This window comes from Pinus tabuliformis, chromosome 1_2, assembly GCF_031772625.1.
Source record: "Pinus tabuliformis cultivar Carrire ecotype Pingquan chromosome 1_2, CPIR1, whole genome shotgun sequence".
Lineage (NCBI taxonomy): Eukaryota > Viridiplantae > Streptophyta > Pinopsida > Pinales > Pinaceae > Pinus > Pinus tabuliformis.
The window spans coordinates 137,536,666-137,608,754 of record NC_142298.1 but is presented as its reverse complement, the minus strand read 5'-3'; the positions used below and the strand labels follow the sequence as shown (position 1 = coordinate 137,608,754).

General features: G+C 36.5%; 1 protein-coding gene across 1 annotated transcript; it reads left to right on the top strand.

The window, feature by feature from the left end:
- The first annotated feature begins 20,671 nt into the window (after window positions 1–20,671).
- On the top strand, window positions 20,672–24,372 carry LOC149204902 (ubiquitin-conjugating enzyme E2 30-like). The gene is made up of 2 exons (XM_089394824.1): window positions 20,672–21,059; window positions 23,886–24,372. The coding sequence occupies exons 1-2, from the start codon at window positions 20,844–20,846 to the stop codon at window positions 24,114–24,116; spliced, it is 447 nt and encodes a 148-aa protein (XP_089250950.1). The 5' UTR covers window positions 20,672–20,843; the 3' UTR covers window positions 24,117–24,372.
- The last annotated feature ends 47,717 nt before the right edge of the window (window positions 24,373–72,089 follow it).

Here is a 72,089-nt window from a genome sequence, read left to right as displayed (position 1 = left end):
CCCTTGAACAGACACAATAACTGCAAAAAGAAAATGACAACCTGATCAAGCATCATGAGCATTGGAAGGCGATTCTTCCACAATCGGGCATCCGAAGCTGGAAAGGTCGTCATCATCAGAGGGAAGGCCCTCTTCTTTTGGAGGACCCTCTTCACTTGGAGGATTTGAACGCACCACAACAGGCTTGACCTGGAAAGTAGAACTCTTAGGAACTTCACCCTTCTGGCGCGGAATCTAAGAGGTGCTTGGCATATCTTCCTACCCGAGATTCGAAGTAGCTTGCGGAGTTGCCAAAACCCTGCCTGATGCGCCCTCACTTAACTGAATTGTGATAGTAGCGATGAAGGAGTGATTGCTAAGCAAGCAAGGGATTTGAAAGCGGGCCGAGTGCTCATGGGTATGATGGGGGAATGAAGGAGCGACCCGATGTCCCCGGCCACGACCGCGACCACGTCTAGGAGAAGGATGACTCTCAAAAGAAGAGCCATGGATGGTATCCGTTGGAGAGGAGGAAGCATGGCGAAGGGGACGACTGCGAACTCCACCTCTGCGGCAACCCATTCTTTGTCGCAGGATGGTCATGGTGCCCAGCGCATAAAGAGCAGGATAGACAGTGATTTTATGCTGAACAGGGGAGATAGGAAGGGGGAGAATTAACCAGATTATCAGAAGATTGAGTGAGCTAGAGGGCAAATAGCTGAGGAGAACGCTGAAGGGGCTGTGGCGATCTCGGAAAATCAACACAGAAGCTACTCCTCGAGCCTGAATGCCATGGAAACCTGAATCATCCCCCAAACAGAGTATTGCACCTGCGAGGAGGCCTAACATGCAAGACAAAGGAACAACATTGATATGGTTGAGCGCCATCAGTTTAAAGCATGGGAGTTTGTGTAAATTATCGAACCACATTAACGCGGCCTTGAATGAGCTCTCCAGAGACTTGAATATCAACCGCAGGTGAGGCCAGGTGGCGCAGAGCGTACTCCACGTGCCTGCACCTTCCGCCGCCATTGTCCCATTAACTGTCACGTTCACCCGCATCCGGGAATGCCACACACTTATGTTAAGCAAACTCAATGATATGATTTTGTTGAGCATGATAAGTTTAGTTTATTTGTATTGTTACATAACATGTTGTCATTATTCTTGGATTGGGCACATCATTAAGCATGATCATTGTAAAGATGCCATGTGAAACCAATTAACTCCATGTTGAGTTTGATGTGATGTCACCTAAATTATGCGATCCTTGTTTCATCATTAGGCATAATACATCTTGATAACAGTAAGTTGCTACATCCATATAAACATAGTCACAATGTGTGCTCACTAAATGTTCATGGTTGGGCATGGTGTTATGTGTAGTCATTTATTTCAATACCAGGCATGAGATAGGATGTGACTTTTGTCTCATTACTGGGTAGAATGTGGTGAGTTAACTGCAAGATGTTATGAATACTTAATCAGATATATGAGGCATTGTCACAAACACATATTGAGTATCATGATATAGTAACATGTGTGTTTAGTTATTACCTAAACACAGGGTGTGATGTAATACACAACCCTATAATTGTGTAACCATTGATAACAGATTGTTGTGTGGAATGATATTATGTCTAAAAGCATGGGTACTTGGTCTTGCGCTTTATTCTTATTTTTCAAAATTTTACCTTCAAGCAAACACTGGCTTGGCACCAACAATAAAGGGGACCATCTTACCTTGCCCCATTCTTCTTAAAAAAAAATCCTCCACAAAGTATGTGCATCAACCATAAGTTATGGTGGACTTGTCCTTGTAGTTGTTAATCGGTTGAGGTGATTGTTAAGGTTCACAATATCATTTTGTATTTTTGGTTCACCAAATTAAATAGGTTCCCTTTCTTTTGGGCCCTTTTTTACATGGATTATATACATACTTTAGGAGGCATATCCATCTAGGTTGATCTTGTTGGGGTAGGGAATTTTCAAATGAATTCATATAATGACTCCTTATCACAGGTATATCCATGTGGAAATAGTGAAGGTGTAGAATAATGATTGCATCTCCATCATGATAATGGGAAATTCTCTCAATTATCCATGTTGTCAAAATTCCATGCATTACGGGACAATTCCTATAGCCATTAGATGGAAGTAATAATGACTTATGTACTCTTATGCATCTTAAATTTTAATAGCCAGTAGCAATGACATTCTTAAATAATCATTTTCATTACAAAAGAGTGTATTGCTACTATATGCACAAGTCATGAAGGTATTGAATACCACTAGGTATTTGTCAAATGTCAAAGTAGAGAAAGCCTTGTTCTTCCTTATAAATTCTTGATGCAAAAAGCTTGTTATTCTTTGTAGTTGCTTAGCTACCTTATACTTCCAAGTTGGGTAAACAATCCTTACAGATAAGCCTTCCATGACCTTGGAACTATTTTCAGTGAATCATGGTGACAACCCATGGTTGTATGAGTCTGCCTTCCTTGGAACTTGGATGTAGTCTATCTTTTATGTCTCAATGCAAAGCAACATATGGGAATAAGTGAGGCACGCTCAAGTATACTTTTCACCTAGATTGAAAAGATGAGAGTACCCAACAATAAGGTTGGGAAACTAATCAGGGCTTCTAACTTATTGGTAGAACAAATGAAATGTATTGCTAAAAAGATTAAAAAAATTAAAGGATGACTGTTACAAGTGGTTTCAAAGCATGGTTCCAACACTAAACCTCAAGCTACAAATAAGTGTTTAGGGTTATGTGTTAGGTAAATAATTTGGTTGTTTCCAACTATGTGTGGTTGTGATTGGTATATGTAGAGATAACATGTCACTTTGGATTTTGGTTTTGTTCTCTATTGGTGACTCCAACGAAATTTAACTTAACAAAATTGGCTTTATCAAAATTTGGTAGATCATTGTAATAAAACCAAATCCACATGTCTAAGATCATATTATCAAGGATATCCGGATCATGATGAAATGATATAGATGGACTTCACATTTGGTTCTTAAGGAGCTTGAATAAATGGAAATAGTTTTCCCTTTGTCAATTAATAAATCAACAAAGCTAGCTAGATTTGTTACCTGATCTATAAGAGATTGAGCCTCATTCTTGAATGTATACTTTGGAGGCATGATGAGAAAATCAAATAAAATAAAATAGAAAAGAAAATAGAAATCAATGATGCAATATTTCTGATTTCTCCCAAGTTTTCAAGTTTTCAAATTGCCAAAATTATTCAGGTCAACTTTATTTTTCCTTATATTTTTTGATATGTTGCATGATAATTCTGATAATATTTCTTCCAGACCCTTGGCGATACATTCTCCAAAGGGATATTAGCAACATTTGTATAAACTCCACTTTGATCCTTATATCCCTATTTATAAGCCCACTTATGAAAAGGGAAAATATGGAAACCCTTCAAAATAAATCTTCAATAAAACCTAAAGCAAGACCAAAAATTTTGATGTTGATGGAGTGCTTCCCTTTGAAGTTGTTGTCTGTAGCAACCAAATATGGAGGACTTGGTCAATCCAATGGAGATCACGCACCCACAAATTGTCATATTTCTTTCCAGATGCTCTAGGAAATATAAGGACCCAGGAGAGGTTAGGGGCCTTGAATGAGATCATATGCCTAAAAAAAAGAACATTGCTCTTTAGGACTTGTAATGTTCTTTGATTTTGTGCAGATTGTTCTCCCTTAAGAAACAATAATGTCCAAATTTATATTTGTTGTATAGATATTTCCATCCTCTTTCGAAAAAAAATGACATTGTAACTAGATCCGCATATCAGAAGTTGAGGAAAAATTTCAATCCTTCTTTAAATTATTACCAACACCCAATCAACATTGGAGAAAAAATATTGACAACCCTAGAGGCCAGGAACCTTGTAAATCACATATGCCTGACATGTAGGTAGCATGGGTAGCCTCTATCTCCACCTTGCCCATTTTTGGGTAGCTAAACATTTCAACCTATTGGGAGGATTATTACCATTGTTGCTTGATCAAATAGACAAGTTCTTAGTAACAATTACAAAATAAATAGAATTATAAACATTTCCTCAAAAATGAATTACATTTAACATTTTAAATTCTACACCATCCTTCTCTCTGCCAATATGTGTTTACCTTCGTTAATTTGCTACATGCCTTCTTTCACTGGTGATTGTCTTCTTATTCAACATTAGACACCACTCTTATGTTGCACATGTCTCTTATTTAAGTGTGACATTCGTTGTTTTTCACCTCCATAATCAGGGAACTCAACATTGAAACCACCATCAAATTGGTCACTATATACATAGTCCAAATGCAAAAAAAAAAAAATCAAACTGCATCGCTATGGAAACTTGCTATGAGAGAATGTATTACCATTGATTTTGTTTCAGTAATAATGATTGCAATGCTTGACCTTTGTTTCCTCCTATACCAGATAATCTATTAAAAGTAAGGGCATACCCTTGAGGAAGAAATTCTATATATATCCCTGATGGGAATATGAGGCGAATTATAGGGCGGAAAGGAGGCACTCACTGCAATATTGTTGTCTAAGTTTCAAGATTGCTACATCAACAAATGATTTTGTACATGATGTTTCTTATTTCCTCACTATGATATTTACAAAGAAGCAAAATTGGGAAGGATGCACCTTCATAATCTTAAATTAGCCTGCCAAAACTTAGAAATTTTGACATAAATGACATCTTTGGTAGAGCCATTATTACTTGCATTAGAAGAAAAATGGTGCTTCTGAGTCTGCACAAAGACATAGATATACAATGTCTACCAACTGTTACTTCTTCTAACATCGAGGGTCAAGAGGTGTGTAATGCAATTCATCACATTCATTGACTTTTATGTATTGAAGTCCAGCTAGCCTGACATACTTGATATTGGAGTTTTGTTGTTGATGCCTCTTATGGTATGAAATTCCTGGCTATTGTATTAGTAAGAAATGGTAAGACTCGATTAATAACAGAATTGACATCAACCCTACACAACCTTACATCAGATCATTAACAATCTGCTTGGAATAAAGATATGTCAAGTGTATGATTGAGTGTGCAACCTAAGCTATTGCTGGCAACGACTCTTTTGATTAGCCATAGATTATATCATCTTGTGATTTGTTCACTTAACCTATTTTTGGTAAATATTGGCATATCCAATAAGTTGATAAAATCTTCTTTAAACACCATATGCAAGCAACAACTTATTAAATTTTAAGATCAATTCCATCTCAAGTATCACAGAAAATCCTAAATGCCATGCCAATACAAACAACATAACAATCGGCATTCCCCTTCATCCAAAGCAGTGTCTAATAATTTCTTTAGTCCTCTACATTTGAAACCATATTTTTTCACTGTCACATTATCCACTTTTGTCTGCTATATCTGATATTCCTCTTGTATAAAATATTCCACCTTACATTTAAAGTATAAATATATTTGTGTGTCAGCGTGTGCACATCTTACATACATGATTAAGCAACCTACTCTAGATAACATAATAGAGCATTTCCTTATAGCGGCAGGATGCACTTGTTAGAAATGTATCCAACACATCATTATCCATATTATCCCAAAACATAAGGGCATTGTCTTGTTACAATTTATCATGATTCCTCTAAATGAGAATTGAGCAAACTTTATTTTAATTTAAACAACCTTGTGTATTTTCATGCAAACATTTCCCAAGAGGTTCTATGTGATAAATTCATAACTTCATTTAAAATGAAGTGGCAGTTTTTTCATAATTTCTACAAATGTCATTAAGACACTGGGCTAGGCAATAATGCCCCAAGAAATAGTTTTGAGTGGTGTAACCTACTCCCCACATGGCAGATCTAAAAGGGATATGTTCCCTAACATGATTTCCCCAGTAGAAGAGATGTAACTAATGATGCATTGAGGAATGTGTGACTCTTGCTCAAGTTTGGTGATGCATTTGAGGTTTAATATAAGAGTATACTCAGATTCCAAGTAGCACTTAGCATTCCCCTCTCAATTTTAGAACTTGGTTTGGTGTGTATTCTTGTTTTGATCCAGTCTTTTACAGTGTACTCAGATCACAATGAGTGTGTATGACCATCTCACCTGGTGGCTTGGAGATCAATTTAAACATTGCTTTCTTTACAAGCCTAATCATGATTACATTATAAATAAGTGTAACGCCATATCTCATGATTTTAGAGGTTGTTTGAGGTGAAATTTTACATCACCAAAAGCATCTCGATGAAATGAACATGTTGGGAGGTTGTCTTATGTATGTTTTTCCTTATTGTATATGGTCATGGAACACCAAGGACGGTGTTCCCCTTAAGGGGGAGGGGTTGTAATGACCCTTGTCATTTTGCAAAATATGTGAATATTGTCGTGGCTATGATATAGTCTTGTATATAATGTAAAGGTGTCACTTATAGGGTTATTGTAAATATTTCCTTAATTGTCTTTATATACATATTTAAAATAGAAATTGTACCTATGCCTTGTGCTCCTTTATGTTATAAGCCATAAGCTTTATCTAATAATATGATTTCCATGGATCAACACATGTTGTAATCAAGAATATTTACAGATACATGGTTAAAGGATAAACATAGATTCACCTTTTAATGCATAAAATAAATCCCTTAGTATGGATAGGGGTAGACACTAGTAAAGACCTGGTATATAGTAGGGGATTTTATGGGTATGTTTCCTAATCACTCAAACTTTGGACTATGTTAAATGTTAATATACTTTTCAACAAAAAAAAGGTCAAATGTCCAAAGTCTGTGCACAAAATATGGAGGTCTGCACAATAAATAGTCATAGAAGGAGAAAGGAGGAGGTGGAGGGAAGGAGGTCATGAGCGAGGAGTGCACTTGATATTTGCAGGGAATTAGCACATGCCAGAGAAGAATTTTTCCATGCCATTATGTAGGTTCTATAACAAATTTAGGGAAAGAGACAAGTGTAACTTCTTTGTTGGTCCATAGGGGCTGAACTCTAACTACCTAGAGTCAGCATTCGAACAATAGAAATAGGCAAGGGAAAAAGGAAGAGGGGAGGATAGTAGGAAAAATCAACATAACATTGGGACTAGTGTTAAAGGGATGAGAATCTAACTAGTATGGGGAGACGACGGTAATATTATCTCTGGAGTTGCATATCACCTGAAGGACAAGTTCTATGTGGACTAGATTGTTGGTGCATGTATATTTTCCTAGGGATGATTTAAAAATGGGTTTGTCTCTGCTGGCCATGACGTACCTAGATTGAAACATGTGATTGCTACCCTGCAAAGGACTGCATAGTTGAATGTTTCCTTATTGGAGAAAGAACAATACTAGGTTTCCCTAAACCATTATATTATGAATTTTTTTGTACAATGGAGAAATAAAAGTCTGGTATGTTTCATTTGTAGGGAAACCTATGTTCCAGATCTGCATAAATTTCTGAGTAAATAATTTATAATAGTGAGTTAACTGGTAGTTATTTTGGGGTTATCATTACCACTATGTGCATTTGATTGAAGCCAAGTTTATGAACAAACACTCATAGTAGAATGCCTCTGAACTATTTGAAGAAAAACCTTCATTGAAACTTCAATTACAAACTCAGAAATTTAAGTAAAAACATCAGAGCTTCCAAGAAAGAATATTATGGTTAATGAACTTTGGGTATGGCTTGTATGCTTGAACTAGGGCTTCATATAGATAGAATGTGATAACTATTAGCAAACGTAGGGCCTTGTAATAGCCTTGACTTGATGAGGATGGAAAAGGTACTAAACTCCTTTTTATGCACAAGTTAGTTTTGGTTTAACACTAGGGTCATCATGGGTTGTTGAATACTAGAAATCTACAACCATGATGTGATCTTAGTTACTATGATTTCACACTCTTCTTCATACATAATGGACAGAGATATATATTTTCATTGTTATTGATTTGGCATGATATTATTCAATTGGTAAGCTTTGATGAAGGTATGCCTATCTTGTGTAACAACACCTGGAATGCCTTTCATGTGTCTTATCAAGGTATGGCGAACACAAAGTCCTTTCTTTTATTACATGAAGCTATCATATAGACCTATAGAGTCCCTCAAATGCTAAAGGGTGGAGGATTTCACCTCTATAGTCCCTCATTTTCTAAAGGGTGGAGGGTTGCACCTCTAGAGACCCTCAATTGCTAAAGGGTGGAGGACTACACCTTTAGAGCCCCTCAACTTCTAAAGGGTGAAGGACTGCACCTACACAGTCCCTCATTTGTTAAAGGATGGAGGGTTTCACCTCTAGAGTCCCTCAATTGCTAAAAGGTGGAGGACTGCGCCTCTAGAGTCCCTCATTTTCTAAAGGGTGGAGGACTACACCTGTGGAGTCCCTCGACTGCTAAAGGGAGGAGATGTTAGGCCCCTATACTACTAGTGTAACCCCTTATTGTTATTAGTACAACCCCCTTATTATATTGTTGTACCCATGTAGTCCCCATATTGTTACTATTGTTCCCCATAGAAGCCCACTATTGTTATTATTGTGCCCTTACATTATTATTGTTATGTCGGCTCTGATTATATTATGACCCCTTAGACTCCTATATATAGAAAGGAGGTCTTGTCATTTGTATCATCTAAGAATTTTCATTTCTGTAATGTAAAGGAGGTTGCCCCCTCGAAGAGGCTTAATTCTAAGGCGTTGATCTATATTTTCTATCTTTTTGTGAGATGGTTTCATAACATTTGGTATCAGAGCTTTGGATTCTAGGGTTTCGCTCCTCCAAACAGGTCATCGTGGCATTTGAGCTATAACTTTGTTTCTGCGACGTTTTAGACGCTAAAAAAACCCATTTGGGTCGAAATCGTTCTGAACCTCGGGTCCAAACCTCAGAGCTTTTCGCGCTATATTTGCGGAGATATGATCTGAGGAAGTTGGCCTTTTTGCAGACTCTCAAATTACATTCCAAACAGGTGACCTGGGGAAAATCGTCATAGATTTTGTTTTGAGCATCAGATTGAAATTTCGTAAGAAGTTACACAAAGAGGACGAACTGTAGTTTCCTGTGTATATTTTTTAGAGCCGAAGGTTAAAACAGTGGCACGTGGCACTTCATACAAGTTCACTCTTCTGAAAAGGTATATAATCAGGTCATCTTGGGAGATTGTGCATAACTCTTTCTTGGAGAATCTAAAGTCGATCAGACTAGTGGCATTGGAAAGAGGACGCAGAGGGCTATTGCAAGTTCATGATTTTAGAACTGGAAGATCTGAAATTACAGAGTTACAATCGTTTCAAGATCGAACTCCTAAAATCAAGAAAAAGTGAGATGAGGAAGTTTGATGGTAAGGATCCGGTAAATTGGATACTACAGATGGAGAAATATTTTGATATACATGGTGTACCACTATTACAAAAGGTATGTATTGCATCTAATTATTTAGAACCAGATCAATTTTTATGGTATAAAGGGCTTTGTTCTCGTAAACCATTTGTCACGTGGTCAATTTTCACGAAGGAAATGATAGCACATTATGAGGATATAAAGAGAAACACCTTCTTTAGCCAATTGATAAATCTCAAACAAAAGTGTTCAATGGTAGAGCACATTGAGGACTTTCAAAAATTGAATATAAGGGAAAATGATATTCTAGAGAAGCAGAGGATTGATGTCTCCATAGGGATTTTAAAGGATAACATTCAACATGAGGTTCGTCTTTGGGAACCTGATTCATTGGAGAAGGCATTCAGGTTGGCAAGAAAAGTGGAAAGAATAATTATGGAAAAAACGAATTCTACCCCTCACAACTATAAACATGGAAGTGTTGTTTCTCCTAGCCTTCCACAACCTACAAGGGTGACACCACAACAATTGGAAGAAAAAAGAGAAAAAGGGATTTGTTACAATTGTGATAGCAAATGCACTAAAGGTCATAAGTGTGCTGAAAAGAAATTATTTTACATAGATTATGAAATGAGGAAGAAAATAATCAAGAAACATCAAAAGAAGAGGATATACACCAGGAACCAACCCCAAAGAAAGAAGAAATGAATCTGACCATGTCTTGTAAAGCATTGGCAAGAATTACCACTCCTCAAACTCTCAAGATAGAAGGACATATCAAGAAGAAAAAGGTTCAAGAAGTGAAAGATCACATCGAGAAAGAATAAATGAATCCAACCATATCTTGTAATGCATTGGCCGAAATTACCACTCCTCAAGCTATAAAGATAGAAGGACACATCAAGAAGAAAAAAGTTCAAGAAGTGAAAGATCACATCGAGCATCAAGAAATGAATCCGACCATATCTTGTAAAGAATTGGAAGAAATTACCAATCCTCAAACTCTAAAGATAAAAGGACATATCAAGAAGAAAAAGGTTCAAGTAGTGAAAGATCACATCGAGCAGTAACAACAAGTTCTCCAACTTTTAAAGGATAACGCCACTTTGGTGCAGAATCGAATGAAACAACAGGTAGATCAACATGGCAGTGAAAAATGTTTTGATGTAGGTGATTGGGTATTTTTACTGCTACATCTCAAGCAAGCTATTTATGAGAAGGAAATGTTGGCAATACTACATGCACTTAAGAAATGGCGACCTTACCCAATGGGAATACACTTCAAGGTAAACATGGATCATGATAGTCTTAAATACTTTTTAGAACAAATATTATCTTTAGAAGAACAGAAAAAATGGGTCATAAATATGTTGGGTTATGACTTTGACATCATCTATAGAAGAGGGAAGCAAAATTTTGTTGCAGATGCAATCTCAAGAAAGGATGAGGATGTGGAAGCATTGTTTTGTGCTATTTCTATTATCCAACCAGATTGGATAAACGAAGCAAGGGATGAACGGAAGAAGGACGAAGAAGTGTGGCCACTCATTCAAAAGTTGCAGAAGATCCCAATTCAAACAATATTTCCAGAACTTGAAGAGGAAGGAAAAATCATATTGGAACCTAGAGCAATCACAAAAACAAGAACCCGACAGCTACGAAATATATCAATTTCAAAGTATCTCATCAAGTGGAAGAACTTACCCGCTGAAGATTCCACATGAGAGGACAAGAATTTTATACATAAGCATCAAGAACTACTCAAGCGTTGAGGACAACACTTTTTGAAGAAGAGGGGCATGTTAGGCCCCTATACTACTAGTGTAACCCCTTATTGTTATTAGTACAACCCCCTTATTATATTGTTGTACCCATGTAGTCCCCATATTGTTACTATTGTGCCCCATAGAAGCCCACTATTGTTATTATTTTGCCCTTACATTATTATTGTTATGTCATCTCTGATTATATTATGACCCCTTAGACTCCTATATATAGAAAGGAGGTCTTGTCATTTGTATCATTTAAGAATTGTTCATTTCTGTAATGTAAAGGAGGTTTCCCCCTCGAAGAGGCTTAATTCTAAGGCATTGATCTATCTTTTCTATCTTTTTGTGAGATGGTTTCATAACAGGAGAATTGCACCTATGGAGTCCCTCAACTGCTAAAGGGTGGAGAACTACACCTCTGGAGTCCCTCAGTTACTAAAGGGTGGAGGAAGCCTACCTTTGAAATCCTTGTACCAATATATAGTTGAATACCCTTTTTCCAGAAGGGTAGAGGTTGGGTTAGACCTTTGGAATCCCTGAAGTTCTGGTCATTGGGACAGTCTTCATATGCTAGAGGGTGACAACTATATTGGTATTTGTTAGTGGTTGGGAGGAGAATAATTGACTAAGTCCTAGTGCCCATCCTAATTTCCATAACATTGAGTGGCTTATTAATGGTGATACCCAAATGTGCTGGGACTATTTGTGAGATAATAAATTCCAGTTATGTGTGTAACTCCTAATGTGCATGGCACATTGATGTGGATTGATGGTCACCATTGCGGCACTATGTGGGGATTGCAAAATAGAATAGTGTGTGTTTAAGCACCGTATGCCTCTTTGTAGACCAATATACGCTCACGAGGTTAATAAATCCTATGTAATGTGACCAGACAACATGAAAATATTCTGTGCAGTCTGAAGAAATTGCTTATATGCTCATGTCATAGCCTACCCTAATAGTTGATCTGAGGTTTCCTTAAAATTGAGTTTCAAGGTAATGTAATGAGGATTTGGCACTCCAAAGACCTTGTGTAGAGTACCTGTGTTATACCCACATGAATCGTGGTTTGTTACTTGTGGAACTGTCATTGTTGCATTAAGTGCTAGCTAGGATGAAATTACATGTTCTCAAACACGATAACTAGTGTTGTTATTGGCATCCTTGATCGTCATTGTTTGTTTTATAATCTAGCTCATGTTTCTTTTACTTTAGTAGGAATTTTACTAGATATTCCACATGATTTGGGAACCAAATAGGGATGTCTAATTGCCGAAAAAAGGGAGTTGTGGTATGACATGGTATCTCATGCATAAATACTGGACCTATGGATGGTGCATGCCATTTTGGTGGCATATGTGGTCTCATAAGCTAATATTGTTGTTCTAGCAAACGAATGGATAATATGATATGTTCCTTTAACTTCACCTTATGTCATAAGCCTTAAGGAAGTCACAGTTCTGCTTTTCAAAGCTGTTGCCACATAAGACTTGTGAAACCTGATTTTAATTGTTGGTTGACTAATTAGAATGGCATCATCAACATGGCATGGTCCTACCATAACTACTAAACTTACAAATGAACAATGGCACCATGAGACTTGAAATTGAGATGATTAAGATTAACCATAGCCCATGAGTTCCAATGTTTGTACCATTTGGGCATAATTGATCTGAATTGGATCATTATATTGTTTGTTAGGCATCTCGATGCATTTGGAGTGGAAAAAGTGGAGGAATCAGCGCACAGGACCATTTTTATCGGCATGACCCAGTTTGGTGAAACAGGGTTTGAAACCTTTCAGGAGCATTTTTAGGCATCAAACGATGTTTTTTAGGGTTAAAAATTTTCTTCTTTTCTACACACAGAGACCTTTCCACTTAGTCCGTATGAAAAAGTTATGCCACTCAGAAGTTGACCTTATTGTTTTCACACCTATAGTTCGGGAGGATGTCGCTTCAACCCCCATTATTTATGAAAAAGGGGATAGCCACATGATTATGATGTAAAAGACTCTATAATAGTCTATTTTGTAACTCTAGTTAAGAGTTGATGTAGCCAAACTTAACCACTGGTAGGCTATCAGGTATTGTTATAACTGGGCCACTGGGAGGAAGAGGCATTCCATTCTTTCGAGAGCACTTTGTTCCATATATGAGAAAAGATAGGCAGGAGAGATAGGACGTAGAGCACACAGAGAGGATTTGTGCACTGTAGTAGCCCATGGGCCACAAGCATTACTTCTTTGTACCTGCAGCAAAATTTCCAGACAAAGAAAGAGATTGAAGCGACCTCACCTTCCAGCTCGATTTTCTCTCGAAAGGGTTTCCCAGAGAGCATATCTTGTGTCTTATGTGTGTGTGAGTTTATTTTGTCGTTCTCTACTCTTCTGCATAATTTATATTCGCATGCATGCACTAATTACAGTTAAATCCACAGATCTTAAAGTTTAATAAACTGTAATAGTGTAAAATTTCAGTATTTTAATATATTGTTATCAGATTTGTTGTGAAAAACTGTCTAGTGGAGTATCCACGATAGTTTATAGATCAATAATATACCTCCCTAGGATTAGATTAGTAATTAGCAACAATTATGTAACATGTAGAATAGAGTGTCAAGGATACTATCCTGAGTGCTACACAAGAAGAAAGGTTGCATCTGTTTAGGTATGCAGGACTCTATGGCTTGTGTAGGCTCTACTTTGGCACCTCCTTAAACCTACTCATACTAAGCATTCATAAAGTGTTGCAATGTTATGTGCTACCACCATAGCAATTTTATCAATTGTAATGTGCCACACGCTGATGTTAAGCAAACTCATCGATATGATTTTGTTAAGCATGATAATTTTAGTTACATAACACGCTGTCATTATTCTTGGATTGGGCACATCGTTAAGTATGATCATTGTAAAGAAGCCATGTGAAACCAATTAACTCCACGTTGAGTTTAATGTGACATCACCTAAATTATGCGGCCCTTGTTTCATCATTGGGAAGAATACATCTTGATAACAATAATTTGCTACATGCATTTAAACATAGGCACAATGTGTGGTCACTAAATGTTCATGGTTGGGCATGGTGTTATGTGTAGTCATTTATTTCAATATTGGGCATGAGATAGGATGTAACTTTTGTCTCATTACTGGGTAGAATGTGGTGAGTTAATTGTAAGATGTTATGAATATTTAATCATAGATATGAGGCATTGTCACAAACGCACATTGAGTATCATGGTTGAGTAATGTGTGTGTTTAGTTATTACCTAAACACAAGGTGTGATGTAATATATAATCCTCTTGTGTCACCACTGATAGAAAATTGTTGTGTGGCATGATATAATGTGTAAAAACCATGGGTACTTGGTCTTGCACTTTATTTTTATTGTTCGAAATTTTCCCTTCAAGCAAACGTTGGCTTGGCACTGACAATAAAGGGGACAATCTTACCTTGCCCCATTCTTCTTAAAAATATTGCCTCCATAAAATATGTGCATCAGCCATAAGTTATGGTGGACTTGTCCTTGTAGATGTTAAATGGTTGAGGGAATTTTTAAGGTTCATAATATCAGTATGTCTTTTTGGTTCACCAGATTAAATGCACTCCCTTTCTTTTGATCCCTTTTTGACATAGATTATATACACACTTTAGGAGGCAGATCCATCCAGGTTGAACTTGTTAGGTTAGGGCATTTTCAAATGAATTCATATAATGACTCATTACCACAGGTCTATCCATGTGGCAATAGTGAAGGTGCAGAATAATGACTGTGTTTCCATAAAGATAATGGGAAATTCTCTCAATTATCCATGCTGTCAAAATTCCATGCATTACGAGATAGTTCCTATAACCATTAGATGGCAGTAAGAATGACTTATGTACTCTCGTGCATCTTAAATTTTAATAGCCAATAGCAATGACATTCTTAAATAATCATTTGCATTACAAAAGAGTGTATTGCTACTATATAAACAAGTCACGAAGGTATTGAATACCACTAGGTATTTGTCAATGTCAAAGTAGAGAAAGCCTTGCTTTGCCTTATAAATGCTTGATGCAAAAATCTTGTTATTATTTGTAGTTGCTTAGCTACCTTGTACTTCCAAGCTGGGTAAACAATCCTCACAAATAAGTCTTTCATGACCTTGGAACTATTGTCAGTGAATCATGGTAACAACCCATGATTGTATGAGTCTGCCTTCCTTGGAACTTGGATGTAGTCTATCTTTTATGTCTCAACATAAGGCAACATTCAGGCATAAGTGGGGCATGCTCAAGTATCCTTTTCACCTAGATTGAAAAGATGATAGTACCCAACTATAAGGTTGGGAAACTAATCAACGCTTCTAACTTATTCATAAAACAATTTAATGAAAAGTATTACTAAAAGGATTTCTTTTTTAAAAGATGATTGTTAAACACTCCATATTGTGACTCACTACTTTTCATATTGCACATTGAAGAGAGGTCTCCCAACTTTCTTGTGCTCCCTAGGGCCTACACACTCAACAAAATGATTAAGTTAGGGAATGAGCTCAAACTTCCCCACCCACGGGAAAGATGCAACATCCACACCAACATTTTTTCATCTTCAATAACTAGGATAAAGTAGACCACATGCCAACCCATGCACCAACTAACTCAATCTCTCAACATCCTTACAACCAAATAATTCCCCACACACATAGTCTAGCTGAGGTACCCTATACCTACCCAATCACTAATGATAAAATTATTACATCCCCGCCTTCCACCTTATAACTTGAAACAAGTTCCTTTCCCCTGTCATGCAAGACTCCATATGTCTTAGACATGTAGGCAATACCCCCCACCCCCCATTCCATTTTCCCTTAATCATGGTATTAAGGGATAATTGAGTAGTCCCCCCTCTCATTCACTAACATATTTCCCATACCCAAGGTTGCTCCTTAATGATCAAGGAGATCAACCTCCTTATTGTTAATTCTTAATAAATGATGCCAAAAAAGGCACTAGTTTTTTCAACAAGGATCAAATTCTTTTGAAGATTAGGTCCAATTTCAAATCTGAGGGAGAGGAACCCAATGCCACATGACAAATAACGAGTCGAGAGTTTACAATGATTATTATATTAATGAGACTCATTTGTAATGCCTAAACTCATCCATAGTACAAGGAAAAAGGTTTTGCCTAATTGTTTGATGTCATTCCCAGTTCCACAAATAACAATAAGTATTATTTTATAAAACAAAATTCTCTTAATTAATTTGAGATATAAACTTCTTCAAATTTAACCTATTTTATAATTTATAATAATAATAATAATTTAATTTTACTATCACAATTACATTAGATTGATATATAAAAACTCCATCATACTTAAATTTTGAATTTAAATTATAAATATAACAAATCCTATATATTCAACAATTATTTATTTAATTTAGGAAAATGTATATATTTACAACTTTATCAGTGTGAAATTTTAAAATCAAATTATAAATATAAAAAGTTTCAAACTTGCAAATTACTAAGTCACCTGGATAGGGAACACGCAGGACATAAAAAATGCAAGAGTCCGACACGGGACACAGAGACCCCCCAAAACAAGACATGTAAGACACATATATATATATATATATATATATATATACACACACACAAATTCTCATGATGATACAAGTAACAAATTCAATCATAGATTCATATGTGTACATTGTAAGTTTGTAATATCTTGCATACAATCATGATTCATCAATGATACAAGTTTACAACTAGAAATTAACCATAAACATGAGAAATTAACCATAAACTATAGTTTTGAAATTAAGTCATCAAAATCAAAATGTATTACATAGGTACTAACTCCTGAGGACTCCTGACTAGGAATGTCAATGGAAAATAACAAATACAAAATAAGGTAGACACTAGAATCCAAAATCGTAGAATAGGAAGGAAGAATATCATAGGTTGTTGCAATGTTGCCTACAACTCATAATCATCAACATTAGTACCACCACTGCTCTCTTTTCCATCCTCCTCCTCTCTATCCAATGTAATCATTGCATCTGCTAGTGTGGAGGATGACCCCTCAAGAGTATCACCATAATAAAAAGTGACATGCTTTAGCGTTGGGTGATTAAGTTCCAAGTTGGTCAATGCCATCTCAACACTACTGTCCAAACCCATGTAATCTAGAAACACATCCCACATCTTTGTCTTTCTCTTCAACCACTCCTCCCTTTGCCTGTAAATAAGGAAAAGGTTGGTTTGCACATACCACATTGCCTTTACCCTAGACTACTCAATCCTTCTCTTCTTCAAACTATACAGATTCCCATATGTGCTCCAATTCCTCTCACAACAAGAGGATGAAGTAACCTGAGAGAGGAGCCTCATGGCTAAGTACTGTAGAGGAGGGCATGTTGCCCCATGAGTTGCCCACCAAGAATACGGCTTCTTAGCCCCCCTGTCTCTAATAACATCATAGCTTGCAAATCGCCCAATGCTAGTGGAAAACTCTGCAAAGACATCCTCTACCTCATCAAGGGATGCTTGATCCTAAAATATCTGTCTTAATGCATCCTTCCTCCCATGTGAAATCTCACCATCCATGTGAGGAGGGAATTTGCGTGAAGGTCCACCATTCAACCACTCATGGTTGTAGTATTTTGGATTTAATGAGTGAGCCATGCAATGCAAATGTGTAATTCTTGTCCTACTTACTGAAAATAAATCTTGTATGGTGGCGAAGAAGGCTTATGTTGATGTCTCATACTTAGGGCACTCACTCTGAAAAATAATGGTCCTCACAGACTCAATCATAGAATCCCATCCCTCATAAACCTCTCCTAGGATGGGTTAGTTTGTATACGCAAATCCCAACAAAGTAATTATAAGGTCCATGATCTTAATAGTAAGATCTAGCCTCTCCCACCAAGCATCATCTAATACTCTGTCCTTGACTCTTTTTGAGGCTGCTTAATTTCTCTTTCTCCAAAAGGACCAAACACTGAAATAACCATGGACGCAAGAGTAGTCTTGACCTCCCTCAACCTCTTCAACATGATGAATCGAGAGGCAAATTATGTATCTGCAGTCTTTAACAATGATAAATATGTATACTCTTTGTAGATTGCGAGGGCATTGGTATGATTTTGTACAAATTTGCAGATATGTCGTGCATCCTCAATAAGAGTTCCAATCCAAGGTACATTAGAAGCAATATATTTTAAGTGCTAAATTCAAGGAATGGACAATGCAAGGTGTCCAGAATACTTATGGATATTTAGCTTCCACAAGCATGCCAATAGCCTTACAAATAGGTGAATTGTATGTAATGATTTTCACACAAGAATCAACACCCACATCTTCAATAACTTTAATGAACAACTCACCCATATATCGTGCATCCTTGTATTTTCCAAGAGCATCCACTGCTTTCAAGAAAACTGGTCCATTCAAGGAAGACACCATGAAGTTGATGAGTGGATGGCATGCTGCATCTGTCCATCCATCATAAACAATACTAACCCCAGATGTTGGCCATGCTGATTTAACATGCTCAAGCATTTTATCCACCTCCTTCTTTGCCTCTCAAAAATGTAGTTCAAATCCTCTCTAACACAAGAGGCACATACCCCGATGAAGCCCCTTGAGTTAGAGCTCGACACATATCAATAAATAAAGGTGATCATGCAACATTAAATGATATGAAGTTGAGATAGAAAAAGAAGGCAATGGTGATATCAATCTCTTCTCACCTCTCTTGCTGAAATATCTTGTCCATTTGACCAAGTGCCCTCCTTTTTTCTACTTGACATGCATCCCAATTGGAACTCCCAAATGGATAACTGTCACTGTTTTTCCTCAAGAATGGAAGGGGATCCTCATCCTTGTTTTTCTTAGATGATGCAACCACCATTGCCACACCAACATTGGCCTCTCTTTCTAATTCTTTCTTCTTAGATGCAGTGACTACTAAACATGCTCTAATTCCACAAGATGGTAAGCCCAACAAATGTGTTTTCACATGGAAATAGGTGCTCTTGAATTGAGTGTTGCAAAAGTTGCATTTCCAAAGAACATTGCCTCCTCCCTTTAACTTGGTGCCCAACCCTTGATCTCTTATAACATACTTCCACAAGGGATATTTACTTTCTTGAGCTTGTTGTCTTGCTAAATTGATGTTTCTCTCAACATTTGAAGTTGTTGTTGCAATCCCACTTCCAACAAATGGAACACTAGTAGACCCTAATTAAATTGAAAGAAGGGGCACATTACTAATGGGGATATTCCTTCCTTTCACACCCCCCTTCCCTGCTGCCCTTGATTGTGCCATGACTGCTGTAAAATAAATAAAATTTGTAAACAAAATGACAAGCAATCTACTGTAGCAAAACAAAAAAAATGGAAGGGAAATCCACATACCTGTAGTGTGAATCACCTCCAAAACATGCCTATCTCCTTCACTGGTCGCTCCCACAACTCCAAAGCCACAATAGCAAATGAGCAAAAGAGACCTAATTTTGGCTTTTATTAAGCTCGCGGGTCGCTTTTTGGTGGACACGTATCTAAAAATCATGATTCGTTGTGGGAGCAAATCAGACTCATGGAGGGCACGAATCCCAATTTCGTGACAAGATCTAGCTTCAAATCGGGCACGTGTCCCTTGAGAATCGTGTCTGACACAATGGATTCATGACACATGGGGAGAGCGAATCCAGTGACTTAGGCAAATTGTTAATAAATGATGATTTAGTTTAAAAATTATATGATTCACAATTTTCTAATTATAATACTTTCATAAATTATAAATATAACAATCTTAAATATTCAATTATTATCTATTTAGTTTATGAAATAAATATACTAACAACTTTGTCTTCAAATCACAAGTATAGAAAGCTCTAGACTCTCAAATTGTTACTCAATTATGATTTAGTTTAAAGATTATACAACTTGAGTGGGCCTAATGGTTAAGAGCATGTGTTTCCTCCTAAGAGGTCACATGTTCAAAACCAGAAGGGGGTAGAGTATGTATGCCTTCGTAGACTTAGCAGTCAAATCACTGCGCGGAGGTGGGTCCCTTGTCCCACAAACAAGGGGGTCTCATACACCAATTTGGAGGTGGGGGTCCCTTGTCCCACAAACAAGGGGGTCTCATACACCAATTTGGTGTCTGGCTTAACTGTGACCTTAAAAATGGATAGTATTATTATTATTATTTATAAACACGAGTAAGACTACTTACAAATTTCTAATTACAATAAATTTAATTTAATTCATCAAATTACAATTAAATCAAAATTGTTTTATTAAATTTAAATATTTAAATTATATAATCCAAAAGAACATATTATTGCCGGACAATGAAGTAAGAACCACGAGGTCCACTTGAGTGGATATTTGTGGTTGTGGTCCTCATTATAATTCGGAAGAAATACATACCACCGTTTATTCGACGGAACAAACTTTACCTTTTGACGGGCCATCGGCCACAATCGTGTCGCGCGTCAATTCGTACTCGACTTTAAGGATTCCAGGCCAATATAAGTTACTTTATTTCCCGTTATATGACAGGAAAAGCTGGCACACCAGGATAAGTTGGGCTCTTAGGTGCGACATATGCGTTACGTGTACTCCCAAGGCCTTTATTCGAGAATTGGCTTGGTGTTGAAAGTGCAGAATTTGGATTGAAGTTCTGCAATTCGGACTGAATTTAGGGTTTTGAAGAAGAGGGTTTTGAAGCTGAACAGCAATGGCCGCCAAGCGTATAACGAAGGAGCTTCAGGATTTGCAGAGGGATCCCCCCATTTCATGCAGCGCCGGACCAGTGGGGGACGATCTCTTTCATTGGCAGGCCACGATTATGGGTCCAGTGGACAGCCCATATGCCGGAGGAGTTTTCTTCATCGTCATCCATTTCCCTCCTGATTACCCCTTTAAGCCTCCGAAAGTTACTTTCAAGACTAAGGTAAAATCAATTTTCATATTTATCAGGGCTTTTGTGGTATTTGTTAAGGTTTTGCTTATCTGGTTGGGATTTTCTTCCTGTAAAATTCTAAACTCATTTTCTAATTCTGTTTGTATGGTTTTTAGTTCATCGAAGTTAAATTTTATGTACAGTATTAAACACATGTCTCGATTTTGTTGAGAATGGTATAATTGTGCCGTTTTAGCCAAACCCCAGAAAGAATTTACATCTACAACAGTGGAATTATTCTGTCATACACCACACTACAAATTATTATTATTTTTTCCCTTTTTAAATAATTGAAATGTCTTTCTTTTTTCAATTAAATATCTCTTTAATTTTTTCATAGAGAAGCCCAAGTATGTATTTGTTCTCTAATTGGTAGGTATTCACATTTTTTTTTGGGATGTAATTGGCCGGATGGAATATTCCTAAAATCTTTATTTTGATCGAGCAGTTTGTTGCAGCATTCCGGGACATAAAATAAGGCGGTAGGTTGAGCTTGGCTGAGACTTTAAATGTAAGTTACAGGAGTAATATGGCCCTTGTTGTGCTGTGTACCTTTTGTAATATTTCATTGGTGTTGTGAGACAAGAGTTGAAGGGCACGAACTTTTTGGGTGGACATAAGATGGCCAGGCAGGGCTGGAAATTACTGTTTCTAGCTTAGGGGAATTGTCCTTGTCATTTGCAAAAGTCTTTGGGTATTTCACTATCTTCCATATCTAGCTTAATTTGTAACCTGCAAGGCTTCTGTCAAAGCCATTTTCTCTTATCACCAAGTCCGTGTGAATGTTCCTTACGAATTACGCTTCAGGTTTATATCTAATTGATAGTGACATTTTAATAAGATTCTCTTTAGTTACTAAAAATGAAGAAATTTGTCAACGGTGTTTTTCCAGGTCTGTGAAAATGGGGTGCTGATATTGCTCCCACCAGGGTTCAAGTTTCAGCAATGACACGCTGGTGCTCATAGTTGTGGATGTGTCAATGCACGCAACAAGGGGCCAAGTACAAATCCTTGGCATTTTTGGTGGAATAGATATTTCCCACTCTGGACGTCTTAGCTGTTGGAAACCAGTTTAAACGTTGTTGGTTGCATTCTCTCCCAGGTGGGTTAAAGCACACAACAACGACTGGGATCAGGTGCAAGTTCTAAGCATTGTTGGCGGATTAGATACTTCCCACTTGCAAACTTTTACTTGAAGGAATCAAATTTGAATGTTGTTGGGTGCATTCTTTCCCAGAGAGGATAAGGTACAACACGACATTGATGACCATGTTCAAGGCCTAGGCGTTTATGGTGGAATCAATAACCCTCACTCACAACCTCTTATCTTAAGAAATCCAATTTCCAATTTGAATGTTGTTGGTCACACTCTCCCAAATGGGTAAGGTGGACTGGTTGTATTGTGATAAAGTGGAAGCTAGTCACCCGAAAAATAAAGGGTAAATTTAGGCCTCCGTTAAACAAAATCAGGGTACAAAAAGATGATGCTATCTCATTATGGGTCCCTTTTGTCTCTCAAATAATATAGCAATATGATAACTCCGAGTGGGATTTAAAACTTAAAGTATTGTCGGAGTCCTAGGTCACAGGAAACGCAATATGATAACTCCGAGTGGGATTTAAAACTTAAAGTATTGTCGGAGTCCTAGGTCACAGGAAACTATCTTCAAGCCACGTGTGTGTCAGATAGTCAGAACATTTGTGAGTTGAGTGTTAGATACTCTCTAGACATGTCTTGATTTAGGCATGTGTCTTGTGTTTGTTTAACACTTGGTCAGGTGTGTCCTATTGTTGGCCAATGGCTAATGTGTTGTGCAATAATGTTATTCAATTACTTTTGAGGTATTGATGCTTGGATCTTAATGCACTGATCCTAGAGTTGATAAATTTTGATCATGGTGATCCTCTGGAGTGGTCATCTGCTACAACAATAGGTGCAACACATACTTTAGTTATGTTGGAGGAGGGAGGACAGCATAGTGTCTGTCATTGGTGGAGATATTGAGGATTTTGGTTGTGAGATTCTTCTACCCTATTTTATATTTGCTATTGACATTCCCATCTATCATATATTCTTGATCATGAGAATTAGGAGGATGAGCTATGCGATTGTTCTTCCCTATTTTGTGTTTGCTATTGGCATGCACATCTTATCATGTTATCCACGTACTCAAAATTTTGATAACATTGAATGAGAAAGCTACAGTTCATGGTTCGATATGTATTTTACCGATCCGTATTACCTATCGTGTATTCTTTTGTGTTTGATGCAATTTAGTTCTCTTTTTGAAATATATATAATCACAATGTATGATTAAAAAAATAAAAAAATGAATTTCATCAAATGTGAAGCTGCGGGGAATTTCATCAGCCATGTAGAATTTAATTAAAATAAAAAAAATGTTCAGATTTGATTTTGTTAAACTTCAAAAAGTGTAAAGGAAACCCCCACCCACAACACCCATACTATATCTGTGTATGTCAAGTGTCAGACAACTGTCCTCATGTCCCAGTGTCGGCATTTAGTTGGATTCTTTGTTCTACGCTGCCTTTCTGAAATGTTGATTTTATGTATGTAGGAATACTTTAAAATATCCTTTATTACGGTTTTCATCCCTTTTTGGAAATGATAGTAGTTCTTCAGTGTTTTATGAACAAGGAATTTGTGATGTTGATCAGTTTTCATTTTATTTTATGTGGTGACCTGTGAATTAATTTTTTTAATGTCAGTCTCATCACTGAAGCGTGCGTTTAATACCTATAGAATATACCATCTATATCTTGTTAATGTCAAAACTTCGTATCTCTGAATGGCAGGTTTACCATCCAAATGTGAACTCTAACGGTAGCATCTGTCTTGACATCCTGAAGGAGCAGTGGAGTCCTGCCTTGACAGTTTCCAAGGTGCTATTGTCAATTTGCTCTCTTCTGACTGATCCTAACCCTGATGATCCTCTCGTCCCTGAAATTGCACATATTTACAAGAGTCAAAGAGCTCGTTATGAGGAGACAGCAAGAGCTTGGACTCAAAAATATGCCATGAACTGAATGGTCTTTAATAATTACTATTTCAGTCATTTAGACTATAGATTATGGTAGGAGAGCTAGGACATAGGAGAAAAGGCACGTTATTTTCTCTAGCATACTCTAATATTCTTGAAGTTTGCAGTACATTAAAAGTATGGTTTTTGTGTTTAAGAGAATGGGATCTATGTTAAATAGTCATGATACCTATGTTGCATAGCAATAATACTCTGTTTAACTTCAAGTTTAATTTCTTGCATCATTACATATGAACAGTAAATCCTCTTTTGTTTTTGCTGGTAAAGATAAGCTCAAAAGTATCGTAGCACTATTTTGGTGGCTAGCTTCTGCTATTTTATCTCAATTTTTTTTTTTAAATAAAAATTAATGCAGCGATGTGAATTTGCTTCAGAAAACTGTTTCTAATTGCAAATAGTCAAATTTACTTTTGTGCAGAGGTTTTGCTTGCAGTTCATCGCATGTAGATACCAGGAATGAGATGTTTCTACTGAATAATGTTCCCATGCAGGATGAGTGGGGTTAAGTTCATGTGATCACGAGTATGTTTTGAATAATTTTGAATGCCAGTCAAGCTAGTTGCAAGTCATAATCGAAATGAGTTTAAAGCCCTTTGAATTTCTAGTTTTGGTACAACAACTTACATCAAGAATTTTACCAGAGGAGGAAAGTAGGACTGAGTGAAATCTTGTTTAGTGCTTTGTTCTAGGTTTCCTCATGGCGTGAACGGCGTTTCTGTTTCCCTACGAAGAACTTTCATGTCTATCGAATCCTGAAGTTCTTAGGAAATTCCTTTAGAGCAAGGGGAAATGCAAGCTTCCCCTAACCCATACACAAGGGAACTCAGATACAAACCGAAATATACAAAGAATTGCATGCTTGGATCGTAATTTTTTGTATTACTATTTCAGTTTGTATATTTTGTTTATTATTCTCCGTTTGATACCAGCATGAAGTCCTTTCTCATTGCACTATTTCGTTCTTGGTGATCCTTTATTTAACCGTATTTCATAACCTTTGTTTTATAGTACTAGTGTGGAACCTGCAAAAATAAGCATGCAGAGTGTCATTTAACTATATCTCATAACCTTTGTTGAATATTACTGGTGGAGGCTTTAAAAATAAGCAGGGGGGGTCTCTTTTATGATTAAGTTTTCAACGACTTAGCATCTGGATTAATTTTTTTTTTCATGATACAGGGAAACATTTATAGCTGAAATGGCATTTTACAGTTGAGCACTCAGAATTGGGAAAACAATATAGCATTGTTAATGAAGGTGCAAAGAAAATAGTATTGTTTGTGAAGGCACCTCCTCATTTGTGAAGGATTTAAAATATAGGTAGCGTCAGCTCTTTCAAATCGCAGTGTGAACTGAAATATAACCTATTTTAGTTTGCATACTGGCTTTACCTTGTTATTGACTCCACACTTTGTTTCATTAATGCCTTTTATTCTCCTGATAATTAACAATTTTTTTACCCTTATAGTTTGAATCGTTGTATGATGTTTTCCTTGTTTGAATATATTCATTATACACATCTCTATGTTATCACTCTGTAACTCAATAGAGCAAACCTAAGGCAATTCCTAAAATTGGATAAACAGCATGCTTGCTCTTTTAAAAAGAAAAACGAAAAAGGTGGAGGCTTAATTTCGAATTTTGTTGCATGGTTTATTATATTGTTTTTTTTTTTAACATGGATTGGCAGAGTGATGGACGTACCATGAGCCTGCAAGGTAATGAAGAATAATGAAGAGTAAAGGATTCAGGACGTAGTTTATTGGGTAATTGAACTAGTTTTATTCTAAACTTATTTGGTATGTTTCAGACATTGGAGAGGATCATATGCCCAGAGGTAAAAGTTCTCTTCTGTAATGGAAATTGATTTTTGGCATTTCCGTTCTCTGAGTTCATAACATGTGCATAACTCCCTAACTGGGAATGCATATTTTCCTTTGGCCTTTTAATTTAGCAGTAAATGAAAGATGGCATGTGTGGTTTGATAATTCGACTGAAGTTGTGCTGAACAATTGTATACAATGGCCAATGCTTAATGATAATTTATTTCTTAATGTTTATATCTTATGATATTGCACCACTCTTGATTTCTGGCATTTCAGTTCTCTGAGTTTATAACATGTCATATCTCCCTAACTTGGAATGCATGTTTCTTTTGGCCTTTTATATTTGTAGTAAATGAAAGATGGCATTTTACGGAAAATTATTAAGTGGTTTGGTAATTTGTTTAAGTAATGCTGAACAATTGCATGTAATGCTTAATGTGATGTATTTTTTAATCTTCTGACATTGCACGATTGTGTTTTTTTTATATGTTTTCTTCTAGATGGTTGATGGATATTTTTAAAGATTCTTTTAAACAACTGCAATTTATTGTTTTAGAGCTATTGATATAAGTGTAATATTTTGATGGTCGATGCACTTTTCAAAAGCTGCATATTTTTGGTTTATAGGTATTACAGGGAGTGGAATGTGTTTTTTAATACACTGATGAGTAGGGATTTAATAAGTAGGGTTTCTATTAAATCTGTGCTCAGATGTAGTAAACTGCACGGAAAACTCGGTATATTGCTTTTTCTTGCATAGGATTCTCCAAGCGAGGACTTGCAAGTGTTTAAAAAACATCTCTAATTGAAAACCAATTGCTATAAGAGGCAGACATAAAAAATTTACAAAATTGGCTGAGCAAAAGGACACACATTTACAATAGGAGATCATCAACAAAGGGAAAGAGCTTTTTCCTTGGGCCTGTTTAGATCAAGTTGCATATTGTTTGTAGGTTGACTGAGTGCTGTGCTTGTAGAGCTTTGATTTTCTTGTGTCTCCATTTGCAACTGCAAGTCATTCAACTGTCTATGCAGTGCATCAATTTCATTATCTTGATGAGTGATTTTATTTTTGAGTGATTGAATTTCATCCATAAGAAAGAGGGAATGTTCATCTGTTGGTGAACTTTCCAATTCATGTCCATGTGTTCTAGATGCATGGCTTCAATTTGCTGTGAACACACTTTACATTCTCTATTGCCACCTCATCAGCAAAAGGGAGAGATAGCTTCTTCCTTGGGCTTGTTTAGATCAAGTTGCATATTGCCTGTAGGTCGATTGAGTGTTGTGCTTGTAGAGTTTTAATTTTCTTGTGTCTCCATTTGCAACTGCAAGTCATTCAAATGTCTATGCAATGCATCAATTTCATTATCTTGACGAGTGATTTTATTTTTGGGTGATTGAATTTCATCCATAAGAAAGAGGGAATGTTCCTATGTTGGTGAACTTTCCAATTCATGTCCATATGTTCTAGATGCATGGCTTCAATTTGTTGTGAACACACTTTACATTCTCTATTGCCCCCTGCTATTGCTAAATTTCTTTTCTGAGTCAACATTGGACAAATGTGGAGAAAATAGAGCCAATTTCTAGAGAAGACTATGTTCCGGAATTATGTAGGGATGCAATAGAACACATATAAACATAACACATAGATGCAACAGAATTAAAACTTCATTTCATTAACATCAAATCATTGAAATATGCTTACATACAGAGTGGAAATAAACTAGCTTGGGCAATGGTAGCTTATTTTTGTGAAGAGATGCGGCGGCTACATGCCTCTCAACTGTGTTACAATGAGGCTCAAGGGTTTTTTTATTATTGAAGAAAGGGAAACTGTAGCAATTGTATAGGTTTTCCATAAATGGATGAGATAATGCACAAAAGTGTGCATACTTGGTCAGTTTGTCAACTACCACCATGATAACACTCTTTCCTTCGAACTTGGGTAAACCTGTGATAAAATCCATTGAAATCTCCTCCCAACGTTGACTTGGAATGGATAAAGGTTGTAACAGATTTGGGTCTTAATTCTCTCAACTTTATTTTGATGGCAAACCAAACATTCCGCCACAAACCTTTGAATATCAGATTTAAAGCCATCCCAAAAACATTCCTTTTTAACCCTATGGTAAGTTTTTAAAAATCTGACTGCCCTCCTAAGGGAGAGGTGTGCAATTCTAGAAGAATCTTTTGTTTGAGTTGGGAATGCTTACAGAGGTATAAACGATCTTTGTATCATAACGAATCATATTTCCAGCTAAATGTATCAAATGTATTGGGATTTCATTGCAACTTTTGAATGAGTGCCCACACTTCGTTGTCATTCTTCCATTCATCCCTTGCTTCGTTTATCCAATTGGGTTGGATGATAGAGATGGCACAAAACAATGCTTTCACATCCTCATCCTTTCTTGAGAGTACATCTGCAACAACATTTTGCTTCCCTTTTTTGTAGATGATTTCAAAGTCATAATTCAACGTTTTTGTGACCCATTTTTGCTGCTCTTCTGAAGAAAATCTTTGTTCTAAAAAGTATTTAAGACTATCATGATCTCTTTTTACTTTGAAGTGCCTTCCCATTAGGTAAGGTCACCATTTCTTAAGTGCATGTAGTATTGCCAACAGTTCCTTCTCATAAATAGCTTTGTGTAAATGCTTTCTTTTGATTGGATGACTTTCAAAAGCAATGGGTCTTTCTTCTTGTATTAAAACAATGCCAATCCCATTTCTAGAAGTATCACATTCCACAATAAAGGTTTTTGTGAAGTATGGCGTAGCTAAGACCGGTGCTTAACACATTGCCTCTTTAAGATATTTAAAGGCCTTTGTTGCTTCTGGAGTCCAAGAAAATGCATCTTTCTTCAGTAATGTTGTTAGAGGTGTTGTTATTTTTCCATAATTCTTAACAAACTTGCGATAATACCCTGTCAACCCGAGAAATCCTTGCATATGCTTTAGGGATGTGGGGATTTTCCATTTCTTAATGACTTTAATTTCGCTAGGGGTCTACCTTAACTCCTTCAAGAGATACAATATGACCAAGATATTCCACCTTATGTACTCCAAAGAAATATTTGGAGGCTTTTGCATATAATTGTTTATCCTTCAATAGTTTGAGCACCCTGTCAACATGTTGACCATGATCCTTCCAAGGCTCACTGTAGATTAGTATATCATAAAAAAATACTAACACAAATTTTCTAAGGAAGGGTTTGAAAATGGAATTCATCAAACCTTGAAATGTAGATGGCGCATTGGTAAGGCCAAAATGCATGACCAAAAATTCATGATGACCCTCATGAGTTCTAAATGTTGTTTTTGGAATGTCTCCAGTGTTTATTCCGATTTGATGATATCCTGAACAAAGATCCAACTTGGTGAAGTAAATTGATCCATGTAATTCATCAATGGCAGGAATGAAAAATTTATTTTTAATAATGAGCTTGTTGAGCTCCCTATAATTCGGACACGTGCCATGATCTATCCTTCTTGTGCACCAATACCACTGGAGCAGAGAAAGAAGTTTGACTAGGTTGAATTATACCAGCCTCTAGCATTTCTGCAACCATACATTCAATTTCACTCTTTTGGGCATAGAGATATTTGTAAGGCTTGATGTTTTGATGAACACTTCCTGGAATCAAATGAATAGCATGATCATGATCACGAATAGGTGAGAGGCCTTTGGGAGTCTCAAACACCTTGGAATGATTGTCCAAGACTTTTTGGAGATCTGGAGAAATAGATGTTTTCAATGTGAGAACTTTTAGTGAACATAATTGTGTAATTACACCCTGTTGTTCTTACTTTAGAAGTTTTGTCACGCTGTTAGAGTTGATTATCTTTCCTGGTTTCCCGGTGATATCCCTTAATTCAACTTCCTTTCTTTCCCAACAAAATTTCATGAAAAGTTTTGAAAATTAAAAGCTATCCTACCTAAATATTTTAGCCATTGGACTCCTAGTACAATATCAACACCACCCATTGGAATAGAAAGCATATGACTATTCAATACATATTCTCCCATGGATAGCCTGATATTATGGCACTTTCCAGAGAAATTTATGTTTCCTTCACTTGCAACCATCAGTTGACACTTTGGCGCTGGATATAGGAAGCAATTCAATTCCTTGGCTATCTTACAATGAATAAAATTATGGGTACTACCCGAACCAATCAGCACTATTACTTTTTTTCTGTTTGATATGTCCTTCCATCTTGAGAGTTTGAGGAGTAGTAATTTCTGCAAATGCATTACAAGATATGGTTGGATTCATTTCTTTTTTCTCTAAGGTTGATTCCTGATGTATATCCTCTTCTTTTGACTTTTCTTGTTCTTTTTCTTCTTCCTCTTCACAATCTATGTAAAGTAATTTTTGCTCAGCACACTTATGACCTTTAGTGTATTTGCTATCACAACTATAACAAAGCCCCTCTGTTCTTTTTCTACCAATTGTTCCGGTGTCAACCTTGTAGGTTGTGGAGGCTAGGGGCAACAACGCTTTCATCTTTATAATTGTGAGTGGTAGGTTTCCTTGTTGCCATAATTTTGCTTTCAATTTTTCTTGCCAACCTGAATGCATTCTTCAATGAATCTGGTTCCGAAAGGCAAATTTCATGTTGGATGTTATTTTTTAAAGTCCTTACGAAAATATCAATCCTATGCTAATTTGGAATATCATTTACCCTTATATTTAATTTTTGAAAGTCCTCAATGTGCTCCACCATTGAACCCTTTTGTTTGAAATTTATCAATTGGCTAAAGAATGTGTTGCTCTTTGTATTCTCATAATGTGTTATCATTTCATCCATAAAAATTGACCAAATGACAATTCGTTTACAAGAGAAAAGCCATCGGTACCATACAAACTGATTGAGTTCCAAATATAAAGTTGTAATGCATACCTTTTGTGTGTTTTGCACATTATAGAGATCGAAATATTGTTCAATCTGTAATATCCATGTTACGAGATGCTTGGCATCAAACTTCCTCATATCCATCTTTGGAACCTGGTGGGTCTTTATTCTAACGTTAGAGTCTATGAAATTATGATTAACATTTCTTTTGTTCTCATCATGAGTTTCCTCTATTACTTTTTCACCATTAGGAAACCTTTCTTGTAGCAACTTTGTCAAATCTTTCTTCAATTTTCCACGTCTTTTTTCAAATCTTCAATGTTGTCATTCTTCGAATCATGATTAACATTTATTTTGTGCTCATTATGAGTTTGTTCTACTACCTTTTCGCCATTAGGAAGCTTTTCTAGTAGCAACTTTGTCAAACCTTCCTTCCACCCTTCCATGTATTTTTTCCAATCTTCAATGTTGTCTTTCATACCATTGATGCGATTCTTCAAACCATCCATTTTAGCTTCTGTTACTTTTTGTGAGAGAGAAATTTGTTGCACTTGGTCTCGTAATTTTGATATATCATGTTGCATTTTTTTTTCTTATTAAGTGTTGCCATTTTCTTTCTTCAGGGCATCAACTAGTGATAATTTCCTTCACTATTCCTTTTTAATCTCTTCAAACTAATTTTTCAAACAAAACTTCTGTAAATTTGTAAAAAGACTACACACTTTTTATTTATTTGTAGGAGCTTGATATTGAATTTGATGTATCTTTGACATTTCGGATCTCCAAGGTTTGAAATTGCGAACTGTGGTAGCCCTCTGAGTCCTCTTTTCATTGCCACCACTCTGATCGAAATTGGATTTTCCAATAAAGAGTTATGATGGATCTCCCTAGATGACTTGATTATACACCTTTTCAGTAGAACGAACTTGTACGAAGTGCCACGTGTCACTGTTTCAACCTTCAGACCTGAAAACGATGCACAGAAAACTACAGTCTATCCTCTTTTTGTACCTTCTTACAAAATTTCAATCTAATACTCAAACATAAAGTTATGACGATTTTCCCACGGTCATCCGTTTGGGATGTAATTCGGGATTCTACAAAAACCCTAACTTCCTTGGATCATATCTTCGAAAACATAGTGAATAAATTTTGAAATTTAGATCCGAGGTTTATCACGATTTCGTCTCAGCGGTTTTTTTTTTCAGCTTCTAAAACATTGTATAACAAACGCTATAGCGAAAATGCCATGATGCCCTGTTTGGAGCAGCGAAACCCTAGAACCCAAACTTTTGATACCAAATGTTATAAAACCAACTCACAAAAATATAGAAAAGATAGATCAAAAACTTCAAAATCAGTCTCTTCGAGGGGGCAACCTCTTTTACATTACACAAATAAACAATTCTTGGATGATTCAAATGACAAAACCTTACTATATATAGGAGTATAAGGGGTCACAATATAATCAAAGCCGACCTAACAATAATAATATAAGGATACAATAATAACAATAGTGAGTTTCTATGGGGCAAAATAATAACAATGTGGGGACAATGGGGGAACAATAATAATAATAAGGAGCTACAATGACAATAGTAATGGGGGAATCACTAGTATTATAAGGACTTAACAACTATAGCCAATTGTATAAATTACAATTTGAAATTTTTTGTTCAATAGTAAATGTTATATATTACTTTTAATTTTTTGAAAAATACTTCTTCTATATGAAAAATATATTTACATCAAAAATTCAAAAAAGGGAGAGGAAGGGTACTTATAGAGGATATTAATATAGAGGTACACATAAATTATAGTTAATTTTATTAATAGAGTTGAGATGTGTTTGATTTGATTTGAATTATTGATGGGAAGCAGTGGTTAATTGAAGGATTCCATAAAGGAATATTAGGATAAGAGGGCTAACAAAATTCTTATTGTTAAATCTTGTCATAGACTCTAGTCTTTAATTTCACTTCAATATTGTGTTGGTATTTCGTTATTATGAGAATGGAGAAATTTAGGATTCGAGGCAACCATGTGATGATGATTGGTATGTTGTTTCTAGTAGTTTCTAGGATTGTCGCTTCTATGATCACATCTTACTACCCACATAATGTAATCTCCTCAACATTTATATTGTAATTTTGTCAATTTATTTGTGTGAGTCATATTTGAGACTCAAAACCCTCCCATACCATCAACACATGCATCTACTATAACCATGCCAAATTTTAGTGCATACAAGCACAAAAATAAATAAATTCAACATTGGACCCATTCACAACCCCCAACTCTATGTGGGGTCAATTAATTAAAGCCTAATTTCCACTGATTGCTAAATGTTAAGTAAATTGAACATTTACTTGACCTGTGAGCATCGAGAGAACTGAATTGATGACCTCTCAATAACAAATTAAGGTGCTTTGGCAATGGGTACTCGACCAATTGAGTGCCTAACCTTCGACCAGGCTAGTAAATACATACGTCAATGAACTTCTCTTGGTTTCAAGAATTATTATTTATTGAACAAGTCCGACCAATTGAAGGTGGAAGATAATACCCCCGCCGCCCCCCACATTTCTCGCAGATCCCCAATACCCAATTTATATATTATAAAATATTTGAAAGCAACATAATAAGAATAAAATATAGTTACAAATTACCAAGAAAACAAAAATTTAGGGAAAATGAAAGAGGAAAAATCAACTGAAAGCATATAAACACATACCTCATACATTTAAACATTTTGATATCATTAATATATTTTTCATCCAAGTCAACATCTGTATCATCTGATTTAGAATTGATGTTGAAAGGATTGGACATACAACATCATCATCAATGTCATCATTTCTAATCATATCATCATCATTATCATCATCAGGAACATTGTCTCTTACGTTTCGTTCGACTTCTTCAAGTTCATCTACCAAGACATTGTTGATATCACTTTTATCTAGAAAATTGTCTCGATTAACATCTTATTGAACTTATTTGACATCTTTGTCTGACACATGAATTAAATTCTCCTTTACATCATCTCCTTCTTCAATATCATCTTCTTATGCTACATTACACTATACCATCTTTCCTCTTGGATCATATCTAACAACATATGACCAACCCCCTCTCCCTGAAACATTTGAATAAAAGACTTGTTCACATTGGCTTGGAAGAACATAATGATATGGCCTTGGCTCAAATGACCTTGTATTAACCATGGTAAATCCATTATTATGCTGAATAATAGTTCTATCAGGATCACATTCATTCATTTGTAGTTTGTACCATTTGACGTCAAACATAACTAATTTGAAGGAATTAAAGTCACACTCAAGTATGTCATCCAAATACCCATAGATCGATTTAGGAAACGTTAGTGACTTGGAAGACAACAATTATCCCACAATTAGAAGTTTTCCTCTTTTCATCCAACTTTTGATGCATAATTTATGGCCATTGTATCACATAGCCTTGTGGTATTCCAACTACAAGATGCCAAACACATAACAAAAGGAATTGCCAATTAATAAACATATTTATATAAATCGGAAAGTAACTTAATAAAATATCACAGGGTGAAAATGCATGCTTGCCTATTTATCTTTCAAACCATTTAGTAAATCAATTTCCCTCTGTGTAAGATTAGTATCTCCTTTACGATGAGATTCTATAACCAATGTAGACACCCCTTCCCATGATAACCTACCATCACATTATATACAACTTTCAATCCATACCTTCATCTAGTCAAGATTGTTTTTAATGTACATATATATTGCAATTATCTCTCAACTAACGTTTTCAGAAAATCAAAATTCACCAATAAATATTAGTTATCACGGTCAATATTAATAATGTTGGAAACACTGAGAGGGGGGTGAATCAATATTCCTTTTCAAATGTTATTTTTACCAGTTCAATCATTTATATTTAGAACACATAAATAGGAATAAATGCTTTTATTAATATAATCTTTACAATAAATCAAGTACAATATATATAAGGCTCCAATCTGTTGCCAAGCACCAACTTGGTCTTTTGTGAGGCTCCAACCTTTAGGGCAACAACCCTATCTTCTCAAGGCACCAACCTTGTGTTTAGGAGCACAAACTCCAAGGACACCAACCCTTCCAATTTTGAGGCACCAACCCCAAGGGCTTCGACCCTATCTTGTCAAGGCACCTACCTTGTTTGTTCGAGGCTCCAACCTTTAGGGCACCAACCCTCTGGGATCCAACCCACTGCTATATTTTGTCTAGATATGTTTGATAGTAATTCTTTGCTCCCAAAATCTTCACTGAATTCTGTCAATCTACAGCTTCACTGCTACATTAATGACAACCTTGTCTCATAGAAGGTATCACCATTTCTCTTCATTATACCCAAGAAAAATCTCCAAGTCACATCATGATGACTAATACATCATGGTCTTCAATAGTCTCCACACAACTTCAATGTGTCTACAATGAACTGCACTAAGCTCTGCACAAAGACAACTCTTTGTTTCAACCCTCTGTCCTAACTGTCACAGTAACTGCTTCGGGAGTGAGGCTTCAGGAGTAACTGCTTCAAGAATGACTTCTTCAGAGGAGTGACTGTCGCAGTTTCATATTGTGCGTTCAATTAAAAACAACCCTGTTCATACTCATATAATCTTCTTAGATCCACAAAGCGTCTTTTTGAATTGTTATCTGAATCACTGTCAAACACAGGTCCGAGCTTTTCAATAAATAACCCAGTCAATAGAATGTTTGACCTTCGGCTTCCTTCTTCTTCCGCTGGACCTTTCGGCTTCCTTCTTCTTCCACTGGACCTTTTGGCTTCCTTCTTCGCTCGCTCGACCCTTGGCTTCCACTTTTGTTCACTCGACCTTTGGCTTTCTTTCTATTGTTCCTTCGGCTTCCTCTGTCTCTTCAAGTTCACGAGTTGTGAACTTCTTTATGCTCTATTTTTGTGCCCGAGATAGATACTCAGAATTGAAGCGTTTTAACTCATTTTTATACGAGTTTCACCAATGACCAAAGGACACGTATATTGGAGGGAGGTTGAATTGTATATTAAAAATATATATCAAAGAGTCTTTTATCCTTAGACTTGATTATTCACGGAAACCATATAAGAGGTATTGAAGAGAGATTCCATACAGGCTGGTAGAGTATTTAATTAATGGAAAGACCTGTGAGCGATTTTGGAACCGACGTTTTGGACTAGCAAGGTGAGTCCATCATCAGGGTAATGAGATCTGCATTTTGAGAAGAGAGAGTCAAGAGAATGAGAACCTATTAATAGAAGGATGGATAGCTTAACCTAGGTTTGGAGAGGTCGGCAATGTTACGACCACGATTAAGAGGATGGCTGCATGAGGTTTTCATCTCTGCATTGCTTTAGGAATATGAGATTGGATAGGATTCTAGCTCTTGATGTTCTCATTTTCTCAAAACTAAGAGCATTGTTCTGCATGTATACCCACACTGAGGTCCCACATGCCACGTCATCACCTTTAATCGCAATAGCAACTTCATGAAAAATCGGAGTTATTCCTTTAATCCCACAAATGAATGCTAGTCCCACCTGAATGCACAAGACCGGATCCCAAATACAATAAACCCATGTCCATAAACTTCTCGGGTCTACTCAGTCCCAAGTCTTATTGGATTAATTCTCCACCATTGATCTCATCATTAATTCGATGGTTGTTGATCCACCTGATCAACAAACCCAATCACCGATCCTCCACTGTTTGATCAATGCGCGTTGGATCCAATGGTTCACAACGATATCGGCTGGGGAACTTGCGCGAAACTTAACCACCCTTACGAAGCCGATAAGGATTATAAATCCATGATCTATAAAAGTTCGGGTCCATTTTTGAGATTAACATCTGATCATTTTATGACCTGATATCCATTGGATATATGAGGTCATCAAATCTATGGCCTGCGGGTATTCAACTAGCACACAGGTTAAAACCAGGCTTAACCCCCGCCGTTGACTGTGACGTAAGCGTTGAAAATGAGATTGACAACTAGGATTTAGTGTGGGCTGGGATCGACGATTAGGATTTAGCGCGGGCCTTCAACCACGATCAAAACATCCGTACACTCCTACCCCCACTCTTCCGATAGTTGTTGCTCCTGTGACTTCTCTTCACTCTTCCACTCTTTTCTTCCTATCGGTTCTTCTTGGGCATATATTACATGCGATACTTCCGATATGGCTCCTCCGATGTTTTCTTCTTTACTCCTCTGTTATCGTTGTTGCTCTTTGTTCTTTCGATAACACTTACCCTTGGGCATATGTGATAACCTGCTTCTCTTGCTCCGATGACTTGCTTCTTTGATGGCTTTCGATAAACTCTTCATCTTACTCTTTGGCTTCACGATGGCTTCTCCTCTTTGGCTTCTTGCTCCTGTTGCTTCACGGATCTACTGCTTCTATTCTGTCTGTATATATATATATTCAATCCACTTGGGTCCTCCATCTCATCATATCATCATATATCAAACTTTCATCACTATGAGCATTATGATCAATGGGCATCAATGGGAAATCATGTATCAAAGAATTTTCCATCCCAAACACTGCTATATTGACATCAATGAACCTAGATTAACAATCTCCCCCTTTGTCATTGATAGCAATATTCTTCTTCTCTCCCCCTTTGACATCAATGGCAAAGGAGTGCACAAAGACTCCCCCTGTCGAACTGCTCCCCCTGTCATGCAACATCTTTATGAATAGTATATCTTCATGGGTATGTTACTCCCCCTATCGTGGTGCTCTTCTTTTTACTCAAGATAGAAGGATCGCCGCCTCATCATCAACTAGCACATTATCCCTTCTTTATGTCTCAAAAACTACTTTATCATGGCTTCAACAATGCTTAAAGATGCTCCATTTCAATGCTTCCAAATAGACTCCAAATAGCCATACACCAAATGTTCAAGTCCAAGTTTTTATGCTTCTGCAATCCGAATTTTGTTGTCTTCACAGTCAGAATTAAGGAGTCTTTATAGTCTGAATCAGGAGAAGATGCCACTAATACACCAAATGTTCAAGTCCATGTTTTTATGCTTCTGCAATCCGAATTTTGTTGTCTTCACAGTTAGAATTAAGGAGTCTTTATAGTCTGAATCAGGAGAAGATGCCACTAAAATTTCTATCTTTCTTCATATCCAAGTTCCTTTGTATCTCTGTGCTTCTCCTTAAGTTACTGAGCTATATTCACTACAACTTTTGAAAATTCTTTATTTATCCCTCTTACCATCTATGATTCGCCATAACATTTCTATCACATTCTTCCCGATATATGTTGTATCAAACAAATAAACTATTCTTAGGTCCTCATAGTAGGGTAACCTCATGAATTGAGTGGGATAACTTTTCATTCCTTACGTAAGCCCCTTATTAATACCTTCACAATATTCATGATGAATCATAGAAGAAATCAAAACAATAATTATCAAATACGATAAAATAAATTGTATAAAAATAAAAATTCAAAACAATACATATATGATACATAAACAAATTGCATACCTTGAAAATCTCTGTTATATTCCAACTTCCATAGATGATGTGTCATTCTATGTGGGTTTAATCCAATTTTTTCTTTCCCGTTGAAAATATGTTTTTTAAGTAGTGCGATGCCTATGGTTCTTAGAGAGAAAGTTCCTATACTCATCAAACACCTCCTTTCCTAAAATTTTTCAACGACAAGATTTCATCTTAGGATCACAAACTGGACATCAAATTTAACCTTTGTATGAAGATCTGTATTAAGAGGTGGATTAATGTCAATTATACAAAAGGGATTATTTAAAAAACATGCATGATATCCTCAAATAATTATACACTATTAAAGTACAATATTAGAATGTTACATACCACATAAAAGTGTTAGTCCTGGGGCATCATGAATTGTCCATACAAGTCTTCCATGGAAGTGAAATTTCCTCTACCTTATTGGTTTACAAATGTAATTCATAGTGATGCCACCACATAACTTTAGTAGCTCATCGATAAGAGGCTCGTATATACATTCATATATTTAACTTGGTACTTTCCTAGTAATTGTTTAAAATTTAACATAATTAATACCATGATATGTATGTATATAAGTAAATAAACAAATATAGGATATTATGCAAAAGAATGACAAATGAAAATGTTAAATTCGAAAATTTAATGTAAACAAATACCTAGAACAATGATTGTCAACATTATGTGCTCCCTCATTATTGACATCCAAAGGGGAAGGTTATCGTTGATAACAAAAATTGTCAACACTAAGTAAATAGACTTGAGCTCTCCAAACGAATTAACACCATTAGTTTCCAATTAAAGCCTAACATTATGAGGTTCATTCATAAAATGCATCCATTTGCCCCCAATTTCCCTAACTACATAACCATATGTAGGAATTCAAAGAAAACCTTCTCCACTTCTCTTCCATGCATGGTAATCCGTAAATTGTGCTATGCTTTGGCACTTGAACAATCACAACAAACATGGAATTATGAGAATATGACAAAGAACCTTTTGAGGCACCTTTTTATTATTTGATCGTTTTGATATCTACTACTCTGACATTGCGAAAAATTTATTTTTGATTCATGTTGTCCATAATATATAATATGATCATTAGGACATGCATCTATAGCTTGAGATGCCATTCCAAATTTTTTCATGATGGCATATAAATCTCACTATTTACAAGGTAAAATATTTGACAATGGTAAGAAAATTTCACCCAACAATCTACAACATAAAAAATCACTTGTTAGTGTAAAGATTATTAATCGTAAATATTCCATACTTATTTTACACATTAATTAACACAAAAAAAGGAAAAAAAATCAACCTTTATGTATAATATGTGATGAAACATATTGCATACTTTAGGATCTATCATACAAGTGTTTTACAAACAATTCAAAATCTTTAAGTTCACCAACAATAATGTAGCGAAGAAAATATTTGCTTTTGAGCCTTCATAAAGTGGTGTTGTTGCCTTTTCTAGCAAAGGTTCATCAAGAATATTATCATCATTGTACTCATCCTCATCATTGAATGGTTGAGCGAACAAGTCTTGGATCAATTCATTTTTCCATCATCTTGAAATATGTTATTATTTTCATATTCTTCCATAGGATCATTAAGTTAATATTCAATGTTTTCTCGATGTTCCTCAACTTGTACAATATTTATACTACTACTTAGGGCATTCAAACACCGACTAGGAGGCAACTTGACTTTATAATTAGAAAAAGTATGCAAATTAAAATTAGTCTACATAATAAATATTATAACAATATAAAATTTTACACGTACAATTAATATAAGCACAATAGATAATGAATATATAGTTTACCTAGGGATGATATTTCTTCAATCCCCCTTCAATGTGCCTATGTTTCCTATAATATCTTTTAGCTATTTTTCTTAAAACTCTTACGGGATGTAAGCCCTCGCATTCAGTGGAAGGGAAATAATATCTCCCATCAACCCCTTGTTTTTTCACCAAAATAATGTTTGTTGACATTCTTCCCCACAAAAAAATTATGTGATGATTATGTTATAAAATTGATTAGCATACTAGATATATTATATTTTGTAATGCAATTGATATATATAAGAATACATCTATTTTTCGCTCGACAAGAAGACCTTATAACCTTTTAGAACCATTGTAGTTATATTGAAAATGTCACACCGTCTCTTAAAAGGAACATATTTATAAATTTACTTGCCAACAGAATTTTGATGGTAGTTGACCATATCAAAGTTGACTAGTCAAAAAGTGACCCAATGTTCCATTAATGGAACAATGGATAGAGAAAAAGGGTTTTCGTCGGTATTGCGTCGACTGTAAAATATTTTCGCTCTTACAATGGTACAAGGAATACCCTCATAATGATGCCATGTTCAATACATATTGTCGGAAGGCCGACGAATTCAGGTTGAATAAAAAAAATTGACATTAATCCTTATAATTTTCGATGGTACGACAAATTTTACCCATACCATCATACTATTTCATCGAAATTTATTACTATATGTAGCGGTGAAAAACAAATCAAACATATTGATGCTTTCTAGTTTGGTTTCTTGGTTCCCCTAGAGTTTGAGCAGATCTATATGGAAAAATAATCTCTTTGCTGTTCTCTTCCAAGCCTTTGCTTCTCTCTTCCAACTACCTTTCCTTATATGGGAATTCCTTCTTTTATGGTTCTTTTTACCTTGACAAAGGTGGTTTGACTTTAGTTTACGTTGAATTTTTTCCCACTAAATATAGGCATTCATGCTTGGGCCTATATTGAACTATTATAATGTGTCCAACCCCATGATACCTAATTATGGATGTGGGGCTTATCTAGACCTTGTCTTGAAGGTTAATTATGAATATGGGTTTATCAAATTTCTTCATTTTTCAACCACCTCAAAACTTATTTCTAACCTTTCCATCATCTTTTTATTATCAAGATCTTTCCAGTCATATAAATTTCATTTGATTCCGAGCTCAGAATACAAAGTTATGCCCATTTGAAGATATCCCCTTCAATGCCACATCAAAATCTATTCTAAGCCACTTGGTATACATGTGGCATCTAATTTCCCACATGTCACTATCATGCCTTGCTTTGTCAGTTGCCATAATGTCATATCTAGGTTGTTAGTTTTTCTATCATATTTTGATCTCTTGGACAATACCATATTAGGCTAACTTGTTTACTTACTCATCACTTGAACCAATAATGGGCCACCAATTGATGGAGCCTAACCCATCATCAATTTTCATTTCCATCTACCGACTCACTGGGTCCCCCAAGACATGAGACATACCTTGATACTAGTCTTTTGGAATTGGATGACAACTAATTCCTAATAGAATGATATGCCTATATCTGGTGCATCGATAGGATACTAGCTTGACTCTTTATGGGATGATAAGTTGATGAGTCAATATCTAACCCACCAATAAGTTGATAACATAACACTTGTTATCAAATTCACCTACCCTCCTAACCACCACATGGTTTCCAAATTAACACTGTTACACGCTAATCTATGTCATTTATCCACATCATCTTGCCACATCAGTGCCATGTCGTCTCATTTTCAATGCCACACCATATCCATGTCAATGCCACATAATCTCCATGTCAAGACCATGTTATCTCCACATTAGCATCTTGTTAATGCCAAGTTAGTCACCATATCAAGATCTGCCACATTAGGGCCCTTATTGGGGTGGGAAATTCAGAAGGAAAGCTTTGATAGGAGGATCCAAATATCCCAAGGGATTGATACTTGACAACTAGATATATATCACTTGAAAAACCCTGACCATCCTTCTCTATTAACTAATGGAAAGTGTGGCTTTTGTTGGTGTTAGGGAGTTGTGAAAACCATTTCCTAGAGAATCGTTGATACTGATCTCTCAATCAATTGACCCATCACTTGATGGATCTCAACTTCCTGTTAAGTGATGAGCAATGTGGGTTTTGTTTGTATCAAGGGATTTTACACAGTAAACTCCATTAAATTATCCCAACCACTGAAAGTTGAAAGGATGACACCCTACATACGAACTTCTACTACTTGTCATGCTTTTGATTCTCTCTTTACACGATTTAACAATCATTTCAGGATTTTTCTACATCATAGATTCATGTTGGCCACTATGTGGAGTATTACTTGACTATCGAAACCCAATAATGACTATAGAAATCCAATAGTCTATTAGTATGATACTCCATCTTCTTGGGCTTAGGTCCTCCTCTACTCCAATTTCTAGTCACGGCTCTCTTGTTGGCCATATGACCAAGGCTAAGACAAAAAGCCTCTTATCCTCAAATTTATCTCTTTCATGAAACCAAAGAGGTTGATCCATGAGTTCTCCTTAGAAAGTAATTAGCTTATCTTAAGAGTTGAAACAAACTTTGACAAGGCAAGCTATGTAGAATTCTTTTAAACTAAAAAAGTCATCTCCAAGCCCGAAGGAACCCAAATAGTTCATCCTCAATACCAAAAACCAAACAACTTTTTAAGTAATATCAGAGTGTGCCTATATGCATAATTTCCTCTTTTGAGGAATTCACACCTCCTCTTTACCAAATTAAGGAAACCTTACAAGTAGTTAGTAGTCTAAACATGTGCACATCATGGTTTTTTAATGCTCCAACTAGCTTAATAAAGGATAAACATGTTCACTTGAAGGCCATTTAAGCTCTTCATTATACTTTTAACTATCTTAAGAGCTCTTTAGTGAATTCTACAACAATTCTCGTTAGATATGTGAATGCTCTTTTCATCCGAGTCCTCACGCTATTATCCAAGTCGTTGCTCTAAGTTCAAAACACTAACAAGACCTTCTAACCCCATATCAAACATAGGCTCTTCTAGCCTATGCAAAATAGACCAAGTTCACTGATTAAACTTATTGATATATTTTCACAATGAATCAACTAATCATGGCTATTCAAGAGACTAAGAGGTTATTATCCCCCTTCCTACTTATCCATATTTCTTACTTTATTGAAGCTGGTATAGCTAAGAAATTAACATAACTAGGATTATAAATTAATCGGTCCTATTCTCTTGGAAGCACATCATGAGGAAACATAATGAACATTTCAGAGTCATCGCAACAATTACAACATGATTTATGTCATAAATAGACATCACACATAACATCTTATCCATTCAGTATGATTCTCATAGATACATAGTTTATCAACGTAATTTCCATTTACTTGCACAAGATTACATTACAATATTCAAATTCCCCAAGGGAACTTATCTAGTTACAAAAATATGCTACCTACAACCCATGAAGGGTGAGCCATGTTCCAACCCACCATAGGCTCGGTTGCACTACTTTATTTCTTATAGATGGCCACCCCTGACCTAGACGATGAAGCCATGATTGAAGTTTTCTCAACAACATAAGGTGGAGTTTTGAAGTTTATATCCTTCATCTAGTCCAAACTCTTCATTTCTCTACTAGTTTGTCTGTCTTAGTACTCTCAACTTCCCAAAGTGTTAATTCTCTCCTCTCAATTACCCCCACTTTAGGCACACCTCCTACTTCTTCCTTCAACCCTTCATTCTCCTTCCTTCTCATGGGTGCTTTTGTCTTCTCTTCATATTCCTTTCCATGAGTGCTTCCTCTCTCCAAGAATGTTTCTCCTCCTGTTCTTGCACATGCTTCTTTTCCCTTTTTCCTCTTTCACAAACCAACTTCTTTGATAGATTTCTTATCAGGGTTTTCCATTGGGGTCAAGTCAAAGTCTTCAAGTTAGTCCCCAAAAGTATTATAGAGGTACACTATCCATACCTTTGAGAAATTCTCATACTACTACCCCACTCCTCTCATAACTATTGGTAATAATTATTGCACCTTCCTATTAGATACTTTCTTGGGAACATTTGAAAATCTTAGTCTCATGATCCTTTGGCACAACCAATAATTAATTGGAAAAATTAATTCTCCAATCCCGTTGCTAGCTTCCCTCCTCTTCGTGGATTTGCTTGGTCCATATCAAGGCTTCACCTCTTCATCAATTGGTATTATATTATAATTACAATTATTCGAGCTCTTTTTCCCATTTACAGTTACATTCCCATACATGGATATATAATATAATTAATCACAATCACAATATCAATAGGGTTAAATTATAGGGAGGCTACAATCCCCTTACCCTTAAAGTGAACACATCTTTAGTGTTCACACCCTTTTAGGTGTCATTTTTACTAGTATCCCACCATTTTCAAGAACTCTCTTTCACTGGAATAATGTTCCTCAATGCTTATTCATATGCAATAACAACATGGTCCTCTTCATCCATTCTTCCTTGTCATTATGTCAACACTATCTGGCCAACTCCATACATTTAGAATTCTTACAACACTTCTTATTAAACACATGTATTGAATAATTTTTGTAAGCATAAGCATTTGTTTGAGTCTTTTGAAAATATGGATAAAATATTTATTTAAACATAATGATTATCTATATGGTTATCCATTGTTTCTTCAAGATTCCATAGGTAACAATTTCAGTTTATTTCTTGCATCGAACACATCCATCCACACTCCTAATCCAATAAGTGTGTGCCAAATTTCCTCTTCCTAAAAGTTGTCACCATTTCAATGTCTAGACAATCCTCTTCTTCGGGAGATCCAGTTGACCAAGCTTATCCTTCATAGAAATTGCAAAGACATTGTTAGAGTCTTATATGTCGAGAAGTGTTGCAAGAAAGGCTCAATTTGACTAAGCCTTGGTCAAATTGAGTAAATTCCAAATTTCCACATCAACAAACAACTTGGAGGCGGTTAACTAAGGTGACATGGCTCTTAGTAAATTCAAGTTAATGGGCTTGGATTTTAGTTTGCATGTGTTGATTGATAATTTTTAGCGATCGAGTTCAGTTATTTCTAGTTGTACTTAGTTAAACAAGTTATAAAAATTAATAGAACTAGATGGAGGTCAGTTGTGTAGTGGGACAAAAATCTAACTTAAAGATCATCCGGTTAACTAATCAATCAACCAAAAATAGCTCATGCATGCAAGGAATTCGAATTGCTCAACTATGGTGGATATTCAAAGGTAGTGTAACATCAGTTGTAGACTAGTCTTGAGTGTACAGGTGTTGCATGAAATCAATGATAAATCATTGGGAATTGTGCAATCAATTTGGAGGAAATTCCTAAAGAATAGGGGCCAATTTTCTCAAGATTTGCACAAGGAAATAGGAGCTCAAGTGGAGGTAGAAATTGACTAAGTCTGGGTCAAAGCTTTTCATTGAGTAGAGAGAACATTTATTCACTTGCAGGTTGAGCTCAGAGCGAGCAAGAAATTATAATACATTCTCTATTCATCTGATTAATGCAAGCAGGCTTAAGGGGTTTTTACCAGTTGGTTTCCCCTAAATAAATCTGTGTACTTGTGTATGTGATTGATGCATGTTTGCGGATGTTGTCCTAAATTGTGAGTTAATTTCCGCAGAGTAGTAGAGTAGAATTGTCTCTCTTGATTTAGATTAAATTTCTTGAGCAATTGCAATTATATCACCATATTTATACATGGTATCAGAACAAGATTCACATTAGAACAAGAATTTCGAAGTTGTTCCTTAGGAGGTTCAAATTTGCAGCTTCAGTGTAGCAAGATTTCTTCAGAGTTGGGAGAATGGCCTTCAATGGAATGAGATTAGAGTATGCCTTCGAAGGTAGCTCAAATTTCATTTCCTGGAAGGATCGCATGGAGGAAGTGATTGATAGAAGTGGATTGATGGATTATGCCGAGACATACATTCCAAAACCAAGATTAGTTGATGCCCGAAACCTAGCCCAATGGAAGAAATATGTAGCCAAAGAAAGGAGAATAATCCTGGAGGGAGTGAGATACCACATTGTCTCAAATCCATATGGAAAAGAAACTTCTTTCACAATGTGGAAGGAACTGACTGAGCTATTTGAGAATAGTAGAGACCATAGAAAACTAGCCTTCAAAGACAAACTTCGAAACATTAAGATGTAGAAGAATGATATTATTCCACAGTACAAAATTTACACAAGTTCGTGATGAACTTGGAGGGGTTGGTGTGAATGTTGTAGAAGACTAAATAGTGATCTTGAATCTTCCATTCCTTCCCAAAATATGGCATATCTATTAGGACTCGATGAACGAGAGGGAGAAATTATCAAATTGGGAATACTTATGGTCTGATTTGGTACAAGAAGAAATCAGGTGAAATACCAAAGATGGAAGTTCACCCAAGGGAGAGGATGAAGAAACTTTTTCATTGGTTGGAAAGGGAAATAAGGGAAAAAGAAATAAATCTCAAACCAAACTAGAATCTAGCCAAGGGGGAAAGAAGAAAGACTTGTCCAAAATAAAATGCTTCAATTGTCATGAATTTGGGCACTATGCTACAAAGTGTCCACACAAAGTGTCTAGAAGGAATAACTCAGGAGGAGCAACAGGTGAAGCATTAACTTCACAGTTTGAGCTATACTTCACCCTGATCGCATGCATGGCCAACACTGTGATGGGGAGTGTGTGGTACGTGGAATCAGGTGCCTCATTCCACATGACAGGGTGTAGAGAGTTTTTTCAGTGACTTGGAAGATAAATATATCTAGATGCATATTGAGCTTGGGGACGACGGAAGTTACAATTCTACCAGGATTAGTACAATAAAATTTAAGAGGGAGTTGAGATCCCCACTTTGCCTCAAATATGTCATGTTTGTACTAGACCTGAAGAAGAACCTCATCTCTATAGCAGTTTTGGAAGACCATGGCTATGATGTGATCTTTAGTAAAGGAAAAGCCTTTCTGAGACACATAGCTACTGAACAAGTGAAGCAGATCAGGGTCAATTTGGGGAACCTATATAAAATTGATGTGGAATATTATGTTGCATTAAGAAATAAGGAAGAGAAAGTGTAGAGTCACGATGTTGGTGAACTTTGGCACAAGATATTGGGCCATTTGCATCATGGCGCCTTAAAAATTATGCAGCAAATAACCATTGGCCTCCCTAAAGGATCACTTGAGAAACATGTTTTCTGCAGGGTTTTACCTTGGGAAAGTATGTAAAATCCACATTCCATGATTGAGACAACAAAGTACATGTAGTCTCAGAGAGAGTCCACTCTGATGTTTGTGGACCCTTCTTGACATCCTCCACTACCAGACATAAATACTATGTTATTTTTGCTAATGATTTCTCAAGAAAGTGTTGGATCTTCTTCATGCGGAAGAAGGATGAGACATTCTCAAAATTTGTAGAATTCAAGGCACTAGTTGAGAAAGAGTCCGAAAAGAAGGTGAAGGCTCTCAGGAGTGAAAGTGGAGGTGAGTATGTTTCGAATGAATTCAGTGAATTTTGTTCCAAATAAGTAATTCAAAGAGAACTAACAGCTCCCCGTAACCCAAAAAGAATGGGGTAGCTGAGAAGAAGAACTAGAGCATTATGGGAGCTAGGAGAGCTATGCTACATGACCAAGGCCTAGCACTGCATTTATGGGTAGTAACACAACACTCTACTTGTAGAACTGAAGTCCTCATCAAATTCTTGGTATGATTACACCATAGGAGGCTTTCTCGGGGATAAATATGGATAAGAAGAACCATCTAGAGAAGGTAGAAAAAGAATTAGGGAAGCTGATAGATTAGTGCAGGATGTGAGGGAGAATGTGGGAGCTCCTTCAAATTTGCGCAGGAAAAGGAGGTCACATGAGAGGTACACTGGCTACATGGCTCTAATGACTGATCTTATTGAGACTGAGCCATCCTATTTTGAGTAAGCAGTTGAGAAACCAGTTTGGGTTGATGTAATGGTTGAAGAATACAAATCCATCATGAAGAACAATGTTTTGGAAGTGGTCCCAAGATCGAAAAATAAATTAGTTGTGGGTTTGACATGGATCTTCAAGGTTAAGCATGCAGAAAATGAAAGCATAGAGAAGTATAAGGCCAAATTTATGGTAAAATGATTCTCTCAAGTTGAGGGAATTGGATATGAGGAAACCTTTGCTCCTGTAGCAAGGTATTCATCCATTAGATATATTCTTGCATTGGTTGTGCAGATGGGGTAGAAGATCCACCAGATGGATGCAAAAACAACATTTCTCAATGGTGTTATTGAGGAGGAAGTGTACATAGAGAAACCAAAGGTTTTGAGACATTTGATCGAGAGTCTCATGTGTGTAGATTCAGATGAGCACTGTATGGTCTCAAACAAGCACCCCAAGCATGGTACACTCAGATTGATAATTATCTCACTGGATTGGGCTTCACCAAAAGTGATCTGGATGCGAACCTCTAACATATTTGGGTAGAAGGTAAATTTCTTATCATTGTTTTATATGTTAATAAAAATAATATTTACAGGTGATGAGAAACTGGTCAGATCTTGCAAGGAGGAATTGCAAGGGAATTTGAGATGAAAGACATTATAGCCTAGGGCAACCCTTCCTTCCAGACTTGGTCCAAAATCTAAAAAATAATTTTTATTTCATATACACTACTTTTCCCTGTGATAAAGCGTGTACACGCGGGTCAACATATACCCAACTCATGTACATGTGTTAAAACACTTAAAAATAATAAATTTCCTTAATTTCGTGTGGATTTCATGGGTTTTACCTATTACTCACCTCCTATAGCCCGTGGCCCAACTGTTTCCCAATTGAAAAAACTAATTTGGAGAAGTATTAATAAACCTCCTTGGGAAGGCCTTAAGGGGGAAGAAAGGAGATATTGATATTATAGTTGATTTATCCCTGATCGAGTTTGAAGAAATCCCTGTGCCTCCTGCACTCCCCAAAGCTTTAGGAAACCCTTGTTCCCACTTTTGAGATATCCTTCATCCTTCTTGAGATATCCTTGTGTATGATGATGGAGGAAGATTGCTCAAGCTGGGAAAGGACGGTTCTGCTTGGAGCTGGAGGAAGACTCAGGTTGTAGTTTTCCACCTTTCTTATAGCTTACATCAATAAAGAAATGTTGTTCAGTTCATGATATTAAAACGTGTTTATGCATTGATCTATATTGTGATTTGTTTATAAATCTTATATTAATGCGTAATTGTTCATTCATTTATATGATCTAATGTATATATCATGAATATGATTTACGTTTCTACTACTGTATATGCTTTGTTTGAATAATTTACAGGTTTCAAAGGCATCAGGAGAAGTAGAGGGTTTGCACCCTGCGGGATCTACCCAAACGTAGGACCCCCGAGTAAGGACACTTCTTCCCAGTTCAGTAGAATAAGAATTTAGATTGTTTGTCTGAGCATTTCTTGCTGCTATTTGCCCTCCACTCTGTTGGGGTTTTCAACCCAAGACCCTAGGGTGTTCTCACCCGCAATAGAATTGACGACTCCACTGGGGATAACATTCTTGTTATTCCTGGTTTGGGTTGTTTATTCTCGATCAAGGTTTGTTTTCTTGATTGCTTGTCTTTACAGTGTTATTTGACTCATTAGCTTACTAAGCATAGTCCGATCTTCCGGATCAGGCCTTGATTTTTGTTTTTTCTTAATTGAGCCTTGTATACACTTTTTTCTTGGGTTACAATTGCGTATACACACAAGCTGCCTTGAACAGACTCGCGTATACTCGAGTTTCTTGTGTTAGAAATGTGTGTGCACGCTTATGTGTCTTTACACAGTCGCGTATACGATTTTTTGAATTGTTTTTTCAAATATTTTTTCCCAGTTAGGTCTTCTGCCTTGGTGATTTCTACTGTTTTATGGTCATCCATTGTCTGAGGAACTCAGTTCTCCTGCAAGTTTTCTTTTTCAAATCTCCTTCTCGCTAAAAAGGCTAGTTGGCCTAGGATTGCTTTTTGAGCAAGTGTTTGGTTTGTGTCTTAGGTTCAAGGCTTCCGTCTAAAGTTCTTGTATGTTCTAGTTTTCCAGAATAAGAAATTGGTTTTGATTTCATTTATAACCCAAATTTCAAATTGCTTTGCTTGGATTTCCCTTTTGGTTGACCTTGTGGTTTTTCATGCCCTTTTGAGTGTCTCTTTGGCAATCTTGAGAGTTTTATTTCTTGACATTTTATCAGTTTGCTAAAGCCTTTTACTACTATTCAGATCAGTTTGTACAAGTTTGTAGTCCTTCTCGTTTCAAGTTTCATTTATTAATGAGTTTTATAATTGGCAAAGTTTAAGGACTCCTTGTGCTTGTTTCTTGATCTTTGGAATTTAGTAGTTCTTTTTGTGACCTCAAAAGTTTCTTTAGTTTCCTTAAAAGACAAATACATAGCTTTTTCCTTTCTTTTTCTTTCCAAGCTTTTGATTCTTTGGTTTCTTTTAGTTTTTTTTTTGAGCAATTGTGATCTTTTTGTCAATTTGTTTTGCTTGGTTTTGAGGGAAATTTGTAATTGAATTTTTGCCCTCTTTAGTTTCAAGTTGGATTATTGATCTTGTAAGGCAACGCATTTGCTTCTTGTATGACCATCCATGCACCGTCATTATAGTTTGCATTGCATACATTTTAGTCTTTTTGTTAGCTTTTGAGTGTGTGGAGTGTGTTTTCTGGGAAAAAAAAAATTTCTTGTACAAGTTTATTCGTAGAACTCTATAGAAATCCCTTTTCCTTGAAGAAAATAACTGCATTTGCATGTAGCTAAGTTTTTATTGATTTCTTTTGCATCAAAACATCATTAGTGACTGAACTACCACTCCACCGATCTTGAAAAGTTGTCGATATTTATTTTTGAAAGTTGTGGAGTTGCCTCCTTCAAGGAAAAGGTTTTGATTGTGCATCTATCTTCCTTGGAAAGTCATTTGTACATTCCCACAAGGGAAGGATCTGCAAATAAGTTGGGAATGGCCAATATTCCTGTGGAGCCCAACCAAGGTACCCTTCCAAAAGGGGATCCTTGTACATTTCCTTTCTTTGGAAACGTTGGTACCCCCTTGATGGCCACTTTGAATATTCATGGATTAAATGTTGGACTACCAGTTTGGTTGTGGTCCACTCCGAATATTCCTGTTGTTCTTGAAGCTTCTCAGATGAATGCTTTATTTCAAGGGCATCAAGTGGGTGTTAATTGCTCATCTTCTTTAAAAGAGAAATTTGGGATTCCTTTTTCTCCTCCCTCTTGTAATAAGAGATCTAAAAAGAAGAGAAAGAGGAAGATGAAGAAGAATAATAGTTCTATCTAAACATCATCAACCTCTGCTAGTCATATTGGAGATGAGCCTTCAGCCACTGCAAGTCATACTAGTAATGCATCATCAACCTCTGCTAGTCATGTTGGAGATGATATTTCAGTCGCTGCAAGTTACGCTAGGGGCATACATCTAGTCACTGCGAGTCATACTAGCAATGGGTCACCTACCTCTTTGAGTCATATTTCTGTTGACTCACCTGCTTCTGTGAGTAGGGCTGTGGGCACAAGTCCTATCTCTTTTGGGAAAGAGTCACTGACCTCTACAAGTCATGTTGAGGACTCTCCACAAACCACTGATAGTCATGTTACCATAATGAATGTTGATCAGAAACCTAAGCATATAAGTTTTAAACCTAATTTCCCTTCTAAGATATGCAAGGGAGACCATCTTACTCATTTATGCCCTGGTATTCCAGAGGTAAAAAGGATATGGTCTGAGTCTGACGGTTCTTCTACTCCTGAATCTAATATGGTTTCTCAACAATCTCATCAACCATTGGTTGATAATGTGGTTAAGACAATGCAATCTCTAGCTGATTACACCCCTCTTTTGGGGGGTGAAGTGCCTAACAACAAAGTCTGTTTGATTTCTAGTACAGAGTCTTCTGGTATAGGGGGCATTCCTATTTCTTCGAATGCTTCCCCTCCAAGTTCTAGGAGTGTCTCTTTTGATTGGGATAGTCTTTTCGAGCATCGTCTTCCTTCGCCTACACCTTTCCAAATAAAAGTTAGAGTTAATTCCACAAACGTCTATCAATGTATGGTGGATGAAGGATCCTCTGCAAGTATTATATCCTCATTGACTTCGAAAGCTTCGGGTTCTCCAAAGTTGTTGACAACTGATAGTCAATTGTTAGTCTATGATAGAATACTTGGTGAATCTATGGGCGTTCTTCCTCAATTGCCTATTACTTTAGGTGGGAAAACTGTTTTTTATCGATCAGATGGTGGTTGATCGCCCTTTGGACTTTAATATGCTACTTGGGCGTGATTATTTCTATGCCATGAATGCTGTGGTGTCTTCACTCTTTCGAGTGATGTGTTTTCCTCATAACGAGAATATTGTCACTATTGATCAGCTTGCATCTGATAATCACCACCCTAATTCGAATTTACTACAGAATACCCCTTGGTTTGTTCCAAGTGTTCAAGTAGACTCTACCTTGCCACAGGTGAACTATGTGGCATTGAATCCTCAATGTTTAATTACTTCTGAGAAGGATCCTTTGAACTATTATTTTCCTTCTTGGGACTTGGTCTCAGCAGTTGACCGAGTGATTCCTCTTATGGGGACATGGGACCCCTTAATTCCCTCTTTTGATCCTTGTAGTTCTCATGATTTCTTGGAATTTGATTTTCCTTCACAGGAGGAAATTTTTGAAGCCATGAGTTTTAAATACCAAAGGAGTCCTTGGCCCGAGCCTTGCAAGGGGTTTGTCGTAAAGAACTATTATGCGTAAGTCACAAGGCTACTTGTTTCCCTGTACCATATTGTGCATATAAGGTGCGTATTTTCAAGTTTTGTATCATATAACACAAGCTTAAATTTATCTGAAGTTTATATCTGGGATGTATTAAATTCTTGTCTAGTGTTCCTATTTATGTCTATAGAACTTGGAAGATTTCTCCTTTGAAGATTTTTATGGTTGATCCACTATGACAGGGATTGGTTATCGAAACTGGCATATAGGATAGGCTTTTCACCTACATTGTGCATTTATCGGTTTCCTTTCCCATTTTGGCCTTAGGATCAACCCCACCAAGATATGATGCATAACCTTCTCATTGCTTAAAAGTGTCATAACTTGTGTGGTAGAGCCTACCTTATCATGAGCACCCTAGATAGTACCTTGTTATCACTTAGCACCCATGCTAAACTCTTGTTCTTAGGTGTGGGATTCTTCTTTAGTCTCGCCATGACCTATGCGAGGAAGACTCATTCTCTTTCTTCTTCGCTATTTTTCTGGCTTTATACCCTAGAGGCTCCTTTGTGTTGAGGTATACTGTTGCATTGCATATTGACTATTTTCACCTTTTGGCCTTGAGCCGACTTCACTTGGACTCGTGTTTAAGCCACTTTTTGACCATGTCTTCTACAAAATCAACCATGCAATCACTTAGTCTCTGCAACTTAACGCACCCTTTCGCCCGTGGAAAGAACATTCCTTTGAGTGTCATTGACCAGTTTCACCACCTTGCATTGAGCATAGGAATGTTCCCCTCCCAGGAACTAGAGCATTTCTTTTTTCGACACTCGTTCTTTCCACTGTATTATAGAATTCTTTTATTCTTTTTCAGGCTTCGTATAAATGAAAAAGACAAAAAAATTATATATCCCAAAAAAGAGCGGGAACGAGACATTATTTCCATGTTTGATCGCATCTAGAGTAAGTTGTGTCACCCTTGAACAAAGCACTCAAAAAATAAGCCTTTCCTTCATTGGGATGGGCTTTAGTTTGAATTAGGAGAGCCTTAACCTTGTTATTGAGTTAGTACTCCTATGATTGGTTATCTCTTCCAATCATATGGAGAGTTTGCTTATGCCTCCTGCATGACAAACTTATACAAAGTTATCATATGCTGCCATGTAGTCACAGTTGAGTCGTGCTTTGTTCAAGGGAAGTAAACCTGAGTCGACCTCTCTGCGGTGTCTCTTGACCTATTTTTTCAGTCGGCCATCCCTAGTTGTCAGAGTCATGTTCGTTATCACATCAGCTATTTTGTCCTTTTCTCGTGCTAGTTTAAGAAGGTGTCCACTGACTTCTTGCTGGAAGGTCTTGCTCTAATCGACTACGACAAATTGCTCTGAGGGAAGATCTAGAGCCGCACCCTAGACCTATTTTCATTATTTATAGGTCACCTTATGCTCAACATCGATCAGTATCATGGGTCTTTGACTTAGTGGTTTCCCTTGTGATCAACATCAACATTCATTATCACACATTGGGATTCGTGCAATGCCTTGGTTTCCATTTGACCCTATTGGTGGATTTCTCGCCTCTGTGTCAACTTTCATTATTGGTTGGTTCAGAGAGTTGCTATCGTGCGCTAGATACATATTGTGTACACCAGAAACGTGCTTTGATTGGGTTAATACATCTTTATTCGTCCGATTCCTTCCACATTATTGGCCTACTGGTTACACTCGTGCTAGATTGATGAAGGATGCCTTAATGCCTTCCTTCTAGCAGATATTTTCCCATCGAATTCAGATCATTGCTTTGGGAAAGAGATGTAGAGTCCATTTGGCAGTACCTTAGGGTTTGCAGTCATTAGTGGCAGATTCCTTTGCTATCGACAATGGGAAAAAACCATTGTCTCCTGATTGATAGATTCTTCCAAGTGTTCGACTACAACTCATTTATTCGCACTTGTTAGATTTTACTGGGTGCCTTGGCTCTCATCATCATTATCGGTGAGTAGTCTGGTGTTTGTTAATGATATACATCAATGACTGGTAATCAAACAATTTCTCACATGGTCAACTTCAGATCATTTATTCCCATTGTGTAGAAATGTACCACGACGATCGGAGAAGATCTCGGGTTTGCATCAACATTTTTTGGTTCACTTGTCAGTTGCTCCTGTTTCTGCTAGTTGACACCATCCATCTTATATGTTGCAGTTCCTTACAACGACATCCTATATGTTGGCACCTGAGTTGCAATGTAGTACCCTTTATTCCACCATTTGACTTGGTACTTTTTGGATAAGCTTTCTGACTTTAGTGATCAGCTTCATAATTCAACATCATTGATATGTTCTTTATATGTGATATTCAGCCATGTACTTATTTTGATATGATCGGATGATCCATTATGTATTTTCAGTTCCTTTATACTTGTATGCATAATGGATCCGCTTTTGTACTCAACATGCGAACATGATTTACTATCTCTAAGCATGGGTATGCCCACCTCAGACAAAAATTTCTTTCTGATCTCTTTCACTGGCTTGACAGGCTGAATTCTGGTGAACTCCTCCTCAGTCTCCGCATGATTCCTTCTATACACTTAATACATTTTGGCCATCATATACCCCTTCTGACCTCATATATTAGGGGGCATCTATTATAGCACCATTTACCACTCTTGGTAGATCTGATGCTTTGGTTATGGCCTAGGGCAACCCTTCCTTCCAGACTTGGTCCAAAATATAAAAAACAGTGTTTTATTTCCTATACGCTACTTTTCCCCGTGATAAAAGCGTGTACATGCGGGTCAACATATACCCAACCCGTGTACATGTGTTAAAACACTTAAAAATAATATTTTTCCTTAATTTCGGGCAAATTTCATGGGTTTTATCTGTTAATCACCTCCTATAGCCTGTGGCCCAATTGTTTTCCAACTGAAAAAACTAATTTGGAGAAGTATAAATAAACCTCCTTAGGAAGGCCTTAAGGGGGAAGAAAGGAGATATTGATATTATAGTTGATGTATCCCTGATCGAGTCTGACGAAATCCCTATGCCTCTTGCACTCCCCAAAGGTTTAGGAAACCCTTGTTTCCTCTTTTGAGATATCCTTCATCCTTCTTGAGATATCCTTGTGTATGATGATGGAGGAAGATTGCTGAGGCCGAAAAAGGACGGATCTGGAGGATGGTTCCACTTGGAGCTGGAGGAAGACTCAGGTTGTAGTTTTCTACCTTTCTTGTAGCTTACACTAATAAAGAAATGCTATTTTGTTCGTAATTTTAAAACGTGTTTATGCATTGATCTATATTGTGATTTGTTTATAAATCTTATATTAATGCATAAATTTTCATTTGTTTATATGATCTAACGTATATATCATGAATATGATTTACATTTCTACTGCTGTATATTCTTTGTTTGAATAATTTACATGTTTCAAAGGCATCAGGAGAAGCAGAGGGTTTGCACCCTGCGAGATCTACCCAAACGTAGGATCCTCGAGTAAGGACACTTCTTCCCAGTTCAATAGAATAAGCATTTAGATTGTTTGCCTGAGCATTTCTTGCTGCTGTTTTCCCTCCACTCTGTTGGGGTTTTCAACCCAAGACCCTAGGGTGTTTTCACCGGCAACAGAGCTGTAAACCCATGGAAAGGAATATAGTGACCAACTGGAGGGAGGATAATACCACTTTAGGTGAAGAGTTGATGCTACCATTTACCGACAGCGAGTGGGTTCACTGATGTATCTCGTGATACCATGACCATATATGTGTTATGAAATCAACTAGCTGAGCCAAGCTATGGTTAGGCTGACCAACTTGTATTGGAAGGCAAACAAGCATGTTTTACATTACCTCAGAGGCACTACCCAATATGGATTATGGTACAAACAGACAAAGGGAGTGAATTTGTGTGGCTTCATAGATACAGATTGGGCAGGGAGTCCATCCAACCGAAATAGTACATCAGGTGGAATTTTTAGTGTTGGGTCCGCAACAATTTCCTGGTGTAGTAGGAAGCAAAGGTCTATGGCACTCAGCTAAGCAGAAGATGAATGCATAGCTGCAAGTCAAGCAACGTGTGAGGTGATTTGGATGAGAAAGATACTTGTGGCACTGTTTGGTTAGGAGATCGATCCACCTGTGATCTATAATGATAATCAGAGTTTCATTAAGCTCTCTGAGAATTTGGAATTTCATGATTGATCTAAGCATATATATATCCAATATCATCATTTACAGGACCATGTGCAGAGGAGGATAATGTTGCTACAATACATTTAGACGAAGGAACAAGATGATGACATTTTGACAAAGGCTTTGTCAATAGGGAAGTTCAAATTCCATAGGTAATGATGTTTATTTGGTAGCCCCGTGACAAATTCCAACCATGGGATGAGATTCCTCTTTTCAAGAGGACCAATTTTGACTATTGAAACACTCAATTTGGATAAGGGAAAGTGTATTTTTGAATTAAAGCCCACATGTGCACATTTGATCAAGTCGACCCTAAAGAAAGTTGGACCCCCTTGGAAGGCTATAAATACAAGTGACCTCAACCTCATTTGGACATCATCATTATGATAATTCTTCTTCTTTCTTTGGTTTAGTTTGCACAGGTTTGAGATAGTTCACTCACACAAGTATGAGATTACAGGATCCGAAGCTTGCACATGTTTAGAGTTTTTGGTTTCTGACCGCAGGCATGACACAGACAGATTTCGGTCATAACCACAGGCTAGTAGTCTCATGCATGCAATTTGAAGGTTTTAGTCGCATGCACATCACTATGGGTGCAGTTAGGACATATGGTTTTGTTTTTTAGCTGACCATAGATTTCGCTTGTTGACTGCAGGGTCCGACAATTGACTGCAGACAATGACAATTGATTACAAGCTTCTGATTCAGGGTTTTCAGTATTGGCATTGTTGGGTTCATCTCATGATATTGTTTAGTTGATTTTGTTGGATAGTTGTATGGATGAATATATGGATCATTGTACTCGCTTTTACTGAATCATTCAATGACAATCTAATAAGAAGAATATTTTGAAAGGGTTTTCACCATAATGGGTTTTTCCCTGGTATCCAACCAATCCTAGTGTATCTATCTTTGAATTATTTTCTTCTATTGTTCCTTTCATGTTTCGCTGCATTGATGATGATGATGATGTTGTTCTTTCTACATAATTTCATATGTTGCTGAATAATGTTGTAAATCTAAATAAGGTTATGATGCTATGGGGTGAATTCTATATGTTAAAGATGAAATGCAATTATCAAAGCAAAGAAAAATATAACCCTAAGAAAAATTAACATGGTATCATAAGCTTGGATAAAGAAAAGTCATTGAGGTCACCTCTAAGAAGACACCATTGATGGAAGCAGGAGAAGATGGTGGATACCTAAAAGAATGTTATGGTTTGAAGGTAACCCTAGGAAATTTGTGCATTATGGTTTGATGGATACTATGAGGTTAGGGTTTGGAAGAAACCTTGGTTTATGGAAAATATTTGAGATATGCAATCTAGAAACCTTAGCATGATTAGTGTGATGATGTTTAAGTACTTGTGACAAATTTGATGAAGCCCTAGATGGGATAGTCTTTATTAGGCCTGGTTGTTGATGAAGTTGGTTGAAATATTGAAGGAAACATTTTCATATCATTAATGGATGGTAATGAATCTATGGTTAATGGATGGTAATGACTCTTGAAGGCTGGTTCAAGAGGGAGATGATCACCTCTCATTGAAGATAAGTATTTTTTATTTTATTTATGTTACTTCTTTATGTATTTAATTTTGTTTATATTTATCTATTTGATCATTGATTATGCTTATTGCATGTATATTTGAGTATTTGGATACTTCTAACCTCCAGATGAGATGTGATAAGTGGATCCTTCTTGAAGATAATTTGAGGTGCAGGAGAAGATGGTTAGTGCAGGAAGAGAAGAGCTAGCACTGGAAAAATAAAAGAGGAACTTGATGAAAAGTTGACAAAGTGATCTAGCTAGCAATGTCAAATAAGAAGGTGCACAAGTATCTGAATACTACAAGGTATGTATGGTTCTTTATTTCAATGTTATGTTTCAGTTGCAATATTGGATGGAAAGGTAAGCCCTAAGGTATGATGGGAATGTCGCCTTCACAAATGGATCATGCATATGAAAGTTTGATTCATGGTACTTATGATGAGATGGTGCACTTAGTATTGGAAAAGTATCTTGAATTCTATTAAGTCATGGTAAAGCTACATAGAAACATTGATTTTTTTGATATATTAGTGCTCTTGATATTTGGAAAAGCATCTCACATCTTAGACATGATGGATTTCTTGATTTTATGAAGCAAGCTAGGTACATTTTTTTTGATATGATTGTTAATGCTTGTGACAAGCATGATAACCATGTTGATAGAAGCGTATCAATAATATTGTTTCTCAATATCCCCTTGTCGACCTTGGCTTAGTAATTTTGACAATGTAGTGAATTTGGATGCCTTGACTTGATGAAATAATCTATGTAAGTGATATCGTGTTCATGATCTTTGATGATATACCTGTCAGTTGTTCTAATCATATGAATCTAACCCTTGATAAAAGTTTGATGTCATGGCATATGTGATGATGAAGTAGCTGGTGCTAACATGTTATGGCCATGGTGGATATACGTTTTGGAACTTGATATAGTTTGATTTCATGTTTTAATAGTTCTGCTGATGCATGAAAATATTATTATAGATAGGTTGATAAATATGAAGTCTAAAATGGTTTCTCATTAAGAGGGAAACTCTTCATAAGATCCCTACACCTATTATCATTTGCATTAAATATATGGAAGATTATTTACGATTTAAATAGGTTTTCTGGACATAAATAGACAAATATCTGACATTGTTGGTCTGCAACAAGTTTTGGTTTGAGAAGATAGGGTTTCCCTTACTATAATCCGAAACTGCATGGAAGCAAGCTTATCAGTGCGGTTATAGGCCTCCAATTGCACAAAAGATATCTTATGGGTGCGGTTATACATGTAGGTCAAAAATTGAATATTTATGCATAAAATCAACAATGCACCAGGAGTAAGGCAGTCCTATAGATATGGAGTAGACATTAGAATGTCCTATGAGTAGGGAAGTTTGAATGTTTGAATTAATATAGAGAATGTGAATGTATTTACTAAACTTGTGTTTGCAGGTGACCAGAATATACATATCAATATGTCCTTTTGATTTGAAACTAGTAATTACAAGGTTTTGGAAAGATTTGGTTTGTTGGCTTGAGTTAGTGAGAATATTGGCTTAAATGATTGATGGTGCTTTAGAAATTTGACATGATGCTTCATGGTTCATAGATATGTTTTGGCTTATGGATTATTTGAATTCACAGTGATAACAAGTCAAAATTTTGGTCTGATTTAGTACTTGATGATTAATGATTTTCCTCGATGACAGTGCTATGTGGGCATAATGACTTTCAGTGATTAATGTTGGCATTGATTCTGTATTGAATTCATTAGATTGGGAACATTATTGTAGTATAAAAGGTTGTGATCCAATATGCAGTGATATCACAATGAATGGATGAAACTTATATTTATCTTTGGTATATGCATTTAAAATGATTTATATTATGATCATGGCTTAGTAAATAACATTTGTTGACATACCAATAGTATTTTGATGTGAGCTCGACTTGAAACCTGGTCTGAAGAGTGTTTCATATTGATATTGGAAGAAACTTTTGTAACTTTGATATTAGATTTGAGCTGACTTAGTTGATTTGATTACACAATGTTGATTTGTATGAGGTTGAGTCTTGGTTTGGTCAAGTGTTATGTTTGTAGAAAGAATTGTATGAAGAAAAATCCCTGAGCCTAGTATGTTCGCATTGACAGTTGCCCCCTGAAGCTAGGAAGATGTGCAAATACAAGCCTATACTTCAAAAGTGGTCCAAGGTAGAACTTTGTTTTTACCGATGATCTATTCTTAACAAATAATGAGCCTCTGATGATAAAAGTAAGAGGGAAGTAACCTCTAAAGTTAGAAATGACAGACCATGGCATGATGAGTTACGTTCTAAAGTTTAGAAAAGAAAAATCTATATTGTGAAGCTATTGAAGAATTATTGGAAAATGGAAATGCAAATCCTTGGACACTCTCATTGAATTTCAAGAAGTTATGAAGAGATATTATTGAACATGGATTGGAAACCAATAGTTGATTGAATCATTGATGTTCCATGTGAAAAATTGTCCATATATTTATATGTTTTGCATAGAATTTGAGTCAATTCATGATTTATCCTCTTCATACGCATTGAGTTTCCTCTGAGCACACTTTGAGATATTTGTATGGGAATATCGATTTTTGGTCTGAGACATTCTTCCTACGATATGTGACTACATAGATATAATGATGTTGTTTGGATCATTATTGATGAGATGAACACATATGGGTGTTGCCTTAGTATGATGTTTTCCATGATGTTTTTGATGAGAATTTAGTAGCTTTAAGCATGACCGAGGTTGAATATGATCTTGATAGCATAGCTATATGTGAGGCAAGTTGAACTTTAGAGAGTTATTTGCGCAGGTTCTGGATATGACAGGGATACATTGTGATAATATTGAGTGGGATCCGATTGGCAGAGAATCCCATATATAGCTAGGAATTAGATCTCTTCATATATTAAGACAACATTGTCATACGAGACAAGCATAGGCTTGTTGTTTCCATCTGAGCCATCTCTTCCCCCCTATATGAGCTCCCAGCATGAAGAATTGAGAAGGAGGGCTCCTGTGGTTGAGGGATCTCTAGACAATAGGGTCTCAAATGTTGCTCCCCTATCTGTTACCCATAGGGTTGGATATGTTTCTCACCTATCTTGGTCTTTGTAGAGTATACCCCAATTAGCATCATACCCACAACCTGGGCTTATTGGAATTACCGCTCCACGTTTGGCCAATGGGTTGAGAGTGATCTTGGGTGTGTACAACCCAAGCTAATTATGATGCAGGTGTTCTACCACATGACTCTTGAGGGTCATTGTTGAGAATATTAGTGGGGAAATAGGATGGCTTTAGATTTTCTCCCCTATATCACCTATTGCTCAATATGCGGTTGGAGATGTTTTTCTCCCCCATGATATTCCGAGTTGAGACTAAGCTCCATGATGTGGTTTCAAGTTGAGATGTGCTTCTTGACGTTATTCCAGATTGATCTAGGCTCTCTGATGTTGATGTAGATCATAGAATTGGCTCCTCGCTGATGTTTACCACATATTAGCATTAACTCCCTGATGGATAGAGGGTGGTAGCTTAGGATCCCCTCCGACGTCATATTCTTCTTCTTTTAGATTCAAGAATGTTCAGCATATGAGATAAGCATGAGTAAGCAAAGATGAGCAGATATGAGAAGTGATGACATTTGATGATGAGATACTTGATATTGGATATGATTTGGTGAAAATATTATTGTGATGATTACATGATGTAGTTGAAATTTCTCCCTATCTGAGAGGGAGTGTTAATTTGGTAGCTCAGTGACAAATTCCAACCATGGGATGAGATTCCTCTTTTTGAGAGGACTAATTTTTACTATTGAAGCACTCAATTTGGATAAGGGAAAGTGTATTTTTGAATTAAAGCCCACATGTGCACATTTGATCAGGTCGTCTCTAAAAGAAATTGGACCCCCTTGGAAGGATATAAATACAAGTGACCTTAATATCATTTGGAAATCATCACTATGATCATTCTTATTCTTTCTTTAGTTTTTCTCACATTGGTCTAAGATAGTTCGTGGATAGTTCACTCACACAAGTCTAATATTGCAGGGTTTGAAGCTCACACGTGTGTAGGGATTTTGGTTTCTGACCAGAGGCATGACATAGGCAGATTTTAGTCATAACCAAAGGCTAACAGGCTCATGCATGTAGTTGGAAGGTTTCAGCCGCACACATGTCACTCTTTGGGTATGATTGGGACCTACGGTTTGGTTTTTTAGTTGACCACAGATTTTTCTCGTTGACCGTAGGGTGCAATAGTTGATCGCAGGTTTCTGAATCAGGGTTTTGATTATTGGAGTTGTTGGGTTCATATCATGATATTATTTAGTTGTTTTTGTTTGGTAGTTCTATGGATGAAGATATGGATCATTGTACTCTCTTTTGTTGAATCATTCAATGAAAATCTAATAAGAAGAAGAATTTGAAAGGGTATTCCCCATAGTGGGTTTTTCCCTGGTTCCATCCAATCTTGGTGTCTCTAAGTGTGAATGATTTTCTTCTATTGTTCCTTTTATGTTCCGCTGCATTGTTGATGATGATGTTGTTATTTCTACATAATTTCATATGCTGTTGAATAATGTTGTAAATCTAAATAACTCTATGATGCTATGGGATGAATTCTATATGTTAATGATGAAATGCGATTATCAAAGCAAAGAAAAATATAGCCCTAAGAAAAATTAATATAGGATGGGGGTGGTTGAAAATCCCTTTCTTTCTAAGAGGGAGTGTTGAGAAGTGTAGCAAGAAAGGCTCAATTTGACTGAGCCTTGGTCAAATTGAGTAAATTTGAAATTTCCACGCCAACAACTTGGATGCAGTTAAATGAGGTGACATGGCTCTTGTCACTCAGTTAGCTCAGTAAATTCGAGTTATTTGGATTGCAGTTTAGTTTGCATGTGTTGATTACTAATTTGTAGTAATCCGGTTCAACTATTTCTAGTTTTACTCAGTTAAACTAGTTCTAACAGTTAATAGATCTAGTTGGAGGTCAGTTGTGCAATGGGACAACAATATAACTCAGAGATCAACAAGTTAAATGATCAATAAACCAAAAATATCTCATGCATACAATGAATTTTAATTTCTCAGATGTCATGGAGATTCCAAGGCAGTGTAACATAAATTGTAATCTAGTCTTGAGTGTACAAGTGTTACATGCAATCAGTGATCAATCCATGGGAATTGTGAAATCAATTTGGAGGAAATTACTAAAGAATAAGGGAAAATTTCCTCATGGTTGAGAGTTTTATATTCATTATCTCCTTCACATACACAATTCAATTGGAATTATTTTAGAATAAACATAAACTCAACCTGAAGGAATTTTTACTCAATTCCTTCAGCTTACGAATTATCGCAGTATGGATGATTTCCACAATTTCATGGCTTCCAATCCTATGCATGCTTAGTTGAGTTTATTGGTCACATATAATGGCATGAGATGAGGGGATATCTGACAAATTAAACATATCATGTATGTACCCTGGGGAGCTTCAAACCAATCTGTGATATCCCATAGTGACTCCTTCGCCTGATTGGTCATGCAAGGAGGATCAAAATCAAATATCATATGAAAGATAACTGCAAAGAAGTTCTTAACCAATTTGTCATATGCACCTCTGAAGCTTGATTTTGATAACACCCTCCAATGGAGGTACAATGGAAACTTGTCCTCAAGGGTCTAGTTCCAGTATAGTATTGGCAAAGCATATTGTGCGCAGATTCCATATAAAAGAAACACATACATATAGAGCTGTGGGGCCTGGTTCACCCTCAAAGATTCTTTTTCCTTCCCCACATGATGTTGAAACTCAAATGACAATATATCTGCCCAATTAAAGACATTTTCACAGGTTACCAGGATATTGAGCATATATATCCAGTTTTCCTCAAACACCTCAACGTTCTTGCGCCCATGCAATTGAGAGCACATGGCTATCATATATTGATATAAATATATGAGAATCTTAGTTGGATAGACTGCAGATGGGTGATGGAGAAACTTAGCAGACTCTCGACACCATGATTTTATGATGTCACTTGTGTCAAGGTCGGCCCATCTAGTGTAAAAGTCAGTGTTTTCATATTCTGTGGGCCTGAGCACATTGTAGTATGTCTGTATATCTTATCCATAATCGGTGGAAAGCTCACCGCCACTCTCATTACGAAGCACAAGATGAGAGTAATCCATGTGTGTGATAATCCACTCAATCACCTCTACATAAGGGGTGACGAGTATCTGCATACGGTCCTATGAATTCTAGAACTATTAATGTTGATGTACACTTGCACATCTTCCAATTTTTTAGCAAACCTCTTCTGCATGAATGTGTCTTTTATACTGCCCCATGTGACCTTGGTAAACTTATCAATGAAGCACCGTGTGTCTGCATAAATGGGAATGGTTGGTTTTATTACTTCAACTTCTTCCTCACCACTTTCCTTTGAAGTTTCTTTGGAGGCCACTTTACGTGTAAAGGAGGAATGGCTCCGACAGATGATGAAAGGGTGACAATACTTGTAGCTTGAACATATGTTTGTGGAAGCACACTCATAATGACAAGATTATATTAATGCAACCTAACTATGCAATAATATCTCATAAATCATGTACAAAGAGCCATCAAATGTAATTGATCATGAAAATATATCAACGACAATACATAATCACTGGCATGCATAAGAAAATATGCATGAAAAATAGGAGGGCACACTTTCAAAGAATGAAGGAGAGTCAAGGATCATGCATGGCTTTGTAGTGCACTTATGCGTTCAAGAAAGAGAAGAAAACCATCAAGGGTGAATTGGCACACTCCGAAGGGATGAAGGGGTGAGTTGTTGGGTCTTCAGGCCTTCACAATGTGCTCATGCACTCAAGGAGATAGAGAGGGCGCACTAACGCACTTCAAATTGACGAAGGAAGATGTCTTCAGGCCTTCGGGCCTTCAGGGTGCGCTCATGCATTTAAAGGTAATGAGGGTGCACTGGCGCATGCCGAAGGGATGAAGGAAAATCATTCAAGCCTTCATGGTGTGCTCATGCACTCAAGGGAGGGTGAAATTATTCGTGATGAAGAAGTGCACTCAAGAGTGAAACTTGATTGTTTTGGGCACAATTTCAAGGCTGATCTAGCTTCAAGTTCTAGAAGTGCGCTATGTCCACGGAAAGCTCAAGAACAAGTTTGACATCAAGATTTCATGATAGGAATGAGAAGAAGAAGTATCCACAAGCTTATATGGATCCTATCGTAATCATGGTCAAATGTGAAAGGTTGAGGAATGTGTAGAGTTTCAATATGTGACAAAAAATTAACACTCGTAGAATCAAGATTGAACCAAAATGACAGTAAATAAACTAAAAAGAAAAGAAACACCAGCAAGAAAAGAAAGATCAACAATAAAATCATGAAAGGTAATGAATATATTTGACATGCAAAACTTAGTTGTAATTTAGGTTGATGAAAAGTTTCTTGATACACAACTATGCACCCAAACCAGATGAGAATAATGAATGATTAACTGGGTTAATTTAAAAGAGTTTACATGCAAAATGGTTTCATGCATGATTTCCCCTTGTTGACAAGTGAAAGAATTAGTTAAGGGAAGTTAAGTGGGCTCCTATTTTCTAGGTGTGCACCCACATGCAAAAAAGAGGCTCATGCATGCATATAGGAAGAGCACATGTCTTCAACACGAAGGAGTGCGCTCAAGGAGGGCGCACTTTCTCAGCATGAAGGAATGCACTTCTTCAATCCGAAGGAGTGCACTCAACACAAGCGCATGTCTTCATCAACTTGGAGTGCGCTTTTGCATTAAATAGAACTTTCTTAATTTTGTTTTCTTTTTGTGTCATTTTTAGTGTTTTTCGAGTGTGTGCATGGTGAAAAGGCTAGTTTCTAAGTCGAGAAAAGTCATGAATTCATCTAACCATGGACTAGATAACATAAGCACTTCTAAGGGTTATGTGATGACACTTAGGAAATATTGACTTAGGAGGATGCGACACTAGGAGAAAACACATAAATAACAAATCAAACAACGTGATGACACTAGGGGGCTTGAAACGACGGTTCATGTAGGGTCCAAAATTGACTTTGACAAAAATTTTGGAGGGTCGTTGTCGCAGCAACAACACTAGCTGAGGAACCTTCCCAATTGATCTTTCCTCCTCTTGAAATTAAGAGGTGGATTTCATAAGGGATAATGAAACCACCAAGAATGGCTTGCCTTATGACTAAAGAAACCACAGGGAATCTTGTCCTATGAAGAACCTACTAATCTATTAGTAGCTTTCTAGCTGAAGAACCTTTCCACGATATCATAATATTACTCTCCTAAATTAGAGATGTGATTCTATGTAATATAAGGGACCCCTATGATAAAGATAACCAAGTTAAAATTACTAAGATTGAGCATTGGTTTCCTTATGGTTGACAAATTTCACTAGGAAGATTGCAATCTAAAGAACCTATTAATTCATCAATAGTTTGCGAGCTGAGGAACCTTCCCATATATTAATAAAATTGTGCTTTTGGACTAGGGATGTCATTATATGTGTTTAGGAAAGACCCATGTGATGAAGTTGAGCGAGATCAAGCCCTGTGACAAGACAGTGGGAAAATTGTTGAGAATAGTTGAGGGAAGTAAGTCCCTATGCCTTCGGTTATTTGACTAGATGGTGGGTAAAGGTGGGTTAATTTTAGGCCTTGTTTCATTTGGAAATATTGATTTTACATTGTTAAGCACCCCTCCTCAAGATTTCGAATATAGCCCAGGGGTGAAAATTGCAAGAAATCGTTGTATTTACTTCTGGTTAAACATTGTGTATTGGCTCAATATGTTTGCTTAACAAGGATGTACTAAATACATGAACCGATGTTGAGGAGTGGTATAAATTTGGTTGTTGAGAAAAATTACTTGATGTGTTTGTTGTACTGGTGATTTTCTATTCATGTTGGCTATGATATTTAATTATCTTTATAAATGTGAGGGATATGTATTCTTTGAATGTAAAGGAATGCAATTCCTATAATTGTTACTGTAATGTTGATTCTTGTGTAACATGTATCTACAAGAATGTTGTATTCTTGTCTATTGTGTAATGTTATTATTGTTAAATAACTAGAGAGTGGTTTAACATATCCAATTAGCTCAATGTTTTATGCTAATGCTAAATGACGAGAGTTCCTATAATATGGAGTACCTCATTGAATTTATACGACCTTTGATGGAATTAAACTACCACAGTAGAGGCATATAAATCTTAGTGATACTCTGAGTCAATGACTGCTTTAAGTTACTGATTTTGAAGGAGATAAACATATATCTATTTAACGACAGAATGCCTATGATCAAGGATTTTATATCAGGTTGGGGATGAGGCTTACTCGAGCTCATAAGTGGTAGCATGGTATCCAGAGTAAATGATGAGAAATGGTTTTCAAAGGTGACATTCATTCATATGCGAAAAAAAGGAAGAAAACTTAGAAATTTTCTAAGTGTATTTTCACTCCCCGAATGATGGAATTGGTCATGGGACATGCCAGGTCAGGGTCACCCAGTTGGCCAAAAGATTATTTCTTAGAAGGTGAAGGTGGGACATACCCAAAGAATTTATCTGAGCAACTAGAACTGAGCCTAGATTAGGCCAGTCACAGGTTGGAGAAAGGTTGGTGGTGTTGAATTTGTAACTATGGTCTGTCTTCATAATGTATATTTGGTCACTTGATGTATTTGTATTTACAATTTTAAATCATAGTTATAAATTCTTGAGTCAAAGGAAAATTTATTTTGAGTCAAATCCTCATTGATACTTTTTAAAGATGAAAATTTGAATTTTTGAAATGTATTTTTTTGCTCCAAAAGTGAAAATTTAGCTTCTCTCCAAGTCAAGTCATCCTTGGCTCCAAAAGAAACCCATTCAACCTAGACAAATCACTATATAAAGGTAACACCTCCTCCTCCACTTGGGCATTCAATCTCACTCACACAAGATAGTTTCTAGGAAGGTAGCAAAGGACAAGAAGGGCAAAATTGCTCTCTTCTTTCTTTCTCTCTCTCTTGCAACTTGCATGTGTGGATTGACCTCTCTCTCTATGATTCACAGTTTTCTAGGAATTCTATTACAGGGGGCCAAAATTTATGGGTAACTGGGGCAACTGTTACAGGGCTGAAATTTATGGGGCAACTCGCACTTACAAGAGGGACAAAATCATGGATTAGATAGGTAGAGTGAATTGCATGATCAAATTGGGTGACTTGAATTTGAGGAGAAGACCAGGTTTTTCCATAGGTCTAGGTGTGTCTCTCATTGAACAAGAAGAATTTTTCTATTAAAAAAGGTTGTTGGGTTTTTCCCCTTGTTAGGGTTTCTCAGGGTAAATCTTGTCTTATTTTGTGTGTTGTGATATCTACTATTATATTGTTCTTTATGGTTGAATTTTTGAATTATAATTGCTAAATGATATGTTGGAATAAATTAAAAGAAGATCTGCATCAAAAGTAATTATCAAAATTTCATAAATATTGTGCTAACCCTAATTGCAATAAGAAAACCAATAGGTGGTCGGGCTAGTCATAAAAGAAAAGGGTGGACAGATAGAGCCTTTCAGCCTGTGTCGTACCGGTGAGTTGACTATAGGTTGGACCTAGGCTAGATCGAGGTTGAGGTAGTTGGGGTCAGAATCAAGACAACCCCATTATCTTAGTTGGGTAGATTCGTTGGTTGGGAGATAAACCAAGTCAGAGGTTGGGGCCTTGGGTAAACATTACGTAGTGTTTCTCCTAATGGGACGACTATCGAATATATGTGAAGAGCGACCTTTCCACATGGATTTCAACTGTGTTAGGGTTTCCACATAGGAACCACACTAGGTACTATGTGGGTGATGTGTGGGGAGAACTGCTGATGTGGTAAGGCCTTAATGGACTATCTTAAAATAGTCATATCTTTTGACCAGTAATACAGATCAAGATAAAATTTATATCTTGGGAAAGGTATTAATGAGATAAACACAATGACATTGTTTATTTTGGATTTTGAGAACTTTGAAAAAAAGATCAAAATTTTATGACCCCATTTCAATAACTAAACTTGGAGGTTGGGTCATCATAGTAACTACCTCCTTCTACCTTTAGTATGGGTTATGGAAGGTAATGAGGTGTGTTACAAAGTGGTATTAGAGTAAAGGTTTCAACTCTAGACCTTTGGTAATAAGTTGGTGCCATGTTACTGAGTTAACATAATAGTAAGTCCAAACATTAGACCTAGCTTGGACCTTTGGAGATGAGTGGAACTATATCTCCAAGCATAATAACTTAATGTAAAGATGATTTAGTGCTACTCATAACATTGAATAGTGGAATTGCATGTTGACTGCAAGGATGCTTCTGGAATGCAATGGGATTACATGTGTTTAATATTAGGCATCTTGAAGGTGTGGATAGTCTATTGTTGTGACCATGGATGCTTGTTGATTCTTTGGTATTGGTAGAATTTCCTGCGTGGTTTGTACATGATTGTTGGTAGTGTACTAGCACTACTGGGCAAGTGGTGTATTTTTACATTCTTGGAATAGGTGTGCATGTGAATGTTCGTATGACACAATGGATTTGGGAAATCCCTATGTGGCTTATATATATGTGTGTGTGTGCGTTTGCTGATTAGATGGAAGAATCTCGTGGTTTGTATGTTATATGGCAAAGAACCTCAATGGATTGGAGGTTTAATGTTTGTGAGCTTATTGGAGAATTAAATGGTTTAATAATTGCTTGTTTCTAGGTGTTGTTTATAGCATTATGATCATGGATTGTATGTTGATTGTTTTCATGTGCAAGTCGATATTGGGTGGAATTGTGATGGAATGGTTATGTGTTGATCTAAGATTGCATGTAGGTCCTTGATGCATTCATTAATATGATAAATATACGCTATAAAGAAGACCGAATTCTAAAATTTGCAATGGCATGATGGTAACCATGTTGATATGAACATATATGTGTTTATAAATTTTGAAGCCAAGTTGATGTATATGTTAAATTGTGTCTTGGTTTGAGACATGTGACTGATAACAACTTTAAGGGTGTGAGAAAATATATAGGGTAATGTGCTTAGCATACCATCGCAAGGTGGAAGAAGATATATGTATTTTTATTTCATTAATGCACTAATAACTAAGTTCGTGTGAAAACATATAGGAAGACTCAACAAGAGTAAAAGAAATATGATAACCCCTATAAACCACATGGAAATGAACCTAAGATGCAAGAAGACGAGGAGGAGGAAGGCACATACCTTCAAGCTCCATGACATATATGCATATAAGCATATTGGAAAGATTTACCCTACATAATTACCTTGAGGAAAGTAGGAATTCAAGTTTGTTGTGAGCTTTGAAAAGAAGTCTTGGGCTGACTGTGGTATGCGAACACACACACACATGCATTTGTATGATGGCCGAGAGCACTATGAATTTTGGACTCATGGGGATTGAGTTGATTTTGGGACTGCTTTGTTTTAATGCTTATTTGTTGTGGCTTTATATCATTCGATTCATGGATTTCTTGTCTTTTGATTGCTGAATTACACATGGCCATACTGTGTTGTTGAATTTTTTATGAAATTTGTTGTGATTTCCTTCTTTTGTTGATTTCCCTTTGTTTATTTCAAAAATTTCCTTTTGATTTCTATGCTTGGGGACCTTGGGAAAAATTGGTTGGGTGTGGAAATAAGCCACAGAAACTTGAGAAAGGGACTATGTTAAACCCAAAATAGCTATGTGATAGAGTAGGTCCACGTATAAATAAAAGCATGAGAGGAGACGAGAAAGGTTGGAAAAAGGGGTAGTGCATGATCAATATGAAGGATCATGAGCTGAGTGAAGTTCTAATTAATTTGGAACACTGAGCTGGAGATGGGTTAGGGAAAAGGCCATCACTACAATATCTTCAAGTGTTCAACATGAAAACAAGCAGAAATGGCTAGAAATTTCCAGAGGAAAAACAATGTCAATAGAAACATCTAAAAGTGTTAGAACAATAGCAAGGTGAAAAAGGAAAAATGGAGGAATTCTGGTAAAAGAATCCCTTGGGGCCAATGCTTAATTTGCATAAATACAAGGGGTTCTTTAAACTCTGATTTTATTTAACATTTGACAATGCATGTTATGCCCATAATTGGGTGGACAAAAGTATGATAACCAAGTGGGCTCGTTTGGTCCATGGGATAATGGCAGGGCTGTGGTAATCATGAAATTGACACAAATGAAATTCTCTTGACCTTGAACTTATTTTCATATGAGATATGTACATGATCATGATAATGTTTATATAAATGCATGAATTCCA

What these genes read in the sequence shown, in the direction of transcription:
- LOC149204902 (XM_089394824.1), top strand. Translation starts at nt 20,844, where the DNA reads ATGGCCGCCAAGCGTATAACGAAGGAGCTTCAGGATTTGCAGAGGGAT. An exon ending in AAGTTACTTTCAAGACTAAG is followed by an intron (nt 21,060 to 23,885) that starts GTAAAATCAATT and finishes TCTGAATGGCAG; the next exon opens with GTTTACCATCCAAATGTGAA.